Source organism: Melopsittacus undulatus, chromosome 6, assembly GCF_012275295.1.
Source record: "Melopsittacus undulatus isolate bMelUnd1 chromosome 6, bMelUnd1.mat.Z, whole genome shotgun sequence".
In the NCBI taxonomy this organism is placed as follows: domain Eukaryota; kingdom Metazoa; phylum Chordata; class Aves; order Psittaciformes; family Psittaculidae; genus Melopsittacus; species Melopsittacus undulatus.
In genome coordinates this window covers 44,432,027-44,504,115 of record NC_047532.1, presented here as the reverse complement: position 1 = coordinate 44,504,115, position 72,089 = coordinate 44,432,027, and the positions used below count along the sequence as shown (strand labels likewise).

At 37.2% G+C, this 72,089-nt stretch overlaps 1 protein-coding gene across 1 annotated transcript; it reads left to right on the top strand.

Moving 5' to 3' along the window:
- Nucleotides 1–32,387: 32,387 nt before the first annotated feature.
- PEX5L (peroxisomal biogenesis factor 5 like) lies at nucleotides 32,388–71,781 on the top strand. The gene is made up of 13 exons (XM_034063949.1): nucleotides 32,388–32,486; nucleotides 46,708–46,819; nucleotides 48,670–48,867; nucleotides 49,957–50,083; nucleotides 51,247–51,343; nucleotides 57,524–57,619; nucleotides 64,508–64,624; nucleotides 66,497–66,640; nucleotides 67,479–67,549; nucleotides 68,736–68,933; nucleotides 70,165–70,330; nucleotides 70,697–70,854; nucleotides 71,577–71,781. Exons 1-13 carry the CDS (start codon nucleotides 32,418–32,420, stop codon nucleotides 71,779–71,781), a joined length of 1,758 nt encoding a protein of 585 aa, XP_033919840.1. The 5' UTR covers nucleotides 32,388–32,417.
- The last annotated feature ends 308 nt before the right edge of the window (nucleotides 71,782–72,089 follow it).

The window sequence follows — 72,089 nt, the reverse complement described above, 5'->3', positions numbered from 1 at the left end:
CAATTCTGTATGACCAAAGTTTATATATATGCAATAAAAGAATTCATGTAACAATCATTTAACTGAAAATTAATATAAACTGGAAAGGTCAGTTTATTATTTGTAGAATCATAGGTTGGAAAGGACCATATCTGTTTTAGCAGAATGGATCTATGTCAGTTTGTAGACTACAGCTGGCCTAGAATAAACTCTGCAACTGTGGAAAACACGTATTCCTGCTGAGCTTTTTCAACATGATAATGTGTTGTCTCAGCAATTTCTTGTCCTCTCTGGGAAAAGCTGCAAAGAATCAGTGTATTGTCTCAGACTAAGTGAATTCAGCATCTGTTTATGATATTCTCAACAGAAATGTTTCTTTTCATCATCTGCAGATGCAATTATAACATCAAGACCTGCAAAACGTTCAGATATGAGATGTTTGAGACTAGCAAAAAAACTAGAATGAAAAGTTACGTTTTTCATTTAAAAAAAATCCCCTGAGTTACTCTGTTCAGAACCCTTCATCTTGAGCATAAATATAATGTAACCATAATAACTTTTCACTTCTGTTTCACCTTCCTCCCGAGCCTCTCAATTCACTTTGCAACCATAACTGGATTAAGCACAGGAGGCTGCTGGACTTCTTTGCCACACATTCAATTTGGTGTCCATCAGGAACCTCCACGTCCTTTTCTACCAAGCTGCTTTATAGCTGGTTGGTCCCCAGTCTGTACTGGTACAGAAGGCTATTCCTCCCCACCTGTAGGACTTCCAGTTCCCTTTGCTGAACTGCAGAAATTCATGCCAGCCATTTTCCCAGCCTCTTGATGTCCTTCTGAATGGTAGCACCACCATTTGGTGAGCCAGCCACTCCTGCCAATTTTGTGTCTGCAGTCTTGCTGGGCACACCGTGACCACGATATATATATCTATCCTCATTACAAATACAGGACAATCTGGTTTTGGTTGAAATAATGTTTGCACTTTTTCTTAGGACTCTGCCTTACTGCTACCTTTCTCTAACTCTGCCCTTCTGCCTCACATGTTTCTCATACCAATATTTACCTCTGGTTCACAAGTGTAGTACAAGCCTGAGTAGGAGGCTGACAGAAGGAGCAGTCAGAAGGTGGGCAGCAAAACAGGAGGTATTTGTTTTTCACTTGCTTGGTGCTGAGCTGATAAAAGTTCCAACTAAGAAGCCCAGACCAAACAAGACATCTGAGCAAGCTCAGAAGGTAAGTAACTGAAGGACAGACTTTAAAGAAGTGAATTGGTGGAATTTCTTGTGTGCAAGATAGGTGGATAGGTGACCTCCAGCTTATGCAATCTAAGTAGATCCTAAGATAGTTTTTCTATCACTAATTAAAACTACCCAAAAATCTACTGTCAGTTTTCAGTGGGATGATTCTGCAAAGATGAGTAAGTGTGAAGTTACAGGAAGTGGTATAGTTTCTGATCAGCTGGCAGTTACTCTCAGAGATAGATGATTTACGGGAGATACCTCATTTCTTACCACACAATAGTGGTCAAATTTAGATTAAAAATTGTATTAAAGGATTACATTTTACTGTAAGGGTAGTAAAGGATAGGGTTTAAGTAACTATTTCTTGAAAAGGAATAAATTATTTAGGGACAAAATCTGATCCAGAATGTCCAAGTGACTAAGGAGCCATCCAGATATCAGAAGTAGATAACAAACTGAGAAAAAAATACCACCATTACTTTTTTTTGTTGGCTATATATTGTTGCTTTATTCATTAATCCTTTGGCCACACTAATGGTTTTCCACCTGTGGCCCACAGAAAGGTAAAATTTGTGAATAAGGAAAATTCATGGATAATACCTAGGGAGACTGAGAACTGCAATGTCACAGTTGTTAGGCCTGAATTCCTTCTACAAAGATCCATAGATCCACTAGAAACATATGCAGGTCTTCAAGTGAAAAAGATTCAAAAATAGTACCCCCACCTCCAGCCCAGGAGAGAAAGAACATTTCATTGATCAGAAAGTAAGCTAAGGAACTGGTGAAGAATACTCAAACCTCTGTTCTGCCATGCACTTCTGGGATCCTTAGCAAATCAATCACTCTGTTCCTGAGTCTCTACCTGCAAAACAGGGTACGTGCATCCTTATCTCTTCAGATCATTGTGAGAACACATTAAAGATGTGCACTTCAATGTACTACTGTCAATAGATGTCACTAAATGGAGGAACAGCTGCCAACTGAATTATTTCAGAAACATTCATAAAAGAAGCCACCTGTAATTATGAGAGGATTAACTGGCTTTACTACACTGTGGAAGAAGGAATGTTAGAAACAGCATCCAGTCCACTGTGCAGTCATTTATGAGCCAGTTATGAATAAATGATTTTTGTGAAAAAAATACAAAAAAACAAAAAAATTATCACTCAAATGTGATATATGAGATTAATCACAGGATAAAAATCAGTCACTCTGCATTCCACTCTTCAAACTATTCTATTAAACCAAAGAGCTTATAGGAGGCAAGAGAAAATCAGTCAATAGCTTAAAACAATTTGGGATATGCTCAGCCACAGCATAAAAGAGACTTCATTTTGCACTTGAAAGGAAGAAAGTCTACACAGGACTTGGTTGTTTTACAATTTCTAGATACTAAAAAATTACATTAAAATGCCTCCCATATATTTGTAAGGCCAAAGACAGCCAAAGCTTACAGTATTTTAAACAGTATTCCACAGCCATTTTCTGGGATACTATAAATTTCCTGCTCCAGCAGAAATGCCAGTGCACAAAGTGTCAAAAGATCTACCCTACTTTGTGAATTTACTTGTCAGTATGGAAATACAGGTTTAAAAAGGGTAAAAATTGCAAGATGTTGCTGATGTAATTACAACTGCTAGTAACAACCAAAGATTTTGTCCCTGATGTCCAAGATGAAACATACAACTACCAAGTGCACAACAATAAAAAATAAAATAACATTTAAAAAAATTATAAATCAAGCTTGAAGAAGTAACATAAGGGACAAACGTTTTGCAATACACTACAAATAATGAGTATTCTGAGGGCTTTAGTCAATAGAGACGCTTCAAAAATGCAGTTAGACATTGAGACATTCCAGTCTGCTAAAGGCTTATATGTTTGTCTTAATCTATTTGTGCAAGATCTTCTGGCCTCTTGCCTATACTGTGAAGTCAGAAGTTCACGTCTGAAAATGCCATTCTGGATTACAGAGAAGGTGTTACATAGTGCACCACAGAACATTAAAAATGCAAGCTGCACAATTCACAATATGCAGGTAGGATAACTTCGAATTCCAGCACCCATATGCTGAAACAGGCAGGATTAATGCTGTCTTTGTCAGGGTCAACACAGATACAGTAAGGATATGCAAAGTTAAATATTTGTGAAGCACTGAGATACTGCAGTAATAACCACAAATAGAAAGGTGATGACAAAAATAATCTTACTTCTAAAACATCTTCAGGAGCAATAAAAAAAGAATCTCACTTGGGATGATCTTGATTTACTCAAAAATATGAGTGATATTATGTAAAACACACAAACATAAATAAAAACATCATTCACATCTCATAAATAAAGTCCTGCAATATATCATATTTAGTCAGCACCTTTTATGTAAAGCCTTCTGTAACAATCTTATTTGTTCATTTGCTTGGTGGCTACATTTCTGAAGTAGAATCATAGAATGGTTTTGTTCGGAAGAGACTTTGAAGATCATCCAGTTCCAACCTTCCTGCCATGGACAGGGACACCTTCCACTAGACCAGGTTGCTCAAAGCCCTATCTAACCTGGCCTTGAACACTGCCAGGGATGGAATGGCCACAGCTTCTCTGGGAAGCTTCTGCCAGGGCTTGCCACTCTCACAGGAAAGAATTTCTTCCTAGTATCTAATCTAAATCTAATGTCTTTCAGTTTAAAGCCATTCCCCTTGTCCTGTTCCCACATGCCCCTTGTAAAAAGCCCCTTTCCAGCTTTCTTTTAGACCCCCTTTAAGTACTTCAGAAATCATGGGTCTCCTGTACTGAAGGTTTCCTGAGGTTTATCCTTGAAAACAGTATGCCCTATCACCAACAAATTTCTCAGAAAATGGTCTCTGTATTTCGGGCAACACTATTAGTTTCAAGTTCTATTTCAAATCACGTAATATATGCTGTCTTCAGTAAGATGACAAGTCTTGGAATAACATGATTTTCTCAGTAGAAAAACAGGAAGAATATAAAAAATCTACAAAAGCAGAAGGTAACAAAGAGCTTCAAATTAAGTATCTGCAGACTCTCAAGGCTACTATAGACAATTCTGTCATTTGAAGAGATGGTGCAATGTTTTAACATTTACATTAGATAGCTCTCATTTTGCCTGCCAAAATACGACTGCTTTTAACATCATATATGCAAATGAAAACAGATACCAGAAGCTGCATACGTGGTCAATCAGTGCTCACATTCAAACCCATACATTTTCTCAAAATTCTAATGCATATGGATCTCAGAAACTTCTTTGACTAAAATATTTCAAAGGAATAAGATTGAAAAGTTACTAATAAATTGCTACAAATTACTTGAATGCTGATCTGATCAAGTTAGTAACACTTTCATTGTAATGCCATTTGTAACACAAATTGCATTTCAGTCTGCTATCTTTCAGTAATGAATATAGCAATTTCTTCACAATTGGTTTCTAAGAGTAAAGTCCAACAACGTTGCTAGGAAAGAATATATAAAACATTCAATTTAAACAACATTTATTAGGTGCTTATAAGTTTCATGTAAAATGATTATATCTGATTTCCAATACAAGTTTTTTTAGAAGAATTCTGCACAACATGACTATGGGCCCAATAATAACCCAGAAAGTCTTCAAGGAGATAGCTGATCATATGCCCAAAATATAAGACTGCCCAAATTTCAGTCTGCTGCAACTTGGACACCAACAATTAATCAACAATCTTGTAAGCAGGTGAAAAAAAGACCCTTAGAAATGAAAAAAAAAAAAGACATGGTCTTTTTTAAATGAAGAGTCCATGTGTTCGTATGCAAACAGTTGTACATTGTCTGGGACCTGCTTACCTTTCAAATACAGTTATCCTCAGTGTCAATTTAGTAAAGAAAAAAATTGAAAGCTCAGCAGAAATTTTCATTAAGCAAATGATTTCAAAAAGTTAAGTAGATAAATTGAAGGAGAGATTAATAGCACAGAAAACCAAGGAGAATTAATTTCTGGCACTAAATTACAGATTTCATCAAGTTCCTGCTAGCTCATCTCTTTCTCTCAGCCTTTGGCAAGATCATCAACCATATCTTACCCTATTAACTATCTTTTCCCTATTCCCTGTATCTCATCCCAAGACAAAATAAGGCAATTTCCATACCCAAAGTGTCTGGGAATATATAGCACCAGAACAATGCCAGTATCTGTGACACAATATGTTAGTTATATCCATGGAGTTAAATTTATTTATTTGGCAAACTCTTTCTTTCTCCATATATTATAATAGAATCATAGAATCCTAAGGGTTGGAAGGGACCTTGAAAGATCATCTAGTCCAACCCCCCTGCAAGAGCAGGGTAACTTAGAGTACATCACACAGGAACTGGTCCAGGCGGGCCCTGAATATCTCCAACACAGAAGACTCCACAACCTCCCTGGGCAACCTGTTCCAGTGCTCTGTCACTCTCACAGTAAAGAAGTTCTTCCTGATGTTAACGTGGAACCTCCTATGCTCCAGTTTACACCCATTGCCCCTTGCCCTGTCACTGGATATCACTAAATAAAGCCTAGCTCCATCATCTTGACACCCACCCGTTACATATTTGTAAACACTGATGAGGTCACCCCTCAGTCTCCTCCAAGCTAAAGAGACCCAGCTCGCTCAGCCTATCCTCATAAGGGAGGTGTTCCACTCCCTTCATCATCTCTGTGGCTCTGCACTGGATTCTTTCAAGCAATTCCCTGTCCTTCTTGAACTGAGGGGCCCAGAACTGGATGCAATATTCCAGATGCGGCCTCACCAAGGCAGAGTAGAGGGGGAGGAGAACCTCTCTTGCCCTACTAACCACACCCTTTCTAATGCACCCTAGGATGCCATTTGCCTTCTTGGCCACAAGGGCACATTGCTGGCTCATGGTCATCCTCCTATCCACCAGGACCCCCAGGTCCCTTTCCTCTTCACTCCTTTCCAGCAGGTCAACCCCCAACCTGTACTGGTACATGGGGTTGTTCTTCCCCAGATGCAAGACTCTACACTTGCTCTTGGTGAATTTCATCAAGTTTCTCCCTGCCCAACTCTCCAGCCTGTCCAGGTCTCGCTGAATGGCAACACAGCCTTCTGGTGTGTCAGCCACTCCTCCCAGTTTAGTGTCATCAGCGAACTTGCTGAGGGTACACTCTGTTCCCTCATCCAGGTCGTTGATGAAAATATTAAACAGCACTGGCCCCAGCACCGACCCCTGAGGGACTCCAGCTGAATTCTGTGCCATTGACCACAACTCTCTGCCTTCTTCCTTTCAACCAGTGCTTGACCCACCTCACTACCTGATCGTCAAGCCCACATTTCCTTAGCTTATCTATGAGGATGCTGTGGGAGACAGTATCAAATGCCTTACTGAAATCAAGAAAAACCACATCTACCACTCTACCATCATCCCTCCACCTAGTCACTTTCTCATAGAGGGCTATAAGGTTGGTCAAACATGACTTCCCCCTGGTAAAATCATGTTGGCTGCTCTTAATGACCCCCTCATCCTTGAGCTTACAAAATTTGGTGATGATTAACAGAGTGCTGCAGAGGCTAATGTGTAATAGATGTAACTGAAGGGCTTGAAAAAACATCCACAATGCCTGAGGCTTAAATCCTGACACAGAAATGCATACACATACATATGCTTTAAGTTCGCCACCTCAAATTTTATACAGGGTATTTGCTACTTGCAACAGTGCCTATAGCAAGGTTCAGCTAAAGAAATCCAAAATAGAACACATAAAGATCCTTTACTCAGCCAGTCTTCCTCTATCAGCTTTTAAAACTGTTTTTGGCTCTGACTACATTTTTCAATCTTTGCTAGAGCCGCATTCATCCAACCAAGAAGCACAGCACCAATACCCACATCCTGAAAGTAAGAAATCACACAGAAGCTGAGTACTGAAAACACGTCTGTAATCCTTCAGCAGACTGAAATATATTTACATGAGAATCCATTCAATAATTCTGAATAAAAAGCCAACAACTGAGAATGAAGGACTGTTCACATGTGGTTTCTCAACACAAGGAAAGAACTGAATACTCAACCTATCTCTAGTGTTGCTGGTATAGTAACATATGATTTCTTATTTACAACAAATAGTCACTGAAGAAAAAGGTTTACACTCCAAGTTGTTAACCTTTTATGCATGCTTTCTTTCTTTTGAGGATTTATTTTAACTCAATGGTTATGTGGGTGACACACTAGAAAGTAAAAAGATTATCCAAAATTTGCAGCCTAATACTGAAAACTATCTGGTTTTAGATTACACTTAATCATAGATTTCAAGCAAGCATGCAAGTAGGGGCCAGTGCCTATATCACAGTTAATATGATTGGAAAGAGCATGACATTCAGAAGAGACAGAGCCTGTCTGCTTCAGACACATAGGAACTACTAGCTTCATAAAGCAGAAAGAAAATTCACTTGTGTGATAACATACACTGAACGATGTTCACCAACACAACTACAACACAGGAGATGAAAATTAAGAAACGGAAGCATGTGCCTGTTTTCCTTGATAGAATATTACATGTGGAAAATCAGTGATGATAGTCATTGGTACTCGAAGGGCTGCTTGAAAACAGTGAGTCTGGAGACATTTTTATTCTCTTATAAGTAATAGAAATTAATTTCTTAGTTCAATAATTCTGTAAGGTACCAAGAATTTTTTAGAAGCATAAAAATTAAGATGATGGTTATCTCCTAGGAGACAATAATCTTCAGCAGGCTCATCCTCCTGAACATATTTAGCAACTCGGTAGTGTTCAGTTATTTTATAGGAAGAATTCAGAGTTTACCTGCACTTTGAACTGTTTCTGAAGGGTGGATAACAACTGAATAACTGTTGAACACCAGTAAAGTGAAATTATAGGAGAGGAACAATTTACGGCTATCTCTTGTTTATAGTCTCCTGACATAATATAGCAGGACTATGTATTTCTTCAGAAGCCTTGTTATTTCCACAGCCAGATTTCACGCTTTATCCTTTAAAGCTATACTGTCTATCAACTCCACCACAAATCATGTAAACATTTCTCTTTTCAAAACAAAGGTACACTTTCAAAACAAAAGGTACACATTCAAAACTCCCAATGGAAATCTAAAGGTCAGGCATTTATATTTTCACCAGTTAGTAACTTTCCAGCAAAAGTCCCATGTTTCTATTCATCACATTCCTCACTTGTATAATATTTTTTAGCTTTTAGAAAACAGAGGGTGATACACCATCTTCTAATGGGAGTATTGGTGGAAACCGGTTATTAAACAGAGTCATTTTCTCCTAATACAGAAAAAAATAGTTTACAATTTAAAATATTATTGCCTTGTATAACACAGAATGAACAGGGGGGTTTGAACTAGGTGATCTTAAGGTCCCTTCCAAACCAAACCATTCTATGAATCCTCTAATTTAACATTTTCTTTCACTGGAAATGCCCTAATAAGCCACTGTCTCTTCTGCACAAGAGGATTGCTCATATGTATTTAGCCTGAAATGTGTCAGAGATTTTTGTTTCTTAGACAAAGGCTAATCTTAGATCATCAGCCTTGCCTTAGGAGTACATCTTACAAAAATTAGTCAAAGTGACGGACACAGAAAGTGGAGCAGATCAAACAGCAAACTTACCATCAGTAATTAGAGACGGCATTCTCTGAGGCTGCTGCCTGTAGCTGCAGGACCCTCTCTCTGTTCCAGACCCAAAGGCCCCTGAGCAGAGCAGGAGGTTGAGTAAGAACTGGGGCAAGCATGACAGTCTGCCAGGGCAGACACCTCCCTGCACTGAATGGACTCTGTTTCTGCATTCCAGTTCATACTCTTCCCTTTCAGATACCTAATTACTCACTCTATCAATTTCAATGTTTTCATATTCCCATCTCATTCTCATTCCTTCACACTTCATTTTCCCTGAGTCAGGAACCACTTTGCTGCAGTTCCCATTTTCAGGATTATCACACTGTACATGCTTTGTTTGACAAACTGGAGATTAAATACTGTCACCATTTGTCAGGAAGTCATTTGCCAGATGGCATCTATAAAACAAGAACCTCAAACAATTTCAGAAACATTGTCCCTCAGTTCTTACCTAGGTAAAGAATGGTTCAGAGGCAGAAATACACCACGGGTGGCTCTGCGCTGCCTCACCTCTGGCCTGCTGTTCAAAATTTAAAACTTTTTTTTTTAAAAGGAAGTAAATATTAAACTCAGGATAATGGAATCATATAATAATTTAGTTTGGAATAGGCCTCTAGAGATCATCTGATACAAATCCCTTTGCCCTACCAAAGTATGGCTATTTATATAATACAAAAGGAATCCACAAATCTGCAGATTATCTTTCTCTGCAGAGTCCCATACTACAATATCTTTCATAGGACATAGAAATTAAATTACTTTATAACAAGAGCGCAGAACTGACAATGTTTGTTCTTTTGATACCCTGTGACTGACCTAATCATAGGTTTTAACTGGGAAATGTATTCAAGCTCCTGTGACAAGCGCTAACAGTATTTCCAAATACAGGTGATTTCCTACCTCACACGTGGTTTAAGTCTTTTGTATCCAACAGACAGAAGGAACGAACAGTTACAATAAAAGAACAAGTATTGTACTTTGTCTTCCTTCTTGCAAAGGGCAAAGAGGAAGCTTTGTTCAGTGACACCATAGGACAGGCAAAATAACCTAGAAGTTGTGTGATCCCACTCTTCCACACACAGACAGCAGCAGCCAAATGCAAAAGACATTTAATTAAAACTCTCAAGTTAGTTCTATAAGTTTGGAGTGCTTCCACTGAAATACATTCTCTCACATAAAAGGAAAATTATAATCAGTCAGTATTGTGAGACCCACTGACAAGAGCATCAATGGGCTTTCTGATGCTGCCTGCAGATTTTATTAATAATCTATAAAAAAATACTATTTTAAAATTACTCTAATAACAGTGATAGAGCAAAGTCAAATACAAAGCAACAGCCAAGCTACTTTTGAAAAACCCATAGCTGTCATTTACAAAGAGAATTTTACCCAATAAGCATAATCTAAAGATCAAATGCCAGGTACAGTCCAGGTCATCCATTCCTCCTAGTGTGAATAAATTAAACCAGATTCAAAACAGTTTAGGATTAAATTATAGCACTTGAGTTAACTGAAATAGCTTTGGCATTTGTGCCTAGAAACCACAGCTATTACACCATCAGCAATATTCACAAAACTGGCTATAAACACTTTCAGAAGGAACCCTGTGGAAAGCTGCACCCTCATAGAGCTGTCTGGGCCACCTCTTCAGCTGCATTTTCTGTGAGTACATGCCAAGTACAACATTTTGAAGAAGATGAAACTTTGTAGGTGCATCAAGGACTCAAAGCTCTCTCTATGTCAAAGCAGATTTAATAACACCTTTGAAGAAAGCTCTTGAGGAAGTTAAAGAAGCCACTAGTGTCTTTTAAGTAGCACTTCCAATGACTCAATTCCAGCACCATGCTGTGGTGCCCTTTACTTCCTCCATTTAACACAAAAGCCTGAATCACAGTATTAGCAGGCAGATAATAGTTACATAAAGAGGGCTAAGATAGGAGGACAGTAAGAAGAAACAAATTGTTTGTGCACCTCTTGCTTTTACCAGTATCTGGAGTGGTCCTAACTCAGCTCCCCCAGGAAGGGTATACAGAATTCAAAGCTGTATCCAAGATCCATACTGGGCAGAGTGATGAGCTTGCCTGGTGACAGTGCAGAACTGTCTTTCAGCATGACTCATGAACACGGGCTGCACTCAGCTAAGAGCAACTCTAACCTTTCCATCTACAATTAGGCCCTAGTCCTGCTTCTATATGAATGCAGAAGTCCACCTACATTTGTCAAAAGGAGGATATAGGATCACACATACTTCAAACTGGTTTACAAGATACTGCAACAAAAATACAAGTATATTTTCCTGGCAAAGATGCACTGAAAACATTTGAGCTACTAGCTCAAAGAAAGGCATATTAAAAATTACTAAGACAATTAGGAGGAATGAGGTACTTGGCCTTCCAGGTGTAGCAGGTTCACAGGAGACAACCCTTCACACTTGAGTTTCATAGAATGAGCATGCTGATTTTAACACCTGTGTAAGGCTGAAGAGTTACATGGTATGGTGCTAGTTTCAGAAGCTGCACAGACATAAACAGTAAGGGGGGAAAGATAAATTATTTCCATTTTAATTTTATTAGTTTTTTCCTCTGAAATTAAATTTAGACTTTGACAATAAATTGTCCTCTAGGTGAAGCGGGTGGATGGGGGAAATTCTTAGAGTAGATTTTAAAACTTAAGGGTTCTGGCGTTCTCCTTCAGTTTTTTTTTCAGCTGCTTGGTACCACCATGAGCAGCTGCTCCCATTCACGGTGCACTTAACACTGCCAGACTGCACACTGAGAACTGGAAATCTGCTGTGAGAGAAGGATTGTATAGGGTAAAACTCCACAGGCTACTCTGAAGTCTTATTTAGCACTCTAGAGGTTAAGAATTAAATTCCAGATTTTACTGGAATTTTACTTCTATGTTGGATTATGTAATAGACTTCTAGTCTCAAAAAGAAATGTTGCATGCTCCATGCAACTTGTCACTATTTTGTGGTTTACATAAGCAATGGATAAAATCACATGTCTGAAAGGATCCTGCAAAATTTTGCAAACAATGTGACTGTTCAGTTTAAATCTTTGTACCTACTTCCATCTTTGTGTACATTCAGGAAAGCATGATGGATAATGTGATTAATTGCAAATGCATAAATGTTGTTGAAATATGACCATCCAATAGCTGAAATCTTTAAAACTCCAATATTTATGGTTTTGTAGTTGCTGAATCTTCTTCCTGACTGGTCTGTTAAAAAGATTTCACTCTAGAAAAATTAAATGTCTTCCTTCACTGAGTCTTTTCACTTATTTAAGCAGTAAAAGAAGTTCATTATACAAGCTAAATCATACATGTTTAAAAGCTTAATTCTCTAGATTATGACTGTTAACTGGATATACATAAGTTCAGCTAATGTGTCTCTGAAGACAAATGTTATGCCCCAGAATACAAAGCCTTTTGCAGGCAGCAACTGGAGAGACAGCATTTTCTAACCATGTGCAGTGCACAGCAGAGCTATAGGATCACTGCAGATCATGTTTGTACAATATAGTTCTAGAGCTTAAGATGGTCAGTTTTTACTGTTTGCTACCAATTTGATCTTTATATCTCAACAGGAAGTCCAGGTTCATTTGTAGTTTAGAAAGTGCCAAAGACAGGACACAGGGTGGTTTTGAGCTTTAGTAAATTACAGCAAAGCTTCTATTGAAAATGAATTGATAGGAGAACTTAGAAAGACACTTCTAACAATTACAATTCTTGAATGGTCATGAACAGCCACTATCCTTCCTCCATTGTGGAAAGGTTTAGGGAACTTGTTCTTGATGCAGAATCACTTTGTATAGTTGCATATGCCTTGTAAGACTGTCAAACATTCAAGATCTACCTCCAAGATCTACCTCCAATCATACCAAGGAAACAGAGGCAGTGATGCATGCTTAACAACTCCAAAGACAGCTCAATTTCACCTTCCGTCAAAATAAATATATAGGACAAGTTATAAGTGTAAGATGGTACACAGCATGCTGTGCTGGTATTCCAATTTCACAACTACCATGAGACTGTTCTGACTTGAGTGGAAATCTTCTGAAATCCATGGATGTTAATCATCACTTGTAAATGCTAATAATAGCGAAAGTGCACTGCCATGAATGATTTGCAGTGCAGCTACAGTGCCTGAGCTTCACTTGCTGTAGTTCTTGATTGCTCCCATACATTTCAAGCTCTCTATGCTACAAAGTCTGTGGCAGACTCTCTGGAAAAACATTCTTTTTTTTCCCTCTCAGCCTTTAAACACAGACATGCTCTAAAAAAATTCAGTGCTGCAGGTACGCGAGGGTCTAAGTAGAGAAACTTTCAATGTCTTACATATGTTGATAGCCTCACTTCATTATGCTTAAGACCTTTGCTTCTTTATAAACCCTTGGCTCAGCTCATCCTGTGGCATACTTGATGAGGGCTGATGATTTGTCATCAGCCTTTTCCTTCTCTTCTGACATTTTTCATTATCCGTGTTCTCTCTTCTGGGTGACTTCAGCACTTTCCACAACAGCTGTCTTGATTCTCCTGAAACTATTATTTCCCTATAAGTACACTTAATCCCTGGTGGTATTTGGAACAGGGAGATATGGTGAAACTGATAAGAGGATTGTGAATTTTGTCAATACGTTGATTTCTTTTTTTTTTTTAAAATCCCTGTGAAGAACAACTACCAAGGAGTGTTTACCATGCAAGAGTTCCGTGGCTTGGCTGCAGCTGTGCACACTGACTGGGGCTACAGCCAGGCTCTCCCATTTCTAAATATTCAAGGTAGTTCATGATCATATTTTACTATCATTCACACAATATAATTATGATCTTCACTTGCTGCTTGGAACCAAACTTAGCCATATCTGGTTTCACATTAATAGCTGAAACTAGTTTAGAAAACTAGACTATGAAAAAATATTTTTTCCCTTAAAGTGGTGAGGAACAGCTGTGTTTACCAACTATCCTTTGTGCCACATTCCCTTTTTGATTTCTATATCTTTACCCCTTTAGCCAGTATGCTGCTATATGGCCTCAAGCCTTGGCTCACAATTCTGAACAACTTTTAAGAAGTTAATATTCCTTTATAGAAGTGTTTCCTCACATTCACCCACCCACCAGGAAACCAGGAGAAAAGCATCAAACTCTAAGAAGTTGTTCTGTTCTACCACAGAGATGACAACTGCACTGCAAAGATTTCCTGTTGAGCACTGAGCTTTGCCATAAAATTCAGAAATTCCTTTACACCCTTCTAGTCCTACTGGTTTAATTTCACTTGCTGCTAACATTATGTAGTTCTTACGAAAAGAACAATTGGGAAAGAAGAAAAGATTTTTGTTTCCTTTGGAATTCATCCATACATATAACATGACCAACAAAGACAAAAAAAGATATGTCCGATGCAGCAAGCTCTGAAATATAAAAAAAAAATGAAGCCAAACAAAACAAAAAACTCCCACTGGTTGAACATATATAAGTTGGTTTTAAATGTCTACATTTCTTTTCACTGAGATGCCTGACCCACATGACAGAGTTGTATGCAGTTCTTATAAATATTCAATAAACATGTATTTTTCAGGAAAAAAAAATTGTCACATGATTTATATGTGCCATAAAGCACATTTCCATACCTTTTTTTAACATCAAAATCATGTCATGGAAGCATTTAGAAGATGAACCAGTAAGAGAATTTTTTTACACAGTCCTAAATGTAGGAAGCCTGCTGGTTTTACAACATGCAAGTATCTTGCTGAGGAAGTACAAAAATGCTAAAGTGGGACAGAATTTTTTAATCAATACATCATTCACTGAAAAAAAAAAAGAAAAAAAAAGAGAAAAAAAGATGGGTCAGCATCTTATTATGTAAGTAAAAAATAAGCTTCTTGGTTTGAAGAATTTATTAAGAATTTTGGATTCTCATTTTGGAATAGGTTTCTGTTTAAACCTGACATGTGTTTATGTTAAAAATAAATCTAGAAATCCAGCAACATGGATTTACGTGAATGTGTAGTACCTTAACATAGGGACCCATAACAAGTCACTGTCATTTCTGTATGCAGGGATTCACCTTAAAAATAGATTTCCCCTCTTTACTTCTCTTAGACAGCTTCAGAAACTTAATTTCCAACCTACACACTATCCATCTTGTATCTGCTAAAAAAAAACCTTTTAATAAAATATTTCATCTCCCTGATTAATCATTTTGTGCATTTTTTAGTTTCAATCAAACCTTCTCACATGAGACTACTATAATATTTAGATGAGGACCTAAAAGCATTTGTACAATAGAAACTTTTCCTGTCTTGAACAAAAATATATATGATTGTTTCACAGCAGCACAACAGCGCTGGCTTGCAGTAGTCCTGTGACTGACTCACATGTTTTCTTATTGGTTGTTTCAAATGATAGACTCTGAGATGACAGTTGAAGTTCCTTGTTCTATTATTCTGATAAGCCTCTGTATTAATGATGCCTGCAAACCTTGTATCATGTTTATTAGCATCACAAACTTTTGTTGCCAGTGGTCGTGAGGAATATTTGGAGGTACCAGTCCCAGATGCTGAGCTACTAATTTCCTTCTGACCTGTATTTTTTTTGTCACCACAATAACCATAAGACGTGGACTTAACATCACACTTGATCCAAAGATAAATTTTTTCATAATTTTGCATTGGACTAATAGTCACTTTAGTTGTGGGTCTGAGAACAGAAACTTTTTCATTATTTGCTAGCCAGCCAATAAACCAAAGACAACTACTTACAAACCAGAAGAGGCATATGCAATCTGGATACAAACAGAACTTTTATAAGTGTATTCCCATAGCACATAAAATGCTGCTGATGATAACTAGGTCCCAGCATTTTTCATGCTTAATAACACTGGACACTGTCTTTGGACATTGCTTTATTGTCATTGTTCATTGTCCACTGTCACTGGACATTGCTTTATTCAGCTCATCTTGTAAGGTGCTTAGTATTCCAGACCATTCACACATCTTTTTCTAAATAAAGATCTGAAATCAATATACAAACAAGTTAGAGAGAAATGTCAACATTGTACAACAGCTGCAATATAATACTTCTTTTTAAGAAGCCACAGCTGTGCTTTACTGGTTTGAAGTGTAATAATTCCAACTTGGCTTTTTCATTAGAGAATATTTCTCATCCTGCTTTATGAATACTACCTACTGCTTCTAGGTATGATATTCAGACTAGTGGGCTATACATATCAGGACAAACCTCTTGCTAGTCAAAAGATTAAATGGAAATATCTAAGATTAGTTCTATAACGGAGATTCTGACTCACTGAACATGTAATTCTCAGAGGATGAATTTTAAATGTTGATATATCTATTGTAAAGTAAAATTAAGGGCCAAAGACCAGCCTTCATTACAATTTTATAGATTATTTCCTAGAAGGGCTTATACAAATAGTAACTTGAAAAAGATAGGAAGTGGTTATCTGTAATTCAACAATTACATACAGTAGAACAGCACTGTGATAGCAGGCTGCTACTTTTGGGGCTGCACTATAAAGAAAAAGAAAGTAGCGGGGGGTGGGGGAAGAGAGGAAAGGAGGAAGGAGAGGAAAGGAGGAAGGAGAGGAAAGGAGGAAGGAGAGGAAAGGAGGAAGGAGAGGAAAGGAGGAAGGAGAGGAAAGGAGGAAGGAGAGGAAAGGAGGAAGGAGAGGAAAGGAGGAAGGAGAGGAAAGGAGGAAGGAGAGGAAAGGAGGAAGGAGAGGAAAGGAGGAAGGAGAGGAAAGGAGGAAGGAGAGGAAAGGAGGAAGGAGAGGAAAGGAGGAAGGAGAGGAAAGGAGGAAGGAGAGGAAAGGAGGAAGGAGAGGAAAGGAGGAAGGAGAGGAAAGGAGGAAGGAGAGGAAAGGAGGAAGGAGAGGAAAGGAGGAAGGAGAGCAATCATAAGGCTACTGAAGGGAGATGCAGAACAGAACTTAAAATTCATTTAACCCTGTCTGCACAACATCACAACTGCATGGACCCACGAGAATAAAGGTAGCAGCTTTCCAAAATAAAACATTCCTCTCCAAATCCACTAATGTCATCATTGCCTGCAGGAATATTCTGCACTATCTACTCTACTGGAGAAGTGAAGCACAGACATGATTAAGTGAATAGCAGAATGTTTTCCATAGATGTATCTCATGAGGCAGGAGTAGGGAGCAAGTCAGTCTCTCAATCTAAGTCTGAGCTGAAGTCAGGCAAACCACAAACATGTTCCTCTCACTTAAGAGCAGCACTAGGGAGCTCCACAAGCAAAATATTACAAATTCCACAAATTGACTTTTTGCATTACAAATACATATATTTTAGAATATTCTCTGCGAGATACAAGTGATGTACAAAACAAAGAGTTTCTTTAGATTGGTTATATATGAAGTGAACTAAGGTGAGCAAATCATAGAATCATAGAATAGTTAGGGTTGGAAAGGACCTCAAGATCATCTAGTTCCAACCCCCCTGCTATGGGCAGGGACACCTCACACTAAACCATATCACCCAAGGCTTCATCCAACCTGGTCTTGAACATTGCCAGGGATGGAGCATTCACTACCTCCCTGGGCAACCCATTCCAGTACCTCACCACCCTAACAGTAAAGAATTTCTTCCTAATATCCAGTCTAAACCTCCCCTGTTTAAGTTTAAATCTGTTACCCCTTGTTCTATCACAACAGTTCCTAATGAACAGTCTGTCCCCAGCATCCCTATAGGCCCCCTTCAGATACAGGAAGGCTGCTATGAGGTCTCCACACAGCCTTCTCTTCTCCAGGCTGAACAGCCCCAACTTTCTCAGCCTATCTTCATATGGGAGATAACCTTAAAAGCTATGAATTACTAAGAATTACTACATCACATGGTACTATAAAGGCCTGAAACTTAAAGCTGCTTCCTTAATGGTACCAAAAACCCTTTTTTCAAAACCTTGCAAAGAAAGTCCTCCTTTTCTTAGCTTCTACAGTATTGGTAACAGTTTTTTAGTCACCTATAATTTACTGATCTAGTGATGTCCATAATACTTCTCATTAAATAGCTAACTTGAAATAGTCACAAACAAGTCACACTTGGTAACAGGAGTTCTAAATTAGGCAAGTACAAGACAAACAAAATGCTGTAGTTTGCTCTTTATCCTTCTCTTGTGCTCAGGAAGAAAACTGTGCACATAGCCTTTGATTCACAAACAAGGAAATTTCAGAAATTTGAAAATTCAGCACAAAATACAAGCACTTCTTTTTTTTGCACATCTGATCTGCATTTATTCTTGAAAAGCTTACTTTTGCATAGAAGACAACTTCTCATTTTCATTAATTGATTCCCATCTATCTACATGTATGATAACTAATACACATATTTTCACATTTGAGAGCAGATCTTGAAGAGAATTTCTAAAAATTCACAGCCTCTGGTATCTTCAGGATGTTTAGAGAATGTAAAAAAAATAAAATAAAAAGCCTGTATGCAGAAATAATACACAGTTTATAATATTGTTGAGTTTCATTCTTGAAAAGTAAAATTTAAATTATATTGTCACAGGCAATAAAGAAATAAAAGGTCAGCATTGACAAAAATAACAACAACAAAAAGAATTCCCAACCCTTTGGAGAAAACCGCAACAGACTCAGCAGGCATACAAGGTGTTATTTCTCTGCTTGTGGGAGAACAGGGACATGAAAGAAATAGGGTTTTTTTTTTTCCAACACCTTCAGGAAACACAGTAACATTTGAAAAAGATGGTCTTCGATTTACTGGGAAATAAGAACAAGTTTTCAGTCTACCTTAGCCAAAGCATCTTCAATCATTGGCACTGTTACTGACCAAAGAAACTTATTCTATTAACAAAATGAGACAAAATATGTGAAAAATATCAAGTGTAGCTGATGAGAGGACAGTGCAATTCAGAAAGTGTGTGAAGATAGCTCTAAGCTATCCCTTCCCACTTTACTGACCATGAATCAGCTGCTTGAATTTTTTATTGTTTGCTAATGACTCCATAGATGCTTCAGGTTAAGGTGTGAACAGAAGGGGGAAAAGAAAATCCCGGCCATGCTGTGAACACTCTTAGTTCAGCCTTTATAGAGCAGCCACAGCTTGGCAGTGTTCTAAACAAGGCAGCCCAGGTAACACCCTCCCTTACAGGAAAGCACTGGTATTTTCTGATTCTGTGAGGCATCTTACATAATTATAAATAATCCTTCCTCACCCTGACCATGCAGGAGCTACATCATGCCGATACCACAGGCTGCCTCCCTCCTGGAAATCCTCATTCCCTCATCTCTGCCAGATGCTTTCTAGCACTGATCCCTTGGGACAAAGACACATTTCTCAGTTCACTCCTCTGCTCATAAATATATCTCCACAGTACGGAATAATTTGATTCACTCTCTTTACAAATATGCAATTTTATTTAGTTATTTAATAAGCACATTTCCTAGAGCCTGAGCTTTTGGCAGTTTCTCTGGTACCTCAGCAACTCCCCTATAGCAAACTTTCAGTTGAAGCACATGTCACTGGGCTTCTCACTGCTACTGCCATCTGCGACAGCTTCTTTCTTCCTCAATTATGCTTATGCTCTCTGGGCTGAATAATAATGTTGCAGTCCTTGCCAGTCTAAGCATATGCCTACGTATTTATTCAAGTAATTTTTATCAATCTGAGTTGACAATGCCATCTTTCACATAATTTCACTGGGGTTTCATAAACATGAAGTGTCTAAAGTTTAATGGTAAAGAGTCAAGTTTGGATCAAGATTTTCTTATTTACAAGTTTTTCAGAGTGAAATGAAGCAGCAGTACGTTTCAGTGAATACAAAATTTAAAGCACTGCCTGAATACACCAATTTCAGACAGTCAGACCATCATCACTAGAAAAGCTATGTAAGGCCACTGTACTCTCTTCCTAAATTCATCAGGAGACAATATAGTGAATTACTGCTGGACTACACCACTAGTAAACTGGTGCTTCTTTTCAAATACTGGTTCAGTTGCTCTCCTCAGTGAGTAGAAATAAAAGTCAAGATACATATTGATAGATACATTTGAAACTCCACCACTTACCTTCTACACCCAAGGCTACCTCTCTCACCCACCCTGGGGTGCCATGCTCTACTCCACGTGTTTGTCAGCTACACCCTGGTCTATTAGTCACTACAAAGGACGGACACAGCAAGCTGCTGCACTACTTTCCTTCAGATACTGGCTTGATAATTCTCTGATAATAAGCACATTTATTGAGGCTGTCTGCAAGGAATTCAGAAAGCAGTTAACTCATCCCTACTCTTTCCCCTGACCAAGATTTATTTTGACATTCAAGAACAGTCCATGCTAAATGGATGTATTCTTGTGGAAGGGGACACAAGCAGCATATAGGATCGGACTACAACAGTAATACAGATTAATTTTTTTATAGAACCTCTGAGGAGAGGTATTTCTGACAATAGCTTAAATTCTACAGCATTAGGTTACTACGCCTTGAACTACAGGGAAGATCTAGTTTAGCTTTAACTACGTAGGACAGATTGGCATTATTTTTGACATTCCAGCTGAAGAGGCAGAGTCGCCTAATTAGAACAACAGCACATCCAAGGATTTTCTATGAACCAGAAGCTGCTTTTGAAATACAAGCAGTATCATTTACAGCCCAAGAAAGTAAGTGCTAAAGAAGCTTCACAGCAAGCATAACTGATGATTTAACAATTCTTTGCATATAAAATCTTAATTAAGATGTTTGAGAATCAAGAACCTCTCTGTAAGAGGCATTTATGATTAGCAGCTTCTTTTTGCTACTTGGTCACAGATATCATGCTGTAGGTAATCGCAGAGTTTTTATTAAGCAAAATTATTACCCTACCAGGCAAACTAAACTGGTTTAAATAGCTGTTATAGTGTGGAGTCAGCACCTTTGTAATTATACTGTGGACTTGTAGATATCCCCAAACTGTTAGAAAACAATGGTGTTTTAAAATCCTGTTGAATTACAGAAGGAAAAAAAAAAAAGAAAAAAGATACCTTACTTCTCTGATGAGGAACCTGACAACATAAGCATGTGCAGACTGCGAAACGTAGGGTATTTTATAAACATTACTATATAACTTTTAAGTATACGTTTTAAAAACATGTAAACTGAGTAAGTGCTTTTTCTTTTTTTCTGTAATAGATCCTTGAACTTAAGTACAAATAAATAAGCAGGTAAAAAAATATGAAAAACAGTGCTTTTGATTTCATTGCAGTAACTTGATATAGGAGAGGGTGAATAACTGTTTGGACAGAACAATACAGAGCATATCTGATATCAGTGATGTGCTTGCTATTGGAAATAGAGATACTGCTTTCAGCTCCTTATAGAACAGGCCAAATGCTATTTACCATCCCTGATGTAAAATGAAATTAAAGCCACTGAAGCCAAGAAGAATACTGAGTACTTACAAATATATACAAATGAGCAGATTTATATAAATTATCTTACTGTTATGCTGAAAAATTATCTTACAAAATAAAGATAGAAGAATGAGCTTTTAGTTGTCCAAGACAGCTGAACTTCTGATAAGGACTAAATGAAATTATCTGCTAGTGCACCTACACCTTTTCATTTCTGTAATTACAGCATTTTTGTGGTATTAAGAAAAGTCCATTCTCCACATTAATAGTACACATCAAAGAATTAGAAGTATCTTTTAAGAGCACACCCTTAATGCCTCAATTTTAAGAGCTCACTTCCTGAAGGTTTCCAAACTGTGATAAACGAGGGGCAAAATGAAGGGACAGTAGCATAATCCTCTCTAAATGGGTTTATACAATGCTGTTAATGCTGCACTTCGGTACTTCAGATGAGATCATTCCAAAGCTGAAACTCTGTGCAGAGGCCAACTCCAGGTCAGGGACATGAAGATATTTTGCAGTCATACTGTTATTCCAGTGCCTCATCTACTACTGCTACTGTATGATAACTGGCAACCTGCTATTTTTAGGGATTAAAAATTAGGGGTAAACATATTCTACTATGTGTAAAAAAATAGAGTTTCATTCTAGCATGTACACAAAAATTCAGAAATCTTTGTTAACAAGAACACACAGCACAAGAGATACAGAATGAATTTGGGGTCAATGATACATCATAAAGCCCCATTACCAAAGCACTATAACAGTTCTACTTTTATCTCCACTCACTAGAAAGTATTCAATTATTAAGGTTGCACCAGAAAAATAATATAATGTATTCCAGGGTATAAAATGTTAATATTATGGTGGGAATCAAATAATTGTATTAGAGAAAGTGCTAAAACTATGCTGGCAGCATTCAGAATGATAGTTGGAGATGACTCAAATATGTAAAGAGAATTAAGTCCTAAACTATCTTGATATGTTTTTTTTAAACCTGCCATCTAGTATGATAAGCTTTTATTATCTATTACGCACAGGTCTAATCATAGGCCTGATGGGGAAATAATCTGCTTCAAGACAATCAAGATAATAACCCTCCATCTACCCTGGTTTACTTTTTTGTTCCTTTCATTCTCTCCCTCACCACTTTTATATCCCTTGACAGAGTATAATCACATATATTGTTATATTGAGATTAAATATATTTTAACATTTTATGTTAAGAAAAAAATCCATTCTTTTTGCATAGCATTTGAGCAAGGTGTTTAAGAGTGAAAAACAAAAATCCTAAACAGATTGCAATCTTTTTCTGTAATTATTATTCACAAATTACGAAAGACTTAAATTTAAGGCACGGATTTTGATCACATAATGTTTACCCCAGATTTATAGGACTCAAATCCTGAGATTTTCATCCTAATCTTCAAGAACAGACTAATACTGGTGAGAATACATTAGAAAAATGACTTCTGTGTCCAAGCTGTCTGCATTCATAAACAAAATCAGATCAAAATAAGTCATTTTAGAAGTAGTACAAGTCTGGAATGGTTCTGAAGTTAGGCACCTAGCACGAGACTTGCACTAGTTAATTTATTTGAAAACATATTATTCAAAACAGTATGCAAAATTTTATCTGCCTCTGAGGTAACAGGGCATCTGAACAGTTGCACTTATTCAACATAATTTCACCTTTTCTAAATAATACCACCTTCCTTAAGGGCTATTAAAAGAAGAGTAAACCCATCCTTACAGCTACAATAAACAATATAGGCTCTTTAAATCTGGCAATGTAAAAGCCAGAGGAAACAAGAGACAACTGCCATGTCCATCCTGTAGTTTTGATAAAAATTTGTTATATTTTCTACAGGTGTGCCAGTTCTTTTCTGTGCAGAAAACCATAGTTTCTAGACTTAAATGATCTTAAGACTTCCATAGAATTGCAACTATAGGATATGACTGGATTAGTATGATTGCAGAATCTTCTTTTAGCTCTATAGGAGACTTCTTTTTCCTTTAAACTGTTCATTTCTTTGGCTTTCTTTTTCTCATTCTAAATCTCTGCCCAATCTAGAGGAAGGAGCCACAAATAAGAATATTGGGCTAATGTGACCTAATTACTTTTTGCTGCACCGGCATACAACTGTGAAGTGAATGGGTTTATAATAATATCTGGAACAAGAACAACAAAGTACTTATGCTTGCAAATACTGGGAGGAAAAAAATTACATATTTCTTTCTGTTCCAGGCAGAGCGAGCACAGATTATACTGTTTTAACATCAGAACCTGCATCACTTTCTTGTTTAGAAGAACTTGCATCATATTCCAGGCATAGTTATACTTCTAGTTGTTTTTTATGCATACATAAAAGTATTGTCATACACTTCTAAAGTCTCACTGGCCCCCAGTGAAGAAGTAATAAAAAAGAGAACCAACCCACAGACTGATCTCTTCCCAGAGATCATCCACTTTTTTCTCTGCAAAGGTTGGAGCCTGAGATTGAAAACAGATTGCTGCAAATGACTCAGGGGTCACCTTTTACATGAGGTCAAAATACTTCTATGTTGCCACATCTAAGTGCATTTTTTAATTGAGAAATTTCCACAACATCAAGACATGACAGTTAATTTACAACAGTTTTTGGGAGCAGCTGGATCTGTCTTTTTTTTTTATATATAAATATGCAAGAATGCTTAAGCTATGCCACAACTCCACACTTTGTTCTGGTTAACACTGCCTTTCCTATACTAGTATCAATATAGTAATGTTTTGACTTTCAGTACGCCACACCTGAGCAAGCAGGAACCTCTTTCTAAGCAAAAGACTTAGAGGCAGAAATAATGCAGAAACAGATCCAAGCAAAACTGTCAAAAGGAATATTCCCAACATCTACAAACATTTCTGATAAGTGTACAAAAAGTTAAATGCTTGTCTCAAGTTCTGTAGCTTAAGCCATTGTCCAAGGTTAAATAAGAACAGTTATTAATTTCACTGACAGTTACCCCATCACTACATCTATAAAACATTTTATATGACAGCCTCAGAAGCAGTTGTTTTGTAATCTTCAGCTAGCTCAGAACAATGTTCTGAATTTTCTATAAAGACTATTCTGCATTCCTGCTTTGATAAGCCTTGGATTTTTCCACCAAAAAAAAAAAAAAAAAAACCACCTCTAAGTTTCATTATTCTTCCTAAACAATTCTTTTTTTTAAAAAAGCACATGCTATGTATGTATTTTTCTAACTGTCCTGTTTACTCAATTTACCATCAAATCTCCTTAGTCTAAGCTGTGGCATTACATCTTGAACAACATTAGCACTCATAGAAGAGTTCTACATGTCCACAGATTACTTATAATCCATTGATACTAGATGTATTAATTTAGTCAACATTCTGGATTAACATCCTCTGTGTCTGGGGCAACGTGTGCAAATGACAGGTCAATGACAGATGCACTATATCTACATACATCTTTGACTAATTCTTAAGGTATATTAAGAACAGCATGTGGAAGAGGGCATACTGTATGCTGATAAGAAACCTTATGTATTTATCATAAATTCTTCCATTTGGTAATTATGGTCCAGTGACCAACTTGTGTCAGCTGGAACATCTAGCTCATCTTGTGAGCCAGCAGAGGAATATAAGGAAAATTTGCTAGACTGTGTTCTTATCTCCCATCTGAAGATGAGCATATGGAAGATTATTGAAAATTGTCTCCTACCCAGTTTCTTTTTTACTGAAACACTGGTAATTATTAAACAGAATATATGTGTGCCAAATGTTTTAAGGCACAGATTTTACTGCTTTCTCACTGATGTGAACTCTTGACAAACTATCACAGTTCCAGCACACGTACATCATTCAAGTGGTATTATTTCTTTAGTAGGAAGTGGAATTTAAGTTATCATTTGAAAACAACACATAAAATGTAACGCCCAACTGCTCGTACATGTGAATAAATGTCAGCAGAATTACACTGCCTTCACTCCTGTGCCATGGAAGTAAGCTCTACATTACAAACACACACCATCGTAGATCCTGTCTGATGGACATGTTCCAGGAGCTCTCTGTGCTCCTAACTTTATCATTAGTGTCTGCCACTGCTGAAGCCCCTCACTCAACATGAACTCCACCCTGGAAAACTCCACTAAAGAAAACGTGCACAGAAGTGCACAGGGGGGCTGGAATGAGATGATCTTAAGGTCCTTTCCAACCCCAACCATTCTACGATTCTGATTCTAAAACTGTAAGTCATACCAAGAGAATTTGTTTTATCAGTTATATGCGTATCAAAGTAGCATGTCAGATTTACTGTGTAGCTGTTAATCTTACAACTTCTGCCACAGACTGTTAGTCTGAGTTCTCTGAACATTTCATGAAACAAACCCATTAAGGACTGTGTAGCAGCTTTCAGAGGTAAAGTACCCCTACATTTTAAATAACGCATTATGCACTGGGAAGAAGTGAGTGAGCAAAACACATAGTTGACACATTATGTGCACAGTCAAGTCACGTTCAAAGGATGGACAACACATTAGTCACCAGTCTATTTTGAAAATGATCTGTTCTCCTTGAATTTCACTTGAACTAGTAAGTACTAGAGGAATGCCTTATTCTAATTCAGTACATGCACTTTCATAGTAATAAACTAATTCTGTTGTTATCTGTACATTATGAGTAGGGCTTATGATACTGAAGTCAACATAAAATTAATTCAAACTGAGGGAGAGCCAAAACTTCAGTATTAATTCCCTGCTGAAGACTACAGAATAAATCTGAAGTTGCCAGTTGCTAAATCAAATGATTTCACAAATGTTCCCTGACACAGACTAAGCAGAGAGAAAAGAAATTCTACAGCTATTCCCTGAAATTGTTGAAGTCAAATATAACTGTATTTTAGAGTTAACCTATAGGCATCAAAATGAGACAGCTTCTAAAGGGAGGGCAACTGTAATCCAACAGTTACCAACAGTCAATAAACAGAAAACCTAACAATGCCATTTCAGTGCAAATGCTTCTCAAATTGGAATGCAATTAAACCACTTGTATTGACATTTACATATGGACATAAACACAAGCCAAAGAAGGTAAATGTGAATGTTTGTGCTGATTAACCATTTATCAGCTATTATCTTTTTCTTTGCCAATTTTCTTGTATGCAGTAGTCTTCTCATATTAATATTGAAATCTGATACTGAATCTGTTATTCTATCAATATGCAAATGAAAAGAGAAAGACATGAAAGATGTAAAGTTTGAACTCAGTAAGGATTTAGCTGCTTCACTGTAAATTACTTCTTAGCCAAGCCTTCCTACCCCCGATTCCTTCAACACAGCCAACATATTTCATCATAGTCGGATAAGAATGAGCTAATAAAGATCATGAGTTCAGAAAGACAACAGGAAGTTTGATAAGAGGTTCTAAAGATGCACATACAATATGGAAATACTAGCTCAGGACCTGAAAACTGGTCTACCTTGGCAATACTACTTCCCATTCAGGACATACATGTCTACACCACAGCCAACAGAGCACTGCCTGATGGAAGTATGTTCACATTTACCTCAGGTATGAGATGTAGTAAGCTTATAATAAAAAACTAACGAGAGTTTTGACGAAACAATTTGTTTATAACCATCTTGTATTGGTTCATAAAAGCACCTCACCATGTGTTTTCTCATTATTTTCAATGCTATATAAAATGAAAGATATACCACCACTGAAAATCAGTAGAAAAGCATACATGATTAAAAGTCAGACACATGCAGAAAACATGAACAGAAAAGCCTGAGAAGGAAAAAAACAAAGTAATAAACACAGACCCTATGTGAAATCAAGAGCTCACAGTCATAATGTGAACACTAGAACTCACATGGTACCACTGCATAGCAGGGTATGCTCATTTTGAGAGGTAAAAATGTTAGCACTGCGTAATTTTAAAGAGTAAAACCAAATTTGTCCCTTCATTTTTATTTTTAAAATTGTCAAACCACAAAGATTTGTAGTGCATAAAGCCCATTTTGAATAGGCTGCTTAATTAGTTCTGTAAGTCTAATATATCAGCTGCCTCAGGATCTGGACAGCAGCCAAGCATCCCAAGTTCAACACATACAGTAGCTCTATCTGTTCTTTATCCTAACACAGAAGGACTAAAGCTATTACAACCTGAAGTTACCACTAATGTATCTTTCATAAAGTTTACTTTGGGCTTGTTCAGCCTGGAGAAAGAAGCCTTTGGGGAGACATTAGAGCAGCCTTCTAGTGCCTAAAGGTGGCTGACAAGAATGCTAGGACTTTTTACAAGGGCATGTGGGGATAGGACACAGGAGAATGGTTTTAAACTGAGGGGAGATTTAAATATTTGCAGTAAGTTCCTTACTGTGAGGGTGGCAAGGCACTGGAATGGGTTGCCCAAGGAAGTGGTAAATGCTCTATCCCTGGCATTGTTCAGGGCCAGGCTGGACAAAGCCTTGGGTGATGTGGTCTACTGAAGGGTGTCCCTCCACATGGCAGGGGGTTGGAGCTAGATGATCCTTAAGGTCCTTTCTAACCCAAACCATTTTATGATTCTATGACAAAATCTCTCCCCCACCTGTTAAAGTTATTAAAAGAGCAGATCAGTATTTCAAGACATTCTGGACTGAGAAGTACTCAGTGGGGGGCTTTTTTGTTGTTTTGTTTTTAAGCACACTTCTACTCAATAGCCTGATGTGAAAAGTTCAGGATAGCTGGTTGTTTTTTTGGTAGTATATTCATAAAGACAGCAAGTTGTTATTCTGTTTGTCCTTAAACAGAAAGGAGAGATACCACATGAAATCAGTAATGATATCACACAGGTACTGGCACTTTTTCTATCAAATATCTTTACAGGGGAAGCTGTGGTAAAACTTGAATTTTACAAAAGCTTAATTTTAAACATGCCCATGCTGAGATGATTTCCAATAGCTCAGTGAACAGAGAGGCATTTAGTGTCAAGTACAGCTGGAACAGCTTGCTAGGATCTTCAGAAACTAAATAGAACAGCACAAGTTTATATAAAGGCACAATTTCTTTATGCATACTTTAAAAAAGAAATAATCATCCAATCACTCAATTTCTTTCTGTTCACTTTCTCATAAGAATAAGTGGTAAAAATATTCCTGAAAGGTGAATTTGGGACTCCCGTACCTTAAATACTTGTCAAAAGCAAACTTACAATTACATTATCAATTTAGATAAAATCCTTTTATAGCACAGAAGATGACAAAGAATTCCTGTAATTAACCATTACAGTTTTAAACGTTAATGCCAAAATGTTAAACATTCACATGGCATTGGCTGTTGGCTTTTCACATATGAGAAAAGCTTTGCAAACCACTGTAATGAAGAATTACAGATTTATATATTATTTCACCGAACAGTAATGTTTCAGGTATTAGTGTAGTGGGTTAAAACTTAAACAGGGGAGATTCTGGTTAGGTATAGGGAAAAAGTTCTTTACCGTGAGGGTGGTGAGGCACTGGAACAAGTTGCTCAAGGACAATGTGAATATTGCATCCCTGGCAGTGTTCAAGGCCAGGTTGCACAGAGCCTTGGGTGATATGGTTTAGTGTGAGGTGTCCCTGCCCATGGCAGGGGGGTTGGAACCAGATGATCTTAAGATCCTTTCCAGCCCAAACCATTCTATGATTCTATGACCATGTGTTCATTCTAACTAATCTGCCCATCATGACTTGAAGGTGATCTACTGATCTACTGGTCCCGTATATTTAAAGAAGAAAAGCTTTACTGTACATGAGCACAGTTACAAAGCTATTTGCACCACTGACTTAAAAAAAAAAAAAAAAAAAAACAAAACAAACCAAACCACACAAAACCAACCAACTAAAACTGTCTGCTGCCCTAGAAATTTATATCAATATGCTCTTACAGTAGCTTAATTACATACTCACTACTAGTTGTCACCTCTAAATAATGTGACTTGTACACTTGTACAAAATTTAATTTGTAACTATTCAGAAACACCAGCTGGAGAAAAAAAAAATATTGCTTCCTTACAAAATCTTGGCAAATCAGTATACTCCTTTGAAAATGTTTACTACTATCCATTATCGGATCCCAAAGGACAAACCCAGAGAAACCCTTATTAAGTTTTCAACCCTATTCTATTATAAATATTTAGCATCATGGGAAAACTCAGAACTCTACTCCCTGTTTTGCTCTGGAGATACCACCTAAAGGGACTGCTTCTCTTCAAGTGTATTAAATGATGAAATACTGACATGTTTTCTTAAGCAGTATGTTCCATATAAAGAAATTATTTTTTTTCATCAATTCATGTTTATCTTAATTTGTACATTGGTTGTCATGCTCTGCATCACAATTGTTTCGATCTATATGTTGCAGACAAATAGGGAATGATGAAATACTAAACTGTTGTTTACATGAGAAAATAACTTATCTTGCAAATCTGCACTACCAACGAAATGCTCATTTTAAAGACCTGGCAAGTGTAAAATTATCTGTTACAGAATTACAGGGTTTGAGCAATAAACTACTGTAACACATGGCAAGCCAAAACACTAAGAAACAACACTTGAAGGAGGCCAAGTAAACAGCATCTTTTACAAAATATATTTTTTTAAAAAAGAAAAATTCTTTCAGTGCTTGTTGTAGTAAATGTGCTAGATATTGTCATTTCAATTATCATTTCAGCTACAGTTCACACCAGTAACAAGGTTGCTCTAGACATATAAAATCTGGTTTTATTCCTCTTTAATTCTTCTACCTAATCACTCCATAGGCAAGGACTGAATACATAATATTCACTATGGCAAGCAGAGACCAAAATTTTCGAGTTTACGTACCTCACACTGGACAACAATATCCATTGCTTGTCACCAGAATTAAGAACTGGATTTCCAATGAATTGGGCACCTGTGTATCCCTCCACCAGAATCAGAGAATTTAAGCTATTTCACTGCAGTGCCTTTCTCTTTGGTATCCAGGAAATTGCCTACTAACTTCTAGTTTTGGAACAATGTTTTTCATACCATAGACCATGTAGCCAGAAATAAATCAACCTGACTCACATGCAGTCTTATAGGAAAGCTAAAAAAGGACCTAATAAAGAAAGTTACATCAAATCACGTGCTTTGACTAGCAAATATACAAAGTATGCTCATAAAAAAATAGCACAGAGATAGTAATTAGATTAGTATTCTACATTGTACAATAGCCACTGTAAACTGATGAGACAGATTTTATGTATGGTATCAAACACTCACTCCCAGGGTTTTGCAGTTACGTTTATGAAAGGTTAACAGCAGGAACTAATACGAGTATCATGACTCTTTTCAGGCAGTAGGTGAAACCTTGAAGAAAAAGTGGCTCTGTCTTCACAAAAGTGACCTGACCTTTGCTTTGGTGGGTTTTTACTCTGCAAGAAATAAAAAGCACTGCATGCTTTCCAATGCATCCTTTCTAGCTGATAAACTATTTTGTTCTAGCACTCAGCACAAAAGGACTACATTTTCTAAAGATCAAATAGCATGTTATTAGTGCTAGCTAAGGATAGCTCCATGCGTCATACTAGAAACAAACTTCATAGACCTGGAATGTCATATGAATCATGAACAAAGAAAATATGTAATTGGCCAAAAACCTTTGTTATGGTTAACAATTAGAAGTAATTCTCACTGAACTAAATATATTTGATTTTACAGTGACTTTGCAGTTCTTTGGATATCAAAGGCATCACAAATCCAGCATGCTTATCTTTTATGACACTTCTGCTCTGAAAATTTCTTGCAGCATGCAAAGAACTCTGTAGGGTAACTACTTAGCTAACCTAAGATTAACTTGACTATTAATAAAATTTCTTCAAAACCCACAATATTATGTAATGGTTTTACCTGCAACCAATTAAATGTTTCTGAAACAACCTGTAGGTCAGTGCAAGCAATAGGTGATATTTTCACTGAACACAGAAAACATGATAGTGAAAGTAGTTCTAGTATATGATGTGGTAGCAGAGGACCCCTTCTGTTAATGGACTTATAAAGTATTTAAATATATTAAGTTTAGTGGAAAATGTTGCTTTTATGGAGCCAGATCCTGCAGTCTTTGCACAGCTAAAACTTTCACAGAAATCAATGGGAGCTTTTATATTAAGGACATGCCCAGTCACTAACATAATACGGTCTTGCTGCTATGCTTTTTGTGCATGCTCAGACTATCTCTGTCACTTGCAAGAGCTCAAAATGCAGAAATTTGTGTGAAATCAAGAAGACAAATACCCTTTTTATACAAAAATTATAGCTTCAAAGGGAGCATGGCACAATATTACTGCATTTTTCTTTGGCTAAAATATTAAATGATGTTGAAATATTTTGTCTTAAATATTTACAATGTATTAACTGAATTTAAAGTGAAGTTTAAAAATAAAAAATAAATCCTTACATTAAATTCAACACCATTGACCATTTTGGGGAGAACCGTGACAATGGCTACGATGGCAGAATTTGGCTCCGTATGTTCTGTTAGCAAAAATAAACCCCAGACTGTTTATATGATGTAAATTGCTTTTTAAGATGTTACTAGAGTTATAACCAGGGTGGGCCCACTTACACATTCGAGGTTCACGGAGAGTTTGCCCCAGTGAATTACAAGGAACTGCGCTTTATTGGCAAATTAAGCTCAATGCTGGTTTTTACAGAAAAATAAATAAATAAACCCAAACAAACCCAGGTATTTCAGATATAAACACTTGGGTAACTAAAATTACCTCAGGGGATTGATCCTGGTATGGATCTCATATGGAGACCATACGCTGGAGGAGGTTCAAACACTTGTGTTGGCACTGGAGTATTTCCAGCAGGTCTAGCCCCAGCATGGCACTGCTGTGTTCCTAGTGACTTCACTGGGACAACTCTGACACAGCCACAAGACCATGGCTAGGCCCCTCCCACTCTGTTAACTGCCAAGTTCACGGATGATTTATCACTGTTATCCTTTTCGAACGGTGTTTGTGTATTCTACTTTCAACCACGCTTTGGTTCCAGCCGCCAACGCCTGGTCGGTTCTGGGGTGTGTTGGGACGCGGTGGTTGCCCGGCTCGCTGCTGACTCGCGCCATTGTTGATTTCGCTGTTGTAGGGGAAAGGCGCTAGGGCGGCAGATAAGGCTGTTGCCATGGTGATGAAGGAGATTCCGAGGGAGGAGTCTGCAGAGGAAAAGCCCCTCCTTACTATGGCATCACAGGTGGGCGGAGCGCGGGAGCCCGAGCAGGCCGGGGCACGGGGGAGGCCGGCCCTCCGCGGGAGGCACGGCTAGGGGGAACTTCACACGCTCCTCGGCTTCCCCGTGCCTACCGGCAGCTGCGGCAGGCCGGGCTGAACCCCGTGCCGAGGAGCTCGCACCAGCGGCACCACCACGTTTCCTCACCGACGTGGGGGAAATAGCGTGGGGTAGACGGTGCAGTCGCTTGGGGGTTCGATGTTTTGACTTAAAAGTTTAAACTGAAATGCATTTTTCCCCCCAAATAAGGGGGTCTGTAAAAAGTATGTCACCAGAAAGTTGTCTGCAACCAGTTTAAAATTTCAGTTACAATTCATGCCATTGATATTCACACCACAAATACTTGCAGTGCAAATACAATACTCAATGCATATATAAAATAAGAAACAACCACTTCACAGTAGTGTCATTTTCAGTATCTGAAGTCCCATCCCTAAGCTCTCACTGAAGTTCCACTCCTGGTCCAGGTCAGATGTTAATTTTGCACACCTCATTGCTTTCATTCCTACAACTCCACTTGAAGGAAGGTTTAATGTCAAAACACCAGACCTTGCACCTGGGAGCAGCCATTGAACCTTACGTGCTTTCACTGGTTTCTTGAAGACCATGACTGAACACTACCATAAAACACAACACGTCCATCTTACTACAAGAATGAATTTTATTCCCTTCCATCACTCACATACATTAATTTGTTCCCCAAGCAAATGCCTTTAGTTTACCATCAATACTTAGTGCACACAAGTTGTTCCTACTCATCAGGACATTTAATGGTAGTAATCTGAACACACAATTGTTTTTATGTGAGAGCCTTCAATAAAATCCACAATCCTGTTTTGTTCCTTTCATGTTTTAGGACTACATCTATCATGTACTTCTCTTATGGAGCATCACAGATGCCCAGCACTAATATTACACATACATATTATTTCTAATATTACACACACACATTATAGGAATATCGTCTACTTCTTTGGAAACCAGGTCTGGCAAACTCTTTATCAGCCCCTGTTGGAGACCATACTTTGCTTGTGGTGAACTCTTAATACCTACAAAGCAATTGTACAAAGGAAAAGGATGCTCCCTTTAAGGCATAATTTCCAATTTTCTACTAAGTGATTAACAAACAATTAGAAACCAACAGAAAGTGCTGCTCCTTCTACCCCACACTCCTCCTCAAAAAAAGTGCAAAATTTCAATTGGCTTCAACAGGGGCAGGAGTTCAGCCTGGGTTCATTAAATGTTTAATGCACTATTTGTAGTCTTTGTCTGTCAGTCTACTCAGCAACAGTCTTATGATAAACTGATGAGTAAAATGCTTGTATCTGTTAGTCAGTGTAATTTCTTTCACTAAACACAAATACCTACATCCCTGCTATGCACCAAAGGGGTGCAGAAGCCAAAAGGAAGCAGAATCAAGTGAAAAAGTGAGTATTTACCATAGCCATCTCTGCATCATGTATGTGTGATGTGCAGTTATACTACCATATTGCATACATCATTTGTATCTTAATTGTCTGGCTGTAACGTTTTGAGATGCTGTCTCTTCAGTGTATCAGTGTAAACCTCTCTCTGAGACCATTCATTCAGAACAATGCACTGCTATCTTGTGATACACATTTAACCATCACCATCAAAGTGTTTGTCTCTACTCTTTACATGATGAAACAGATGGATGTGGTTGCTGCTCACAGGGTAAAACATGCAGGTTCCAAATTGGTTGCAAAATTCCCAAGCCAGACTAAATTGGAACATGAGAGTAGGGCCCAGTCTTTCCAAAGTTACCACCAAACCATTATGGCCACGAGTATGTCTTAGGAAGTAATTGTTTACATTCAGTATCTATGTTGCTCCATTGCTACAGTTAACTAAGCAAGAAAGCCTCAAGTAAAACGCAGGGATCAAGCCCAGATAGAGGAGCACTGGCTAGTCTAAAAATAAAAATAAGTCAAAACAAACAAAAAAAAAAAAGTCTCATTTCCAAAATCCTTGAATAGGTTAACCATGTCTGACCAGAAGCAGACTCCACGGGAAGTGTAAATGTAACCTGATACACAAAAGACACTCTAAAGCCTCATTTTGAGATTAACAGTGTACTGAGACCCCTGAATTTATATTTTGAGAGGTCCTTCTTTGCTCTGTTCCTCTAGAAAATGTTAAGAACATATCCAACACAGAGCAAGCCAGAGAAAGATTCACATTTTATTGTTATGCTCCAAGCAAAGCCCTGCTTGTAAAACACGTCACTTCTTGACATAAATACTGTGAATTAAGTTCTAATAAAGCTTCCAACTCACAGGTTATTTTATACCATCAGGTATTATTTTGTATCATCAGATCTGGAAAGAAATCTTCAAATAACATGAACCAACTAAGTAATGCAGACTGCGGTGGGGCTACACCATATGTGGCAACTGGGAATCTAGACCATCACTCCACCAGTAATAAATATACTACAATAAATAGAGGGGTATTCTTGGTAATTGAACAGGCTGTTCAGCATCTATCTTTGTGATTGTCTCAATTACATTCAATAAAAGTCAGTTTATTGGTGTGAGAAAGCATCCAGTAGCTGCCAAATTTAATACTTGAGGATCCACAGAGTAAGCTTTTGGTACTAATGGGATTTTGTAGAACATAACTCTATCTTATTGCTGTCTCTATCTTTCTGAAGATAATTGAGAACAGACTGGAACAAATGAAAAAGGGTATTTTTAATATGAATAGAACCTAGAAAAAAGGAAAGAAAGGTTGCTGAAGGTTCAAAGATCAACTGGAAGTTCAGCAATGAATCGGTATAAGTCTAACTGAAGCAGATAAATGAATGACAAAAAAAATGCATAAAAGCTTGATTTAAATTCCAGAATAAAATTTTTGTTTAACCTCTTCACACATTCTTTGCATTTGTCAAGAGAAAAAAAATAACTCACTTCAGAATTACTTTCTAATGAGAAATTTAAACATAAATATCCCCTGGAGTCAATGTTTAATTGTACAGTCAGCTATGAAATACCCAATACACTACAGGTCAGACAACTTCAAAGGTTCTGAATCAATAAAGTACTTTGATCCCCATTTATACTTTAAAATATAATTAACTACTTCACTGAGCAGTAAAAATAGTGCATGTTTACATGCCTTGCCAGCCTGATTTTAAACAAATCTCAGTTTCACATGAGTTATTTGTCACAGATTCATCACACGTAATTTAAATTCATCACTGGAGTACATAAATTGGAAAACCAGCAATGGTAGGATCCCTATTAAGGATAATAGGAAGAAAGAAAGAAGGAAGACCTGCAGGAGGTGATTTATGTCCAAGATGATCCGGTGGCCAATCCCTTTCTATTCCATATAATATCAGAGTGTAAGCCCATGAAAAAATTACTAATAAGGAAAAGAAATGCAAAGTGTATATATAGAAAGCTATCCCCACTCCTGTTTGTAACTGAAAAACTATAGAGCTGCCTGCTAAGAATTTATATGAACATTTAAATCAACTACATTTAAATCAACTACTAAATCTGATATTACTCAGAGTACAATTTTGATATTGACTGCTTATATTTAAAATAATTACAGGACATTTAGGTACAGAATTTGAACTGGAAAGAAGACATTTTTTAAAAAGTTGAAATTACATTGTAAGAAACTGGCTGAAATTCATCTTATCCCATGACAAATGCAGGTTATACCACATCAGCTTAAACCACATCCCAATTAACTCCACCAGATGAGTAAATTTATTTTATAGTCTCTCTATAGATTCTGTTAAGTATTCAGAATAGGAACCATTTCTTATTTTTTTTAAGTGATCTTCATTTGCATGCCATTGGTTGATCCAAGCACATTTATATTTGCTCCAGGGCTTTTGAGTAAAATACTCTAGAATTTCCACTGCCTAAATTCCACTGTTTTGTTTTTTCAAGGCTTTCCATTGTTGTTGGTTTTGGTTTTGTTTGGGTTTTTTTTTTTTGGTTGGTGGTTATGGATATTTTCTTGGCCAGTTTTTATTTTGTACTGGGGTTTGGTTGGTTGCTTTTTAAAAAAAAAAAAAAAAAAAAAAGAACAACACAAACAAAAAAACTCTGATAGGAGATTTTCCAAATTCTTTCATTCAATTTTATAAAGTAAACAGAGTAAAGATAGATAATATTCATTTCCCAGTGGTGTTTGTAGATTTTCTAGTGTGTGTATTAAGGACTCACTATATGAATTTGATTGTATAATCAGTTATTCATATAAAAGTTAACAGTTCCATTTGAATCTGTCATGTTCATTCTAAGCTTCCTCCCATTAAGACTTCCGTTGACTTACTCCATAAATGTTTACTAAACATTGTATCAGAATGGTGGAAAGATAAAGCGAATGAAATTAGTTTCTTTTATAGTAATCTAAACCAGAATTAACTCCACTTTAACTAACAGATAAATGCTAATGCAAAAAAGGCAAAAGTCACGTCAGTTTTAGATAGTGACAATAATTAAATTCAGACTACAGTAAATCACTGTACACTGCAGTCTGACCTCTGAGTGGCAATTTCCTTACTCATCTTAGGAGGACTAGACCTGATATCTGATATAATATTTTTATATTCTTTTTAAAGGATTCTTTTTTAAAGGATTTATGATAAATTCATTAGTATTTTCCATGCATCTCAAATCCATCTCATTTATTATAAAAGTTTTGACTAGTTTAGCAGAGGACACTTAAGGACTTCTCTTTTTCATCTGTTATTAAAACATGATAAATTCAAGAAGAGTAAAAAAACTACAAAATGCATAAATGCATGCTTAGCACTACAACTAATTAGTTCTTTACCTCCAACTTAAATTTTGTTCAACACCTTTATTACTTTTATGGCGGCAGTATTCATAGTTTCAGCAGAAACAGCCTCATGAGTATAATAAAGTTGCCTTGAAAATATGCTCAATAGTTACAAATTGGCTTGCCTAAAGTTACACAGATTTCTGTCGCATAAATGCATTTTTCCATGAAATAACAGATTCAATTTGAAATTGTCATGGGAATTGATGGTATATTTTTTTCATAATAAAAAAATGTTTCATACATCCTAAAGTAATTTACCATTCTGTAAAGACAAAGATTTGGGCAAACATTTTTTTTGTGAATAATATGCCAGTTTAACCCTGGTTTTAGTTTGATTTATTAGTAGGAAGCAGTTTTCAGAAATCTGTTGGTTCTTCATTCGCAAATACTCTAAGTAAAAATAGACTAACCTGTTAAAGAGCTGCAAGCCTATACTATGGTTGGTTTATATTCAATGAACTCATTGTTTGTACACTGAAATAGTTCTACTGAATTGCAAGTCCAAAAAAAATCACAAGCAGCGTTTGAGTTTCAAGCTCTTCAATCTCCAGAAAATATTTCAAAGCAACCACACATACCATGACAGACTCCAACAGAAAGACTGTATAACCTACAAGAAATTATGACTTGGTTCCTATGACTGCCTACAGTAACACATCCAAAACCACAGCCTTAGTCTAGGTATGCTACAGAACTTTGTTTTAAAAGAAAATCCCACAGAAAGCACAAGAAAAATCCATGCTATTTCAAAAGAATTGCAGCCTATATACAAAGACACAGCAAGGGTGCAGGAAGGACAGATTGCATGGGAAATGAACAAAGGGTATTTTTAACACAGCTGAACATTGGTAGGAGAGGCATAAGCTTCACAAAAATTAAATGTTGTGATTGTGAGAAGCCATGTTATTTTTGATCTTGCCCTCACCTTCATCTTTATAATCTTTATGCTGCAAACATGAGAGTCTGGCCTTGAGAAAAGCAGCAGTTGTGCTTATTCATTTGATTATGTACCCAACTCTGAATAGTGCATAACGCTGTATACAGTCTATTCCTGCTGAAACTCTTGAACATATCTATGGATCACTGGTGGTTCACAAAGAAATTGCACCTGCAGCTCAGTTCTATATGCTGTCAGTCTACGTTCAGCTAGTGAACAACATTAAGTAATTCTCCATTATTTTGTAATCAATCATCATAGTTGCCCCCAAAGATGCTGCAAAACAACAAATGCATTACTTGCATTGTGAGTGAAACATCGCTCTTCTGGTTTCCATCCTCTGCACCTTATCTGAAATAATTTGAGAACCGTGGTTCTCAAAGTCAGACTTCCTCTACAGCTGGAGTTGCCACACAAAGTAACTTCAGTGAATGATACAGAAACCAGAATCTAGCATCACAAGTTACCATTTGTTTCCCATAGATACTATCATGATACTTGTGGCTCCTTCCACAGTACAGATTTCTTCAGGGCTTTTTCAACAGATAACTTCTGATTCTGTAGCCTTCCTGTTCCACTATTCCAACCTGGATTTATTTAGCTTACATGTCAACTCTTTTAATCCCTCAGTTAACTAGCAGGCCGTTTTAGGAGTACAGACTAGGTACTTCCATAAACTAACATTAGAGAAATTATTTTTAAAGGAACACTCTATAACTTCTTGGTGACTATATTCAAGGATTTCTAAGTATTTGTGATTAATCAATTCTTAATTTTGTATTTTATCACCAATCTAGAATAGTTCTTCAGTTCAGATAGTGATACAAGGAAGGAGAGAGGCTAAACCACAAATCACAAGTTAACACCACAAAGACAATTCATAGCCAAGTGAGGGGAAAAAGAATAAAACCATCTAACACCCAGGAAGCGAAGGTACTCTATTTTAATAAACAGTCTGCTTTACTTAAAAAGTGCATAGAGCATGCAGATATTAACGCAAAAGACTTAACCATATTTTTACCAGCATAGCAAACACCAGATTATCAGTCACAGCTGAAATATGACAGGAGTAGCTTTCCTCCCCCTTCCCTCATGGCTCTGATCCAGCAAACCAGTTCTGCTCATGCTTAACTGAGTTTTGCAGAACACGCTTAAGTGATTTGCTGGAGCAAGGCCAAAATGCAAGAGCCAGGTACAACTCCCATGTTTACTTTCCTTTAGCCAGACCAAGGGGAACAGAGGGAAAGAAATGGTGAACTGCAAGATATTTCATTTTACATTTCAACAATAAAACATAACTCTCATAGGTCAGCACTTATAAACACAGATAGAATGGTACTGTGACTGCAGTCACAGCAAAAATTTTCATTAAGCAATGCAACTGCTATTTATGAAGATGCAACACAAGCATGTTATCAATTACCAATTCAGACATCAAGCACAGGTTTTAAGCAACACAGCTAGCACATCAGTTTAAATATCCAATACTATATATATAGTAATCCTCCCACAGCTTCTTCAACTTTCACAGAAGCCCTTTGTCACTTGTTTGCATTAAGCCCCACTGAGGTCACTTGGCTTGTGTGATTTCAGGTAAGATATTGTCACTTCTGATTCACAGGCCACTCCACACACTTCCTACTACATAGCAACAGGGTGCCAGTCACTGCCTGCTGAGTGACACTAATCTTCAAAGAGGCAGCAACAACAAAGTGCTATTTGCAGGAGGGTGAAATGAGTTTGCCTCAGCTTTAGAGCTTCCTGCAATTCACATTAGGTAGAAGTCAGTTATTCTGTGTACCATGGGAATTGATTCTCCATTCTTGTGTAAACCAAATATTTTGCTGGCATATCAGTTTTGCTGGGACATAAATTCACACTAGAGTGACAGAGAAAAAGTTACTATCACCCTGCCACAAGGATGATAGAAAAAGTCAAGTAGTGATCTCACTTACTATACAATGGTAAATAAAGTGCATGAGGTTGTAATTTTGATTCTAAAATGTTTATAAGCATGCTAGAAAAGTGGGCGACTCATGCAGTTTGGACTCTTAGCATGAGACAGTGATTCTGTCAGGAGTTCCCTTTCCAAACCTTCCTCAGTGAGCAGAAAAGGTCTTGCAGTTCTTACCCTGCCACACTAACGATGTGCAAACATAACTGTCAAGGCAGTACTTCCAGTTAGGCTCCAAAGAGCAATAACCTCCATTTCTAATTGTGGCTCACATTTATCAGATTTTCAAAATAGCCACTTAGTGGAAATTAATTCACTTGTTTCCTCTTGCTGTAGTGAGTGCCACCAAAGATCACCATGTACCAGATGCATGCAGAGAACCCATCTATCAAGAAACCATTGCTATTTATCAAAAAAATAATTAGCGACTGAAGTTAGTTGATGCCTTAGTAGACGCCTTAGTAGACGCCTCTGGTTAAAAGAGCAGTGTAACACTTACGAGCTACTCAATGTAACTCATTCCCGTATTTATCCAGTCTCACCCAAACAGCAGGCAAGTTTTCCAGAATAAGGTTCAAAAATAATTTTTTTTTCCCAATAGAAAATCTGTGTTAAAATGTTCCTGCTCTCTCCTCTGTTCATTACCACATCCTGAGCTTTCTAGGTCAGAGCATTTCAGTCAGCAGCCCCACCACACTCTCACCAGTGCACTGAGCGGGCAGTACTTCAAAAGGTGCAAGTGCCCAAAACCGGCCTTGCTGCTGAACTATGCAGGAGACTACCCATTAGTAGTTTGGGGCTTCCTAAATGAGTGCCTTGGATAGTTCAATCAGCCTCAGGTGACAAAATGGTTAGAATCCAATCCAACCAACTTGGGTAGCTAATCACATCTACATTTTAGATGCCTCTTGAACCAATCCTTCTAAAATAAATTCAATTTATTTTTGGGAAAGCTAGGTGCCTTTGAGATCCTCCTGAGGGACAGCCTAAATTAGGCAAGATCTCTCCCTGGACTTGCTTTTCTAGGCAGTTTTTCTATTGAACATGGAAGGAATTTAGGCACTTAAGCGAACTAGTTCACTATGTGCTCAAAACAGGTGCTAATTAGCTGCCTGTGCCTGACTGGAACCCCCCAGTTTAGATACCAACAAATTAAAGGCTAGCATTATGTTATGCCTCACTGACATAAAGAAAAACAAAACAGCATGTACTGTACACTACAGACAGAACAAGACCAGGAATGCAGTAAGAATGTATAAAATAGGATGTCAGGACCATACCTTTACCAACAGCCTCAGTACAATCCAGCACTCCCACAGCGTAAGCCCAGCATTCTAGGAAGAGAAAGCAGACGAGGCACTTATAGCCACGGGCAGGGCAGGTTGTGCAGATGAGTGTTACCAGCTGCAGGTGTAACATGAGGTAAGGAGCTGGCCCTCTCAGCGGCTCCCCTGAGCACTAGCTGTGCTCCAGCTCCTTCTGCCTTAAGGCCAAACTATGGTGCTTTGTGAGAGCTTTTCACAACAGAGCCCTGTCAATTGCCCACCCACCCCTTTTTTCTTTTAATTTATTTAAAATCAGGCTACTCCTGAGGTAATTCATAGCTTTCTTACTACAACACAAGGAACAGACTAAGAGCAAAGCGAAACCAAAGCCACAATACTTGCTGTATACATACATAACCTCACATTGTCTCTAGCATAGAAAAACATGCCACCACTACCCTGAAAATGAGCAGGAAACAAGTTCTTACAGGACAGCAGAGCTGCCACCATGGCAGTAGCTTGGTGTCCACTGTGTCTCATGTAGACTCCCTAGGGGGGTGCCAGGCCTGAGCAGAGGCAGGAAGACAAGGGAGAGAAAATAAGGCCTGGGAAGCTTTAAGGGTGACTGCAGGATAGAGGAAGAGGCCCTGTGTGGATGATGAGAAAGCCTAAGACCAGGCTAGATGTTGCCTAGAAGGAAGAAATCCCTCTCATGGCTACTGGTTCCTCTCAGGGAGCCAGCATTGCATCTCTTCCACAGCAATACCTCCCCCTGCCCTAGCACACCCATGTCTAAGCCCACCTAGGGCTTAAACATGGTTTGACTCCAAACCAGCACCATTCATTGGGCTTCCACCTACCCTTCAAGCCTGAGGGTCACCCACAGAAAAAAATGCCATGAGCTGCTACTTTCTCCTCATCTCACAGCAGCTCTGGGGGCAGCATGGAGACAACTAGACAAACTAGAGCACTGGGGAAAGGAGAGCTCAACAACAAAGGCAGCTGCAGGCAATAAACTACATCAGCTGAACAAATGCAGACAGCTGGGGATGCAGCACGTGACAGGGCACAGAAAATAAAGAGCAGGTGATTCCCAGGACTGCCCAGGCTGTGCTGAGGGAGATTTGGCAGATATGCCTCCAGCATGGCAGCCACCACTGCCTGACCCAGCCTCTGTGCCTTGTCTCACATCTCTGCTAAGTAACTCCTGCTTCGTGTATATTAAAGATGTGTGGCTGATAACAGCCACCAGATGACACTTCTGATTCTCCCAAACACCAACCCCCCCACATATATGCTTTTCAGAACAAAAAGTTCTAGTAACAATACTGGGGTGAGGAAAAGTATCTTTTTCTGTTCTGCTGCTGTCCAACAGCAGGAGTCAGTCACAAAAAATTCATTTGAATTTAGAATGAGTGTTTTATACGATTGAGTCTATTCAGCTATATTAGTAGTAGGGAACATCACTATAGAGTGTGTAGGCTTTTTCTTTAATTAAAATTAATTTTCTAAATTAAAAATAAGTTCTTAGAGGCATTATGAGAGTTTATGGCACTCGCTGGCTAAATTAGTACTCATAAATCAACAGTTTCACAGGCTGAGCCTATACCATTTGGCATGTGTACAAATATTGCACACATAAATACTGGCTCCTGCTACTTCCTCCAGTGCCGGTCGGTGTTAGGTGGCTTTCTTAATTTCACTTTGCTTCTCTTGTCTACAGTATAAAGATAATACTTCTCAGCTCTGCAGTGGTGCCAGGCTTGATTCATGAATGTTTTAAAGTATTCTGTGATTTTCACCCTGAAAGGTGCTTGAGAACCATAAATTATTACTTTAATATAGATAATAGTTTTCATCTCATGAATGTTTTATAGTACTACTCCAAATTCATGCCTGATATAACTCTAATAACTTGAACAGAGTTAAACTAGGGATAAATTTGGTAGAATATATGAGGCAGCAAAATGAAATTCCAAGTGTGCGGCAGAGGGCTTACCAAGTAGTACTGAATACAAAGTAATGTCAGAAACTCACCCCATCGCCCACTTACCTGCAGGAAAATTATCAGCTCATGGCATTCTTTAACCTGTTAAGGTTTGATTCATCATTAAATGTATGCTTCAGGCCAAAATCATATTTTTCTAATACATTCTATTGCTATGCATATGTAGTTTGTATTTACTGAGCATTAATAGACTTGATCATGTATTTGAAAGCAGATTATTTTTTCCCTTGCCACTCCTGCAACTTCCAGTCCTTAGTTGTAGGAGCATAGGACACAGGACTAGCAGGGATCCACCGGGCCATAGTCCACTTCTCAAAAGCAACCACATGGCCAGTTTAGATCTCTGGTTTTGTGCCAACCTTTCCCTATAGGTAAAATAACTTTCCTCCTCCAATGCCATCTAACAACTCAGCCTTTATACATACACATGAAGAGTAAAATGTAAAATGTGTTGTTTCTCCGGTCATGTGAGTGGCCCACCTCTGATGGATATGGTGTAAATGTTCACAAAGCAAATGCAGCAGAAATAACACACCACTAAGTAAAATAATTTCTTGGTGTTTTCTGGTAAAATGGATGAAATGCGTATTACCACCAGTCTTCTTTCTGTTTGCTGATAGAATTTTATCAAGGGACTTTAAAGAATACACTGCTGGTATCAAACTAATGAAGGCCTGTTACTGAGCATGGTTTTTTTCTATAAACAACCTAATAATTGATTTTCTAGGGATATGATAACCAGCTTTGAAAAGAAAAATATTTGCTAGACATCTGCTACTTCATTCTTCAGTGAACCTTGGAGAAATTCAGGTCTTTGTTGATTGTAGTCTCCTTCCCCTCTGCAATTCTGATTCTTAACATTATTGCCTTTCCAGGTGGTCTTCAAATTTTCCATTCCTCACTGTCTCCAGTGAATGATCTTGGCTGTCATGGTTTTTATCATACTTCTCTATTCCCTCCTTTCCCGATTCTTTCCTATTAATTTCTACAGAGAGTAATGGGAAACTTGATAAGCTTTCAAATCTTATGTGACAATGTAACCTACTCTGTTTAGAGGTTCTTACAGAAACAGGGTATTTCCTATGAAGTTTTTACTTTTAGAATGTTTCCTATAGAGCCTCTTCTTTCTTCCCTCCTGTTCCCCTCTCCCCCTTCCAAACAGGACTTTTCTTTACACTGTATTGCATCACAAAATAGATTGTTGAAGATCCAGCTGATCCAGAGGCTTTGACAATCTTTCTACTGGATGCTATGATCACCTGAACATGCAACTAGTTGCGAAAGTGCCACTTTTAGCTATTATTAATGCTAGTTCCTAGAATGGGATGAGTAAACATAAAACAAAAAATTGTATTCAAGTACTTTTTTGCTGATAGCTGGATTTGATCATAAATAAACTTTTGAAATATTAAAATTAGCTTGGATAGGAATTAACTAGGCATCCACCTTCATTTTTTCACCACTAGAAATGAGAAAGGACTGTCAACAAATAACAAAGAGAAAATAAGGTCCTCTTAAATATTAAGTAAAGCTCAGACCTGGAGATAATGTGGATACTGTAGAGCTGCCTTTAATGGAAATCATAGGTGTTTAGCTGACATAAATGCAAATTCCATCAAATATTGAGATTTACTCAATTAAGCAAGCAACTTTTGAGTGTTGAACAAGCAACCTGGACAACCAGTTCAGAGAGCTGAAAAACCACATCATTAAGTCACCTGTAAGATGCACCTGAAGTCTGAGTTTAGCATAGGAAGAATTAGAATTTAGGACAGTATCATTGCTAGATTTCTAAATTAAGTGTCCACATTTGCATGTTCTGCTACACACATTTGGGCAGGCAATCACACATTTGTCTTCATGCTACTCATGCAAATTGGTATGTCAGTGCAAAAATGTAAGGTCCTGAATAAATTAATTAGTGCACATATTATACAATCAGTCAGCATTAGGTACCAGGCTAAACATTTGATCCATCAAAATAATGGACTTTTTATTTCAATAGCTCTAGTACATAAATCAGGTTCTAAACAACAGTGAATCTAAATTGTTTGGCTGTAATAACTTTAGAGGCAATCCTACTGCTGGAGTAGCTAAATGCCGGTAATTAACATATATAAAATGAGGGTAAGTAAATACCTTTTCTGAAGTTTTACTCTGTCTCAGCATCCTAAATTTAAAAATTCAAATACATCTGAGAGAACATTTTGAAAATTCAACAGTGGGAAAAGAGTAAGAACAGAATGAAGAGAAGTAGAGCAGGGAGGACAAAAGTAAAACTGATACAGTTCCAGATGAAAGCCACAGACAGAAGGAAAACATGACTTCACATTATTAAAGATAAACACAGGCCACACCATCAGAAACCCACACAGCTTAGCTTAGGTCGTGATCCTCCAATCAGAGCTAGACTGCAGACAAGAGACTTTTATTTCTGAGACTGTTTTTCTGGTTTGTCTTTTTAATTCCCAGTACATGAAATAGCCTGTAATACAGAGATTTCTTTTAGGTACCAGAAAACTAACGCATTTGCACAAATAAAAATTGTATTATGAGTCTTCATCTAACCTACCATTCTGGTTAGAGTTTATTTCCCAGATTTTGGTGACATTCATACAGTCAAACCTCATGCAGGAAGTTCATACATTCAGCAAGCTACATCCACAGTCATTCATATGTCTTTGTATTGCAGAGAAGAGTGTTGTGTCTCAGCAGGTTATTGTTTAATGGGCTAATGCACATTTGCTAATGAAATGGTATTGTGGAAGTTCTATGGGGAGGCATGTTACCTGTAAAAAAAAAAACAACCAAAAAACAACACTTCCAAATACTAAAAAAGCTCTGCTTAGTCTTGTGGTGGAGAAGGCTAACTTCACCTATTGATTTGAAAGGTGTTACACCAGGCCTTGTATAATTTAGCCCTATAAGCAATAGTATGCAATAATTACTATGGGAAAATCACCTTGCTGCTTTATTTTTGTGCAATTTGGAAAACTGGAATATAATTTTCCCCCAAAAGAGTGACTGCAGTTTGTTATTTTAAGCCCAGAGCTATATGTATACCTTCTAACTGTAGTATCTTACCCTCTCACAATCAAAAATAAAGCACATGGTTTTGTGAGAATATGTTCTAGTTCTTTAAATTCTGCATGCCAACACCACACTGTTACCCTGGGATTTTTTGTTGGTAGCTGGTGAATGAGCAACAAGAAAGCAGACCACTTCTGAGCCCCTCCATTGACGACTTTCTCTGTGAAACTAAACCAGAAGCTGTTGCAAGACCTGTAACATCAAATACTGCAGGTAATCAAAATTCTTTACTATCACTCAGTAGAGAGAAATTATTTTAATTTTACCTTAATTACAATACATTTTTTGTCAAGTGATTTCTTGATTTGTTACTATTTGCACAAAATTACAATCTGGTATTAAATGATAATTGCTTCATCTATTAGTAGAAAAAGCTTTGTTCATGACATTTGAGGGCAAATCTGATGTGATCCAAATCACATAAGTTCTAGCAGATCTCTGGCGTTGAAGTAAAGCGAACTTGTTTAAGTTCAAGAGAAAGTACATACCAGTTTGACCAATTCTCAATCTGGTTTTGCAAAATTTTAACTTACAGGAGGCCACATTTATCTGGCTTTATCCAAACCAATTACTTCTTCTAGAAAGACTTTCTGTAATAAAAACTTGGATGGGATGTCAGAGAGAAGGGAAGAGATACCAAAACAGTTTATCCAGGCTGAGTTTTGTCCCTTTATTAATGAAAGGATCTAACACATTTCTTGTCTCCCTTGTGTTACAATGAGATAAGAATATAGTGAGATATAGTGATAATAAGATGTGAGCACATCATAAAAAGTAAAAGTGATTCCTGAAAGCTTTTTGAATTATACTGAATTATATTTGAAGTATATTGTCCTTTGGAATTGGCCTCGTCCTATTCAGTACAGGACTTTCCTTTGTGCAAAGGAAATCAAAGTGGTTGAGCAGATCAACTAAGTTACAATAAAATCAGCACAGCACTACTGTGTTCTATTGCTGTCTCATTAAGTGACTTGATTGGTTAGAAGCCATTTAATTAAAATCTATATACATGCAAATTATTAAATGAGTAACTGACAGCTGGGTGATTATCTTCACATTTAATTAATAAATGTCTAAAGCAATATGCAAGTCCTAGTAGCAAAATCCAGAACACTGAATTAAATAACAATAGGAAGCAATATTTTTTCCTTTTATATATAGCTAAAGATATTACAAAGATCAATAAAAGTATTTCAGATTGTTTAAGAGTGGTGCTTGTAAAAACTATCAATAGATACTATATCTGCCTTGACTGGGGGAGATAATTGCAATTATCTAATAGCAAAATAAAAATGTCTTATCCTATGAAGATTGATGAAATTCACTGGTTTTCCAAGAACACAGATAAAGCACAGCAAGAGATAATACAAACTGATCTGTCAAAGACACCTGCCCTATAAAACAATGATAAAGAGGGAGGCTTTTTATCTTTTATGTGCAAAATAATTTTAAATGTTACTCTTTAAGCAACTTTAAATGAAGCACCGAGACTTAACATGCCTTTCATGCTGATATAGTGCTTAATAGAAACAGCAGTAGACTTTATAACTATATTCTGTATATATTCCTCAAAAAACAAACAGCAACAATAGTAGAAACCATTACTAAAAGTACCATTATTCCTTTATGACCCAAGAAATTCACCCTAGAAACTGTCTACTCTTCAGGTTTTCCCATAATGGTATGTAGCACAACAGGAGTGCCTTATGCAGCTACTTGATAAATCACAGGATTAAACCAAATCTTATCTAAAAGCTTAGTTGTACAGGGAAACTCTCACAGTATCAGATCTAAGATTTCTCTAAGGTTTTCAGAGGAAAAGCCTTTTATGCAAATTAAGTTTTTTTAGACTGCATCCTGTTAAGCACCTGAAATCCCTAATAATCGATTTGAATATACTGGTCATCATCCAGGAAACATCATTAGCCAGGAAATATACATTTGCTGTAGTCAAGTGCAAACACATTCGTATTTTTTTCCAATTAAACCAAGATTTTTAAGTGAGCTGTTCAAATTAAAACAACATTGAATTCTAACATTTTGTCTCCAAGTATTATCAACAGGTCTGGATCTCTTGGATCTTAGTGAACCTGTCTTACAAAGCCAAAACAAAGCAAAGAAATCAGAAAATCCATCGAGAAGTGAAGGCTTAAAAGCTTCAATCCACAGAAAGAAGACAGACAATTCTGACCTTATAAGCGTGGATACTGAGCAGAAAGCCCAGACTGTCAGAGTTTCAGACAAGTCTTCACTAGATTTAGGTAAGAGTGTAGCTATTTTATCAGTGCTAGATAGCCTTGCTTAGCACAAGATTTTCCTTGCTACTCTCACAAGATAATGAGCAGGGCCAAAATTTTTATTGCACCAGAGAGGGTAGCCTTTGTTCCACATTATAAATTACTTGAAACACGTTAAACTTGAAACCTGTTTTGCCTTTGCCATTTTAACCTATGAAGTTACTAAATGTGCAAATTTCTTACAAAAAATAATTTAGTCAGGGTAAAATGGTAGAAAATAGGGGATTGATGAGAAATAGGTAAAGGACACAAATCATCCAGCCCATGAACATCGTTTTCAGACCCGCAGATGTCAGAAATACACATTAAATTTGTAAATACTACTTTACCTATGCATACAAGGAAAAAAAAATAAAAACCCCTTCTCGATAGAGAGCTATGTTTATACAGGCTAAAAAAAATATATATATATAATAATCCCAAACACAACTTAATATCCTGCCAAGCATGATCTATAGATGAGATTTGGAAAAGATGAATTTAATTTAGTTCCATCCAAACAAAATTACTTGCACCACAGCTGAGAAATTTGCAAGGTAAATGTAATTTATGCCAAGGTAGCAGATTTCCATTCATCAGCACAGAAATTCTTTTAGAGAGCTTTATCCTCAAACAGGAGGTGAATATCTGATTTTTGCAAAGCAAGTCCAACATATGACTGAATAATATCAGTTGCCTCTACAGTCATTTTCAAATGGTAGTCACTAAAAAGTTTTATTTTTACAATTTGACTATAACCAGGAAATTAAAAATATCCAAAACTATCAAATAGTATAATTTTATCAACAGATCTAAATGACTTACAAATTACTGATTTTAAAGAGTCTCACTGACATCCTGACCATAAATACTAACAGAAAAAAATGTTGCAAATTCCAAATATTCTCATAAAATATCAGCTAAAAAGGTGCACAACTTTTCTGTTTGTTGGGCCTTAACTAAAATACAGTCTGGTGGCACCATTTTCTCTATAACCTCTTAACAGAAGAGATAAATTTTTCTGCAGTAGTTTCTTTAAAAAAATATGTATTTTTTTCTTTTCTTATTTTTCAGTTGATATTCAGACACAGCTAGAGAAATGGGATGATGTCAGTTTTCATGGAGACAGGAGTAGCAAAGCCCACCCTTCTGCAGAGCGAACATCATCATCATCTAGAGCTCCATCAAAAGAGCTTTTATGGTACAAATTTTTGCTTTCCATACAAAAAGTATTTCCAGTCCAGCTTTCTTAATTCACATAAATGCTTGCTTCATGGCAGGTCATATTATTAAGTCTGTTATAACTATGTTAAACATGTTCAAGCAGACATTTTGGGCAATGTATCATAAGCAAGTACACTACATTTATTTTTTTTTGCCAATAATTTTCAATGTTATGAAAAGCAGCAGGTGCAATTTGTAAATAAATGGTAGTGAGAATTCTACAGAGGCATGCAGTGATTTAAAACCAGCTACAAATGTGAGTAAAATAAGTAAAAAAGGATACTTGGCAGTGATATGACAGTACCTTGATATCCGTTATATTTTAATTTTGCTACCAAGAGGGCAGAATTTCTGTGTATAAATGGAAGAAGCAAGATAAAATATCCAACACAAGTACTACCTCTTCCACGCAGTTCAGCTAAAATTGCAGGGGGTGTAAATGAGGGAAGAATTGGACTTTGCCTTTGGGAACAGTTCATGTAGATTAGTTCTGCTGCCTTCCTGATATGTAAGCAACACTCATTCACTACATAATGCATCACCATAATTAGCATTTTCATACATTAGAAGCAGTTTTCTGAACAAATGATGCTTATCCTGTCTCTTAACTTGTGCTTTATCAGGATGTTTCATTAACTTAAAGCATTACACGTTTTGCTCAGTGAACTCAATTTTGGTAATCAGGGTTTCATTTTCTAGGAAGAAAGACTATTAGGATATTGGGGCACAAAAACACACATATGCCAAGATGAAGTTTTGTAACGTGGTGGTTGTTTCTTAGATACTGACTGCAGATACAGTCTTGTGTCATTGCCTAACCTCATTCTGCCTGGCTATGAAATAGAAGCATAGCATTAGAGGCAAAATCTTCATCCCATCATACTAATTTCATGTCAATACATACCATGGACTCTACTGGTGAATCAGGCCTGACTGTTCTGTTGTATTAACTACTGTCTGCATATGACTGAAAAGTCTAAGAGTGGAAACACTGTGAAGGGTACAGGGACTTTTGATAACTGCAAATAAAACACTTCAGTTAAAAGAAATAACCTAATTAATCAATATGTGCTTATGAACCTGAAAGACATAAGGAAGCATGCCTTAGTATGCAGTGATATGTAAATGCATTGTTTCTAGGTCCACAGAAAACAGATCACAGTCTGAGCTGAATAATGTCAAGAGTGCCTTGGAATCCGATTCAACATCAGAATTAGAACTTGCATCTGCAACACAGGTAAGAGGATATGGTAGTTTTATTAACAATAAAAAGACAAGTGGGAATTGCACCAGTGGTTACCTGTTTACATTCTGGAAAAACTAAGAGATATTTTCAGGATCATCAGCTAAAAAAAATCATACAACCAAATCTTCACAGAGCTTACAAATTAATGTTATGAAAACAAATCTGCCAGTGTCTCAAACATTAAGTTTAAGACTGTGGTGAACTGTGTCCCTCCTGCACAGAAAGACTTCAAACTACAATTTACAGCATTATCTTTTCTCCATTCCTCTAGTTCTCAAATTCAAACTTCTAGTGGCTCCCTTTCCTTGTCATATATCTATTCTCAAGGCCTTTTGGTAAACCAGGTGTCCCCAGAACTGGAAAATGGCTAAGGAGTAAAGGAAAGAATCATTAGACCAACTTTCATTAGCAATTTATCTCCACAGGAGGGAGAGCAGAGTGGGCCAAGGACATTTTCCTGCTGAAATGGGAACACTAATGAAGAAGGCTCTGAAAGTTTCTAGATTTGCCTAATTGCACTGTTATATTGTATTTTAGACAGGACTTTGTGGAAGTCATTATTCAGAGTTGTATGGTTTTTACATATGCATGTATGCATATATATGTTCAAATATATATTATATATGCATGTATGCATATGTATGCACAAACATGCATTATATATTGCATAGATCAGGTCGCTATACACCTTCTTACCCGCTTCTTATTTTTTAACCAAAAGGTTTCAAGTTCAGCCAATGCCACTAGAAGGGTGAAGAGAGAGATGTTTGTTGGATTAACTTCTAGTTGAGAATAATTTTCTCCTCTTCCACAGCTATTTTTAGTCCTGGACTTCAACACATTTCTGTCAGATGGAAAATCTGGAAATTAATGGAAAATAAAAGCCTCACTTGAAATTCGAAAAATGAGACACCAAAGTTCCAAATGTCTTTCCTGAGATTATGCATGGAAGTTTTCTTTTTTTTTAGAGAAAATATAAACACAACCCAGTTATTAGGATCCATTCCTGTGTTTTGATTAGGAAAAAAGTCTCCTTTACTTCCCTGACATCTTTACATTATAAACAAGGGGTTTTCCCCTTTGGAAAGCCTAACACTAGTTGTAATGCATGATATTTTTTCCTGTCTGTGCAATAGATTCATACATTTTAGTAATGGAAAAGGTCTATTGCATAATATCATCCACTTGAGACAGACAGTGTGTTTTCACATGCTTTTGATCATCTTATCTTTAAGTACCTCTAACCCATTTTTAGGAGGCTGTTCCTCAGCCTAATAGATCTAAATGCCAGGAAGTTTGTGCTCAGTCAAGATGTGTGTAAATCAACTAGACAGTCACAGAATTTAAGTGGTGTGGCTTTCTGTAAAAGCAGTTACAAATTCAGTATTTAACATAGCTACTTTATATGGCCTATTTCCTGTTTATCTTCCACTAGAATAACTGCAGAGGCAAAAATCCACATTTTTAATTCAGTGTAAGTTGAGTCAGCTGAGTTTCTGTACCATTTTCCAAAATGACTAGTATTTCAAAATACAAATCTGTGAAGTTGAATCAGCCAACTTGAAAAAGAAGCAGAGTATAAAATTAGTATCTCTTGTCCTGGTATATTTCATGTTTTGTTTAGTTTTATCGTAAGCTGCTTTTTTTCCAGTGTGATCCATTCAAGTCATGAAATGTTGTTAAACTGGTAATCAGCAGTGCAGAGAAGTGACCTAAAGTGAGATTGTTTTCCTGTTCCAAGTAGTTTACCTAGAAATTTAGTATTTTAATTCACTGCCTGCTTTGTCCTGCTTATACGTGGACTGTCAAACATTGTCATTTCCCAAAAAAACACGCTCATCTGTCTTGACTGCATTCTTAATCTGCTTGTGAAAGAAATCACGTTAGAGCTTTTATCAAAGCATATGTCTTCCATAGTTTGTCCTCTACAGATGTTGTCTCTCTCATTTACGGGTAACTTTTGCATATGCAACAGATTCTGCCATACCCTAAAGATTTCATCTTGTCAAACTTGCTGCAGTTTTCCATCAGCAGTTTCTCAGACAATCACCTTCATCACTCATCTTTGGCATGTTAGGTTTAGTTCCTCAGAGTGAAATACTAAGTAATTGGATCATATTCTCATTAAAAATTAAAAAAAATCTTAACAAAATCCTGTGTTTACCAGCACTTATGCCAACACCAAATCACAATGTAAGCTTTGAATTAATAAGGAAGAAATGTGTTTGAAGGCTGGAATGGGCAATAGTAGCATGGTAGCTGTCACTGGGTGCGGTCCTCTTCTCAGCATTCTACTTGCATCATATGTTACCTATTATTAACTCATAAATTGCATTGGCCCAAAGTATCTTTATTCTTTATTTTATCTGCCAATCTGGAAAGTTCCTTGCTGTGCTTTTATTAGTACTGAGATACACTACACTGTTTGGGTGGCTTTGAAGGCTTATTTTTCCTCTTATAATTACAAACTGCAGAGGGAGATAATATGTTCAATTGTGTATGCATGAAGTCTGCTCATATTTTAACTGTCTAAATACCTCCTTGGGCATTTTAGATATTTTATTGCTCACACAGAGTGCATACACAAAACCCCTGACATGCTAAACAACCATACCTAATTCTAGTATGTCAGCACTCTCAGACAAAATAATACACAAAGCTCATACATCTTAGAAACCTGTAGTTTGGGGCAACAATATTTAGAATGAAGAATTTATTCCCCACTTCTCCCAGATAAGACCGATGGCCCCAGTTCTCTGTGAATGTGCCAGTTAATTTAATTAAATTAGGAGCTACAAGGGACAGATTTAGCTCATTATTTGAAGACCTGCTCAAAAGTTAAGACTATAATTTAAGCCTCTCACCAACAGTTAAGATCCAACAGCCCATAAGCAGACAACAAGCGCAGCAAAGTGTGTGCAAATGCATTGGAATGGAAGATTTTGTCCCTGAAGACAGCAGCCAGTGATCAGCTGTAGCACCTCCATGGTAGAGTGGTGAGCATATCAAACCACAGTCTATGCAGAGTGTCCATGCCTCAGACATACCCATTCCACCCTGACCCCTACCTGCCTTGAGCTCCCCTTGAGGGAGGGAGCTGCAGAGTCCCACATCACCAGCTGGAGATGTGAAGTTCTCCAGTGCCAGCACTCCACTCACATCCCCTCTATGCCGCATTAGCAAAAGGCAGCATGTTTGTTTTAAGTGGAGTCTTTCACTTCTGTGTATGATCACTCAGAATGTCACTGCATTGTCTACATCCAAATGCAGCTTATATGGGTCTTATTAATTACTTCTTTCTTTTCCCTCTGGCTGTGCATCTAATGGAGGAGAAAGCATATTTCTGAGGGGAGTAGGTGGGGACAGTGTGTATACTCTGACATGTGGCAGACGTGCCATGCCCTGCATGGCACAGATGTAGAGGACATCAGCATTTTTTGTTCTTTTCCCCATCACCTCTCTACTGCCCCAACAAGCACACTCTCCCCTTCTGCAGCACTGCTCAGTCTGAGCATCATGATTTCATGATTTACGGTATTGTCCTTGACCTAAGGAAATTGCAGTCACTGGAAACAAAAGATTAAGAAGTGGAAGTAATCAAAGTTTGCAAGAGCTAACTTATAAATAATGAAAAGCCTAGGAGCATAACTAATGTCTAGCAACAGAGTTTTGTGTCAAGAAACCAAATATAATTCTTTGATCAGATTACAGGTCAGGTTGATAAATGTTGCTGTGGGATATTCTGAAAGATGTTTGAATTAACTTACCATATTCTGATTTTAAAATTAGCACCACACCATATGAATAAAGCAGCTGTTAAACAGATAAAAAACTGGCTAACCTAAGATCTCAAGAACAGTTATTTACTAGGAATTGTAATCACAAAGGGGCTCTTCTGCAATTCCAAAGAGAAACCATGGTCTCTGGTTTTATTGATCTGAAAATAAAGATGCAAACCATTCCTGATAAAACTGGCATATGATGCAAAAACTGTAATGAAAAATATGTAAATAAGGGAGTCTTTGCCAGCCAGTCTTGAACTGATGACCAATACATCTGTACAAAGACATATTCCAATACAGTCACAAAATCATACATTTCAGAACAAGAACGCAGGCTCTACTTACAACATTATGCTGGAAGGCAGTTTGGAAAGAATCTATAGTTCAGTGTATGAGGATGTTAACATGACAGCGTGTATGGTACTGTGGCAAGAAGAGCATGCAGAAGCAGGCATAATTAGCAGGAGACGGGCAATCACCCCATTTCTGTATAGAGAAACAGCAAGACAGATAACTGGAATATAGGGTTTTCTTTGGTTGTCTGTATGGCTATAAAAAAATAGAGCTATAAAAAATAAAGAGGGAAAATAAAAGAGACACAAAAAAGGCTGAAATCAGAAGAAAATGCCTCATAATGAGGTAATTTAGAATCTCAATCTCTTTATGTCATTTAAAATGCAGTTAAAATCTGATTGAAGACGTCAGTATCTTTCCAGAGAGAAAATACTGGGTACTAAAAAGATCTTTAAACTACTGAAAAAAAGAACAAAAAGTGATTGTTGGAAACTGAAAGGAAAATTAATAAGAAAAACAAAGACAGCAATTAAATTAATTTGCAAATAAAGTGATAAGATTAAAGTCTCTTGATAACTTTAAATTAAAACCACACACTTTCCTCAAAGACATATATTCCAGACAACCTCAGTTTATTCTCTGTGGAACATCAATTTCAGCTTGCACATGTTGAGTGACAAATACTGTAATATGGTATATAAACAAATAGATTACTTCAATCAGTTGTCTCTTCTGCCCTAAACTCTATTATTCAGTAAAATAACTGGTTTGTGTATAGGATTGGGTTTTGGCATGTTTTTAATGACTACCTGGTATCTCTTCCTGGCCTCACCAGATAAAAAAAGTACTTTTCCAACAACACAGACCAGAGACAGTCAGTGTGAAAGCAGAAACAACAGATCCTCAGTGTAGATCTTCTCTCATGCTCTGTGCTTCCCATCACTTGCAGCAAAGTCCAGAAACCAACACAGAAGAATGCATGCAGTGCCCCCCACCACAACCTGGTCTCAGAAATTGTGCAGGATCATTCTCTTCTAACATCATGTGTATCATCAACCCAGTATATATTTCACTCATCAATCTATCAGAGAGACCAAATACTCAAGAACAAACAGAAACTTTAGAGCTAGATTGACAAACAAATGTAATCTTTCCTAGGTAAAAATCCACACAGGCATACCTATTTGACCATGCATTGCACATGACATATGTCTGGGATGTTTCACCCTAACAGTGCACATTCCACTTTCAGTTCCAGCCCAATATGTGCAAAATGAGCAGAATTAGCGGTTTAGCAATATGCTCAATGAATATTACAAGTACAGTCATCAGAAATATAATAGAAATTAATACATTAGGGACCATGGTCAGGCAAATGGCTAATGAGTTTAACCTCTGACAAACATGAGGGAAGGAATTAGCAGTCAGAGCTCTGCTTAGCAAAAAAGCATTTTGTGCTTTCCTATGCCATCACTGAATACTGTTTGGTTTTGTACTGGGCCTTTTGTGCAAAAAATAAATAAAATGTTTTTAATAAAAGAGCAGGGAGAAACTTTTCATGTGCTTCCAATGGGATCAACTAATAGTAAGGCACAGAAAAGAGCTGCCAACTGTAAAAAGCATCTGTGCTTCCAGTGAAATCTGTAGCAAATGTGGCTTCTCCAGTGTGGTCTCAAAGCAGAATCTGAAAGAAAACCACAAGATATACAGGGAAAATTAGATGTTTTCTTCCTGGAGCGTACAGAGTGGAATGCATTGCTACAGACATAATACTGGAGAAGGAACAATTAAGGTAAAAGTCTTACACAAAATAGTCAGCTCTTCCCTTTGTAGCCCAACTCTCTTTTCCTGGAGGTCTCTATGTCTTTCACACATCTTGAGTAAAAATAGAAGTCTGGAAAAGATCAATTGCCCTGCTTCCCATGAGGAACTATCTCTGCTATAGTGTAAGAGAACTCAGAGGAGTTCATGCAGGGATGCAACTAGTTTTGCCCAAGCAAAAGGCCATTTCAGGCTGTAGGCAATTTAAGGAAATAACTCAGAAATGTGGCAGAGAGTATGTCATCCCTTTCTGATTTATTCTTTTCTCTTTTAGGCACGATCAACTAAGGAGCAGCGTTGGGGAGGGCCTTTACTCTCCAGAAATCACTCTTTGGAGGAGGAATTTGAGAGAGCAAAGGCAGCTGTTGAGGTATTGCTCCATTTACTGTTTTCATTTGCAGCTAATGTTCTATGGATTTCTTATCTTGCAGCACAGGTATAGGAGAAAGTTGGAACTGGATTGTTTAAAGCAAAGACAAGATACATTGCCTGGAGTTACTAATTTAAAATAGCAGTTTCTATCTTGAAAAATAAATAAATAAATAACTTAGCTATAAATGAAGATTAGACAGAATCAACTTCTCAAGCTCAACTTTTATTGCTATAGCAAATAGGTCAAGAAAAAATCCCCATAAATGTAAGTACTTCCAAACTTAAAATATAAGAGTGAAACATATTTTTTCCCCAGGAACTGAATATGTGCATTCAGTTATTTAACCTCAGGCACAGATCAGCTCTCCACAGTGAAAATGGAATTCAGAATCATTGATTAGCTGGATGATTACCTGCTGTCATGGATAGCTGCATGCATAGCAGTAACCACGCATCAATTTTTATAATTAGTGGCAGAAGGTTAAACACAGGACACTCGTTTCCTAACAAATCAATTTAGTTTGAAAGGTGCAGGTATTTGGATAGTTCTCCTATTGCACTTCTGTTTTTTTTCACTAACTACTTTTCCAACATGAAAAATGCCTCGAGTGTTGTCCTGTATCACTAATCCCAGTTGAGATCCCAATCCTGTTTAGAGAAAAGATGGCATATATATATATATTTTTAACAGAAACAAAGAAAAATTAAATATAAGTATTGATCTTGAGCATCAAGTCTTCTCAGGGGTTCAGTTGGTAATCCTTCAAAATCCCATCATCACAAAGAGCAAAGGCAGCTGCCTCCAACAGAGGACAAAAGTTCAGTTTGCCTTATGTAACAGCTACTGAAATGAGTTCTTGGGGTGGAAAGGATAAGGCTATGAAACTGGTTCCTCAAAACTGATTATTTTTGACATAAACTGCAGTCCCATTAGTGTCAAAACATCTACACCACTTCAGGGATATTTGGATTTAGGTTTAAATTTTAGTGCCTGCATTTTAATACTCCTCTAACTCAAGTTTTATACCACTGTAATTGCAGTGTTGGCAGTTGAACTATTCTAGATTAATATTGGTTGATTACAAATGAAACAAGGCCAAAATCATATGGTGGCTTCTAGCTAGAATCAGGATTTCTCATTTAAAAAGTTAATTTTATTTTCATGATATGCTAAGGCAAGACTGCATGGTTTCTACCATGTTTTCTTAGTATTTTACTGGACACCAAAAAACAGCGTACAAGGCTAAAATGAACACAATTCGTAAACTAGCTGTTTTATTAACTATAAACTGAAGGCATTTTTCTCATATTTGCTGAGTGCACTGTTTTTTTTCTGATCAAATAGATTCTCTATAAAAATCTGCTAGTGACAATGATGTCACATATCATATACATTTGCTCCTGGTAGGAAAGGATTTGCTTTCAGATTGCCACTGCTTAAAATGCTTTAGGTGTTACTAATAGACTAATTGCATTGCAGACTGATCCTTAAAATGGGACAGGTTGTGCTGTAATCTGTGTTTGTGACACAGGGAATCTGATGATGGATATCTTTGTGTTACAGTTAGTGGTTAAGCAAATGATATCAGTACTCTTGAAACTGACAGAAACTATGTGTGATGGGGAGTTCTCAGGAATTCCACAGAAATAAAAATTAGTTGAGGCCAACAACAGCCTACAAGATATTACTGAATTAGTTTACAGAGTAAAGTACGAAGGAGAATATATAGCAAAACATACACCTGCACATTAAAAGGTCATTCTGAGGCAACAGACTGTTAAATGCTTTAATGTAGCCTCACAAAAAGCTATTAAAAAGAATCTAATTAAATGCTTCCCTAGCTGTTCAGCTGGCAGTCTTACATTATTTTTTTTCTTTAAAATAGAAACTTGGCCCAGGTAGTTGAAATGGCAAGGAAAGGATTCTTCAGGATCTTATAAAGCAGTTATTTTCATCTGCATATGAAAAGAGTTGAATTTTCATCATAGCTAAAATGAAGTGTTGAGAAAGCTAGAGTGATTGAAATAAATTGCAGCCCATCTCAGAAAGTACTTTCTTAAGCGGAGAATAGATACAGTTCACAAATTTATTCTTTAGGCTTTGGATATTCCTGTAATATTCTTCAACTGGGAAATCTGCAAGTGGCAAGATTAGCCAGAAAACTGATGAAGAAAAGGAAGCAAATCTCAGGTTCTTTGTGGCCTAGTTCGAAAGGAATTAATTAACAATTCAGTAAATGAAGACACCAAACTTTATCCTCCACCCAGTATTCACTTTAGAGCTTTGGGAATGGTTTTAACATGTCAAACTTTGAGATTAATGTAGATCTGTGAGGTAATTCTTCCATAAGAAGGTTTAAAGATGCCTATGCTATTGGGGAATTTTTTAAGAATAAAGAGGTAAGTAAATCAGCTTTTTACACAAGAGGGTGATTGGGTGTTTGCAGACTTTGATAACTTTTCTGTCATTCTAGAAACCGGATTATTTGATTTTTGCATCATCCCTTTGCTATACACGAGGGAAGCACAGATAGCCTAAAGCCTTCGTGATTTCCAAGTGTCAGTGCCATACCAATTATGCTTTAATGTAATCTTTCTAATAACTAACTGTTTTACCAAACATTAGTACTTCTGAATTCTGGATTCAGGTCTATCCTGTACCTATATTCTGTTAAAATTATTTTTATCATCCACCATCCTATTGGTAACAAGTTAAATAAAAAAACAAGAAAGTGCAAAAAACTTCCAACTGAGAAATGTGTCAGATGGAAAAAAAAAGCAATTTTGATATTTTTTTACTCCACAGTTCCTTGATGTAGAGATGAAATTGCAGATGCAGCACTGTTTTGTGAGCTTACGCAAAAGAAATTTTGAGCTGTCCTTCTCAGCATCATTTTATTTACACCACCATGCCACAAGAGCCATCTGCTGTATACTATACTGTTAGAAGCATGAGACATATTACAGCTGAGTTATGAGACAATAGTAGGAAGAAGATGGGATTAATTTATTCTATACTAGGAAAACATAGTCCAGAATCATCAGCTTTGTGGTTCCCATGAATACCAATTAGAATACTTTCTGTATCTATGGTATTCCTGCGTCACTATTTCAACATCCCTTTTGGATGTGCCTAAAATTTCCCAAAGCACACATTAAATGGGGACATAGGAGCTTAAGTATTCAGATGTGTTTACCTGGTAGTCTCAAATCACAATGGGAACCTTTGCCTTGATATACATTCTATCTCTAAACTTCACTAAAAAGGCATATTTAAAATTTTGTTTTGAGAAGATATCCGCTAAGGAAATCTTATGTTAGCACATAAATTTAACCTACTATGTCTTTCACATTGAAGAGTATGTTGATGCAGTAATTCAAAGAAAGAACAACCATAGAACCTTCCTTTCCTCTGCATTCATCAGGAAGGAACACTGCAAATTAATTTTTGGCAGTACAGGACAGGCAAAATTCTACTGTAAATGTTATAAAAATAGGTAAATTTAGAAATCAGCTAGCAATATTCAGAAAGTACACCACCTCACACAACCACCTTTCTTTGTATCATAGGAAGAAAACAGCCTGGAAATATTTTGCTTCACATTGTTTAACTGCTTCAGCATGTTTTTAAATACTAATAATAAAAATAGCGTCTCTGACAAAATGCAGAATTTTCTGCTTGGAAGTAGTGAGATGGTATGAACATTTTTCCTGCTTGTCATTCCACTTAACTGCTATGTTAAATGTGTTCAACTGGTCTGAAAACTTTCAGTATGTTCAAAATAATCCCTCAGGGATCGGTATTGGGACCGGTCTTGTTCAACATCTTAGTTGACAGGACAAGGGGTAAGGGGTTAAAATTTAAACAGGGGAAGTTTAGATTGGATATAAGAAATTCTTTACTGTTAGGGTGGTGAGGTACTGGAATGAGTTGCCCAAGCAAGTTGTGAGTGCTCCATCCCTGGCAGCGTTCAAGGCCAGGTTGGATGAAGCCTTGGGTGACATGTTTGGTTTAGTGTGAGGTGTCCCTGCCCATAGCAGGGGGGTTGGAACTAGATGATCTTAAGGTCCTTTCCAACCCTAACTATTCTATGATTCTATGAGTCTAATTTGCCAGCATTAAGGTAGCAGAAACATTGAAATGAGATAACTGGCACCAGTCAAATAGCAAATAGAATTAAAATTAGATCTAGGGGTCTTGATCCAAAGCCAGATTTTCTGACACACTCATTCATTTAACCCTCGTGCCACTGAAGTCACTGAATAAATTACTACTAAGGACAGCTGAAACAGACATATCCCTTTAAACAAAGCCTGTGTGATATTTACAGTCCTCTTCCTCAAGGAAATTAAACAGCTCTGATATTGACACTACTATTGGCCACTGCAATATTATAGCATTTTACCAGGTCCCGTAATTGGACATGATCCAGTTGCTCAGTGCAGCTCTGCCATACCGGTTTTGGAAACCCCACATTCTCAGTGTACTTAGAAAACTATAGCTGGGACATAAGCAAGCAAAGCTTCGCTTATATTTGCAAATTAGTGGCTGGGTCCTGGTCTGTGTCCAAGTGGCATATGATGCACTGAGACACATTCTAGTAAATCATGTCTTCTCCCCATTATATTTTCTCTCCCCCTTTCGCTCACTATAGATAGACATTAAGTATGGCTACTTGAATTCATAGTAATTTGTTAGCTTTTTAAGTGGAGCATGCACATAGTGAACTTTTCTGTAAATTATAAAAATGTAATTAAGCAGCTAAATCTGAATTTAAGACTTGAAACCACTTTCATGCTTGCTTACAATCTGCAGAAATGTGTTTTCCAAATGCCGCTGCTGTATCAGATATGTTTTAATGTAATCTTGCTAATAATTAGCTGTGTTTTACCCAAAACTGGTACTTTTGAATTTCTTCAAAATGAAAGCAGGGGGATTTAGGTCCATCCTGTACCTATATGAATCAAACCACTGATTCATAAGGGATTATTGTGGGGAAAAATACAAGCAAAAAGTCTAATATAAACATTATATATATACTTATAGAAATATCATTAATCCTGTAAGACACAGAAGGCATTACTAATTATTTTTCAGTAGTGTTACTAACATTAATCTGTAGGAAAGGGAAAATTCCAGTCCTTTACCTCCTCCTGAATCTCAAAATTACTGCCAGTAAAAACATGGTCAAGTAATTTCTTATTCAGGGCAGTGCAGATTTGCACTGAATGCAAAACAGTTGATAGAGACATCTGTTGAACAAGGTAGTTTAATGGACTCAGGTGCCTCTGGTCATGGCTGATATGAGTAAAAGAGGGAGTGATCTGATTCATTATCCTATCCTTTTCAAACCCTAAATGGACATTTCTGCACAATTCCTCAACTATTTCTAAGACACTATTTCCTTCAAATTTGGAATAAAAGCAAATTTTGAAACCTTGGAAGTTGTCATTTAACAGAGTTGTCAAGTTCTGTTCACTCTAACAACAAAGAGTGAAATTTCCTCTGTAGGAGTGAATGATTCACATTTGTTTCCTAATCCACAGAAGAACATAGCAGGTACTTTCACAGATCCAGTAATTGCCGAATTCAGATATTTCTGAGTCTCCTGGAGCAAAGTGCTGGATATCAGGAGGCACATTATGACATTTTGGTAGTAATAGTGTGTACTTTCCTTTTTCCAAGTACCTAAGGAGGGTTGTAACAAGCAATGCAATCACAGACTAAGCTCTGTTTTCTGCAAATCATGACTGGCTATGGAGCAGTGGCAAAGTGATAAGTTTTGTAAAGAAGATGCAGACAAAAATATCTGCGCCGATTTATACGACCTTCAATTTATTTTGATTAGCAACTCACTCTCAAATAGTTCTGACTGAACCTCAATAGAATTATTTGTACTGCTCTCTCTAACATAAGTAAGTTGAGAAACTGTGCCCTGCATAGTGTCAGTTCACTGAAGTTCTGGCCATGACCTTCTAGGAACTGAAGAACATTGCAAAGGTTCATAGTGCTGAACATACATTCTGCTATAGAACTGTTTTTCAGGGATTCTGACTGATGTGTGGAGGCTAAAAACACAGCACCTTAACTTGGGATTCTCCCCCTTTTGTTTTTTTTTTTTTTTTTTTAAATCCCAGTTCTATTTCTTGGTATCATTTTCTAGGAGCTGTCGTAGTTCCCTTATTCCTAAATCTCATTCTGTCATTTCTGTTTCTCTTGTATATGCATTTTCCCTCATCTTTGAGAGTAATGTTAATCTTACGGTAAACTTTAGGTCCTCTTATAGACTCCTCTCACCAGAATAGTATATGAGGTAATATTAAGATTTCTCCATGTCAAAAAACCCCATTTGCATTAATTCTCTTGTGCAAACACCCTCTGTTTCAGCTTTAACATTACCCTTTTACATAATTGAAAATGAAGCTTAATGTACCAAAATGGGATGCTTGTTCTCTTTTAAATTATTTTACCCATTGTTATTCTTTAACATAAATAAATGATTAGTTAATTTTTTTTTGGGGGGGGGGGGGTGGAGGGAAAAGTAGCATTCATTTCCTTTACATTTTATGTAATAACTTGCTGTTAGCGTCAGTAAGGTGCAGTGTAAACTGCTGCAAATCCTGTTTCAAACAGCACATACACTGTCTCTGAGATAAAGAGTTTCTGCTGATGAAATGCATTCCAATACAAAAGAGGAAGTTTAACTATGGAATTCCAAATACGAGCTGTAGTATTTCAGTCAGTATGATTAGTAATAGAATTAATATTGCTCAGCAGAATTGCCAGACTCTGACCACTGGTAGAAAAAAATTAAAAGCTTACCATTTTATTTTAAAGTTTTCTTGTTCATTTCTTCCCTTTTTTTTTTTCCTCTTTTTCTTCTAGTCAGACACAGAGTTTTGGGATAAAATGCAAGCAGAATGGGAAGAAATGGCTCGCAGAAACTGGATTTCAGAGAACCAGGAAGCACCAGGACAAGTCACCATCTCAACCATTGAGAAGGTAACACAAATGTTTTTAATATCCTTCCTGTGAAACTTGGAGATGAGTCTCAGCTATTCAAGGCAACCCAAGAAAACTCTTTGGACACAGAAGCTAATTTTGCCCAACAGAACTCATTCTCCTTGACTGTCTGGGAGTGGGCTAGATTAAAAAAACCTTATCATAGTGAGAACAAATTTAGACTTGTACACTGCCAGAATTCAGCTGGAAGAATCACAAAGCAAACTGCTAGATTATAGGCACTTTTGAAGATGGGCACTTAAGGAAAAGCACCAAATAAGAAAACCTCAATTGGCACATTCAAACACTGTTGAGTACAGAAATTATGAGATTCTGCCTCTCTTCTTCATTCCCTCCATCATATGTTTTAATTTAGAATCATAGAATAGTTAGGGTTGAAAAGGACCTTAAGATCATCGAGTTCCAACCCCCCTGCCATGGGCAGGGACACCTCACACTAAACCATGTCACCCAAGGTTTCATCCAACCTGGCCTTGAACACTGCCAGGGATGGAGCATTCACAACCTCCCTGGGCAACCCATTCCACTGCCTCACCACCCTTACAGTAAAGAATTTCTTCCTTATATCTAATCTAAACCTCTGCTGTTTAAGTTTCAACCCATTACCCCTTGTCCTGTCACTACACTCCCTAATGAACAGTCCGTCCCCAGCATCCCTGTAGGCCCCCTTCAGATACTGGAAGGTTGCTATGAGGTCTCCATGCAGCCTTCTCTTCTCCAGGCTGAACAGCCCCAACTTTCTCAACCTGTCTTCATATGGGAGGTGCTCCAGTCCCCTGATCATCCTCGTGGCCCTCCTCTGGAGTTGTTCCAACAGTTCCATGGCCTTTTTATGTTGAGGACACCAGAACTGCACACAATACTCCATGTAAGGTCTCACAAGAACAGAGGGGCAGGATCACCTCCTTTGACCTGCTGGTCACACTCCTTTTGATGAAGCCCAGGATACAGTTGGCTTTCTGGGCTGCAAAAGCACACTGTAGCTGGCTCATGTTCATTTTCTCATCGACCAGCACCCCCAAGTCCTTCTCCTCAGGGCTGCTCTGAATCTCCTCTGCCCAACCTGTAGCTGTGCCTGGGATTGCTCCAACCCAGGTGTAGGACCTTGCACTTGTCATGGCTGAACTTCATGAGGTTGGCATTGACCCACCTCTCAAGCACGTCCAGGTCCCTCTCATCATATCCCTCCAGCGTATCAACCGAACCACACAGCTTGATGTCATCGGCAAACTTGCTGAGTGTGCACTCAATCCCATTGTCCATGTCACCGACAAAGATACTAAACAGGGCTGGTAACTTGATCGGTAATTTGATTTTTACTGTGTAGCTGATATTAGCATACACCACTTACACTGCAGCAGCAAGGCAAAACTTAAAGAAATACTAAAACTCAGGTGTTTCCAACACTCTTCTGTATCTTCAAGGTTAACTGAAGATTTCAGAGTATGAACTGAACAGAATCAGGTTACAAGCACTGCAGGGAGTCCACTGCTTGGTGCATGCTTTTCACCACCAATCTGGGTCAGGCTCATGCTAGGTTCAGTTCTGGTTATTGCAGGCAGTGGGAGTTCATGTCATTATCTTTGATGAGCGCAGGAGAGCCCAACATGAGTACCCGTAAGTATTGCTACAGAGCTAAAGTAAAAATGAAGAGAGCAGAAACATAAATGTCCAGTGATGCTAGGGTTTTACACTTTTTGTCAGTGACATTTCAAGGATGGGGGTTCATATTATTTTCATAGAACGAAGCATATTTACATTCAGTTGGGAAATTGTGAGTCATTTAATTTTACAGAGATGCCATTCCTTGCTACTGTGCTTCATCATGGGTCCATTATCTCTCTTCTCCAGGGTTATTATTTTCATACTGAGAATCCCTTCAAAGACTGGCCTGGTGCTTTTGAGGAAGGACTGAAAAAAATGAAAGAAGGTGACCTGCCGGTTACAATCTTATACCTGGAAGCTGCTATTCTACAAGAACCCAATGATGCAGAGGTATTCACCCATGTGCCTTTCATTGATAAAGGAAAAGGGGACTCCCTTTAGCGTGCAATGATAGAGAGATTTCAGGGCCCAAACCTTTGCTGGTCATGACTGACTGAAACAGGCTGAATGCTAACAGTGGTTGTGAAATAGTGTATGACTTGAAAGGTGAGCTCTTCAAAAGATGAGAATCTATTTTTGAAATTATATCGTTTCCAAGTTGTCATTTAAAAGCATTCAAAAGATACAATATTCCAAACCTTTCCTTCTTTTCTTGATGCTTTCAATCTTTTAAACACTGCTATTGAAAAGATGAACATTTTTTATTTAACAAGAATGCTGACAAATCCTTAAAAGTTACATTAATTTCTGAAATATTGATGTTTTCAAAAAATATGTAAAGTCTGTTTTCTGTGAAACACAAAAAATATTTACAGCATATCTAGGTCTCTTTGAATCTATTGCTACATTACATTAACCACCAGTGTTATGAAAAGCAGAGAGAATCCCCATTCTTTTAAATCTATACAACTTCATAATTGTTCTTCCCTGTTTTCCATAAAATTCTAGCAATATGTAAAACATACAGTAATTCAAATTTAAGGAATCATCATGTGATCACTGACAGAATGCCTTTGCACTCATTCATTATAAATATTATCAGTTCCAAAGATACTCAAAACTGCACTGATTTGTGCTGTTAGTATGCACACTGTGGAAACATCTGTAGCTAGTGCTGGACAGATCCGCTATTTTTATTCACCCTGCTGCTTAACAGTGATATTAGTTGTAAATCTGCTTGCAGTTGGATATATATAACAAAATATCACCATGATGATTATTTTTGCAGGCCTGGCAGTTCCTGGGTGTAACACAGGCCGAGAATGAAAATGAGCCGGCAGCCATTGTCGCCCTCCAAAGGTAGATGAAGATAATTGCTAAATAAGGGGTCTGATGAGTATTAGGTAACGCAGACCTATATATATTTAACATTATACCTACCTTGTAATATGAAGTATTTATTTAACCAAGTAAAGCACTGACATACATATGCAAATATTCCCAGTGACTTCAGAGGGATGACTAGCGATTAATATTGCTGGTTTATTAAATAAGTGCAATATTTAATTTAGTAATTTAAGTAGTTGCACAAAAAGAAAAGTTACATGACAATTATAATTAACATGAATTAGGCCTAATACAAATGAATTACCCTTTTTATATTCTAGCCACTTGGAATTTTTTGTGTAGTCTGTGCTTTAATTAAGAAGTTTTTTAATTGGAACGAGCTCACTTCAGCTGCTGAATACTAAACCGACATTTTTAGGCTGATAGAGATGCAAAGATCACAGTATGCTTGTATGTAAAATGTCATTTCCAAAATATCAGCATTATTATTATCTTTCCATAGTAGCTACCATCTCCATATTCAATTGCATTAGCAATGCTAACCATCAAGCCATTTCACCTAAGGATACTCTAACTTATTAATATGTAACTTACTAGCTTGCCTGGGTAAAAATCCAAGGGGTTGCCTGATTTCAGGCTTGCTCAACCCCACCATTCTGAAAGAAGCAAGAGTGATGTTCACAAAATAGATGAGATTCTGGTTTCGGTTAATGGTATATAACCATAGAAAGACCACCTGAGTTGATTGTCTCCGGCTTTATAAAAGAAAAACCGGGAATTCAGCATAACTGAAAAGATTCATATGGATGGAAGAAATTTTTTCTTCAAAATACTTTTTTTATATAGCTGCAAACTACTTTAAACCACTTCTCTATTTACTAGACAGGTATTATAAAAATGAACCTACCTACATTTACTCATAACCAGAAGGATGGAAACAAAATTTGTATGCATACGTTAATATACATAAGTGTGTATGCACAGCAATGTGCATGCATACATGTGTGTATATGCCTACACATAATGCACTTACCACAGAAAAGTAAGACAAAGTCCATTCTTTAAATATATTATTGGGTAGATCTTATTTGTCTGAGTGTTTTTTTTTTATTTTTGACAGAGATTACTTTGAAAGAAATCAAGAATCATGTTTGTTTAAGAGAAATACCTCAATGTATTTTTATTTTCTGCCTTTTAGGTGCTTGGAACTACAGCCGAACAACCTAAAAGCTCTGATGGCCCTGGCTGTAAGTTATACTAACACTGGTCATCAACAAGAAGCCTATCAAGCTCTAAGAAACTGGATAAAGCAAAATCCAAAATACAAGTATATAGCTAAAAGCAAAAAAGGGTCCCCGGCACTTACCAGGAGAATGTCTAAGGCATCAGATGAAAGGTAAATGCAGTGGAAATCTCAATGGTGGAAATTTTAACAACACTACTAGAAATGATGGTGGATGCTGTTTCCCCTTACTCTGCAGACATCCAGCCTGTTCCTTACAATGGAAGACTCAGTATCTCTACTGGCAGGAGTAAGGAACCAAGATAAGACAATTGGTCTAGCAACTGAAGGATGTATCTTACACCATTGGTGGAAGTTAAAAAACAAACAAACAAACAACAAAAAACAACCACCAAAACATTAACAAAGAAGCTAAAAACTCAATTCCCATCACTTTCTGTATCCTGCTCTACATGTGTGAGTTCTCCCTACTGTTAAACATATTTCCTATATCCCTATCATGCCACTAGAATCCAGGAATGACAGCCATTTTCCAGTGGGACATGGCTTCAGTTCACTGAAAATATTTAGAGGTAGCATCTACCTGTTTAAAAGCTATTTTGGATCTAACGAAAGAGATAGTGTAGTCATTTTATTTGACTTCAGCCTAGCACACTGTAATGGGAGCTGGCAGCCATTTAAAATAACAAACAAAATTATGAGTTGGCAGCCCTTCATCATGATTTCATGAGATTGATAAATAAATATTGCTGAATTGCAAGATGTATGATACAGTCATTACAAGCATAAACATAATTTATAGAACTAAATCACCAGGGCTATCTCACTGCTTGCCATTTTGAAGACAGGCCCTTATCCCTAACAAGCCTTGGGCTGACAAGACAGTTTAGTATAAGCAAAAATAAAACATAAAGTTCTGCTTAACTGATGTGTGCTGTTCTACTTTGGCTTCATTCCACTGATACTTGGTGGTGTCAGTGCAAAGGTTTTGTGAATCCTACAGTGGGTACAGAGGACTTAAATTTTGGCTTCTTCTGGGGTCTTGACTGGTCCCTTGATCTATTCCTCTTTATAATAACTACTATTTTTGCCACTAAAAAACTCTATCACATCTAAGAAACTCATCTAATTTTAACACTTTAATAAGCCTTCATGTTATCTCACTTGGGTTCACAGCTGCACTATGACTTGATTATATAGGGGAACTTTTTTATTCCTGCACCTGGACGTTAATATGTGCTGTGACAAAGCTTATTTTCAAATTATATCTTTTTTGAGAAATCCCACTATAAGGATTTATAAATTCATTTGGCTATGCAATCAATGCTGCAATATTTGTAAAGAATTGTAAAATTGAATATTGTTATTTTTCACCCTTATCTAGCTCATTACTTGAAGAAGTAAAGGATTTGTATCTGGAGGCTGCTCACCAGAATGGTGATATGATAGACCCTGACTTGCAGACAGGACTTGGAGTTCTTTTCCACCTGAATGGAGAATTTAACAGAGCAATAGATGCATTTAGTGCTGCTTTAACTGTTCGACCAGAGGTACATTTTATGCTTTTACATTTGTAAGAATTCAGCTTTTACAGGCCATTTTCTTTCTCCACTCTTGATTCAGGTAATATTGAGATATCACTTCAGCCATTAAAATTTTAGTATCTGAAATAGAAATGTTAATTACAAGACAGTCCCATTTAGAAGCAGATTTATATATGTCACATTTCTAGCTGTGTTCTGATTGTACTAGTTATATAAAGTTGCCTGTAATCAGGAGTGAGAACCTCATATTCTGTGTCAATTATGAGAAAATACGATACTGTTATTTTCTGCAGCCCTCTTCACCTTAGAAGCAAAAAAGAGCTATTATGTGCCTTTTTGACACCTACAATAGAAAACTCATTTTCTCATCAGGACTATACACTATGGAACCGTCTTGGAGCAACCTTGGCAAATGGGGATCGAAGCGAAGAAGCTGTCGAAGCCTATACGCGTGCTTTAGAAATTCAACCTGGCTTCATTAGGTCCAGATACAATTTAGGGATAAGCTGCATCAACCTAGGGGCATATAGGTAAGTTACAAAAACGTACAAACAAAAAAGTGAGGAATCTTAACTACAATGTGAAAATTCATTTTCTAGCTGGAGCTATCTAATTAAAAAAGAAATATCAGATTATAGCTCTGTAATCTCAGCTATTGTAAAAATTTGTAATTATTTTTACTAAAAATCAATAATACTTATAGCCACAAATTCTACATAACAGAACTATTAAATTTTTATTAAAAGAAAATAAATCCCTCATTCAGCAAGCTGCTTAAATATTTTGTTTAGCTCTAAATCCAAGTACTCTTCTTATAAACAATGGTATTGTTCCCACATTTAAACACAGTCCTGTGCTTAAGAGCTTTTCTAGAAGAAAATGTAAGAGCCTGTCAAAAGGAAGCTTCAGTTAAAATGCTTCAGGTAGTTAATCCCATCAAAACCACTTTCAGTACATTCTTCAGGAATGAGGGTGATTCCAGGGTACCTAATCCACCTGTCTTAAAGGGGATGACATGATGAAGGGGAGCTACACAGCAATGAAGACAATATCCCCAGATGTACCAATAGAGCGAGCTCTGTATTACTAGCCACCACATCCGTTTAAAGAAACTCGAGAAAGAGTAACACAAAGAGACTGATGAACTACATTGTAAAATAATGTACTTGAGTCCAGCATAGAACTTTCTAAGGTTTTACTCTAGCTGTTAAGCAAATTACATTGCTTCTTTCTTTTGTCTTCTTCCCTACAGAGAGGCTGTCAGCAACTTTCTCACTGCTCTCTGTTTGCAAAGAAAGAGCAGAAATCAACAACAGGTTCCCCATCCTGCTCTATCAGGCAATATTTGGGCAGCACTTCGAATTGCTCTATCTATGATGGACCAGCCAGAACTATTTCAAGCTGCCAATGTGGGTGATCTAGACATTCTGTTAAGAGCTTTTAATCTAGAGCCATAATAAAAAGTATCCACAAATTGATTGTGTTAGGAAACAGAACTCTTTTATATCTCATCTCAACAAGACCACATTTTTCAAAAAATTATGGCTGTAGATCAGTAAGGAAGTTCCCTTGGACATTACTTAAAAAGGAAAAGTTCAAAAGCACAAAATATTGTACGCAAATTCAAACTCAAAGGATTGAAATGAGCTGTGGCTAATCTGACAAAGCCCTGAACTATATGAAGTAGCCATTTCTAAAGGATCTTCATCCCCTGCAAGCTCTATCTCTCAATATATACACAGCTATACAAAGAAAAATATATTAA

Coding starts and splice junctions, on each gene's coding strand:
- PEX5L (XM_034063949.1), top strand. CDS start 32,418: ATGGTGATGAAGGAGATTCCGAGGGAGGAGTCTGCAGAGGAAAAGCCC. Junction 57,620..64,507: donor GAGCAAAGGCAGCTGTTGAG/GTATTGCTCCAT, acceptor TTTTTCTTCTAG/TCAGACACAGAGTTTTGGGA. Junction 64,625..66,496: donor CCATCTCAACCATTGAGAAG/GTAACACAAATG, acceptor TCTCTTCTCCAG/GGTTATTATTTTCATACTGA.